This window comes from Nicotiana attenuata, unplaced genomic scaffold (assembly GCF_001879085.1).
Source record: "Nicotiana attenuata strain UT unplaced genomic scaffold, NIATTr2, whole genome shotgun sequence".
Lineage (NCBI taxonomy): Eukaryota > Viridiplantae > Streptophyta > Magnoliopsida > Solanales > Solanaceae > Nicotiana > Nicotiana attenuata.
Window position 1 is genome coordinate 249,195 of NW_017670289.1, and position 63,542 is coordinate 312,736.

Genomic DNA, 63,542 nt, shown 5'->3' on the forward strand with positions numbered 1-63,542 from the left:
GGTCGTTATCTAGAAAACTCCAAACAGAATCATTTCATGATCAAAAGCTCTTAAGTTATAAGTTTAAAGATAACAATTAAAGGCATTCAACCCCGTGAATGATCAAACAAAATCATAGCAAAGAATTAAGCATTCCCATACTAAAAAAAAGGTTAAAAAATAAAAAACCCTACTATCATACCAATGAGAAGCTAAACAAAATAAACCCAAATACAATTAAATCAAGACTCATTAAATCTTATGCTTACAATTAAAAGGTGAATGATCAAACATAACATAGTACGAAATGAAGCATTCTCCAATGCAACAGTCATACGAACTGAACAATAAAATCACCATTAAGAAACTAAACAAAACAAACCCAAATTTTTTTTTTTTTTTTTGAAAAAACCTATGTGGCTCCGAAGAAATTTGAACTGATTAAAGCTTCTGCTTTTCAATTTGCCAAGAATGATCAAGCATAAACATACTAAAAAGATAAATATTTCACATATACTAATCATACAAAGTGAACAAAACAAACCCAAATATGGATTAATAAAAACTTACACGACAGAGAAAAATCAAAACTTGCTAAAGCACCAGCTTTTCAATTCTTGTGGATATATTTGGTATAGAAAAAACTATAGCACTGAAGAGACGAGTGAGGTTGTGGTTTTTGGGGTTGGGGGGGGGGGGGGAGTGGAGAATGAAAGCTGTAATGTTGATTGGTCTGAAACAGAGCATTAAATGAGGAAGACTAAGAAAAAAAATTAAATTTTTGAAAAAAGTGAAAATGGGATTGTTTAAATATTCGAAAGAAGAAAATAATTAATGGTTTCTCCACAAAAGGTTAAAAAGGTTCTAACGTCTCTTTTGTGAAGAGGGAGGGATTTCAAATTCTCTCAACGGGAGGGCGCTCCGATTCCCTGCTTCGAGGTCCACCTTTTGCACTTTGAGGAACCAATTGATTCGCTGATGGACTGGAGATTAACGGAGTATTAAAATTAAGTCAACGACAAAACTTGCAAACCAGATAGATGTTTTAAAACATTTACATCTCGTCCTACCTTAATTTTAAATAAAGTGACTTTTCTCTAAAAACTTTCCGTAGTTAATTCCTATACATTTTTGCTCACGATACGGAGGATGTCAATTTAAACTGTAATACTAGATCTCAAATTTCAGTAGCCAAAACTGGTTCCGTTAGTTTCTCATACTTAAAGGGATTGTTTGGTACAAGGAATAATGATAGTAATTTCGAAACAAAATTTAAAATTGTGTTTATCTCATATTTGGTTATATATCTTAGCAAATTCTGTATTCGGTCAAAATCAGGCACGCCCGATTTCACAGGCTCGAGGGATCGCCTTAGATCCGAGTTCGGGTAAGGTCGAGTTCGAGGTCGACGAACCAGACTCGAGCTCGAAGACAGAATGCAAGGTAGGAGTATGAGGAATACCGAAGCCGAGTACGCTCGATCTCGAAATAATGCCGTTATGGATTTCTAACAAAATGAGCGAGACTCCTGCCACGTCCCCAAGATCATGGCGCAAATCCCGGAATAGAATTGTACGATTCCGTACTAGGCGGTTAGACAGTTGTACCAATAATATTCCTTACTGTAAATAGAAATGAACCTTATTTAGGGTTTCCCTATTATATAAAGGGGACCCCAATCATTTGTAATTTCATCTGATCACTGGCAAAGAATATACTATCTTACTTTTTCTGGCTCATTGTTCATCAGAATTGTCTTTCTCTTTACTGTTCTTATTTTATTGTTCTTGGTCCATCTCGAGGTCACTGAGCTCGAGGTCGATACTGCTAAACAACACTGGTTTGATTCACTTATTTCTTTCATTTCTACTTTATACTTCTTGATTATTAATTGGTATTGAATTAAATCACGTATCTTTAAAACCACAAATCAAATTTAATTGTTACTCGGTATTTTTGAGGTAAACAGTTTGGCGCCCACCGTGGGGCTAAAGATAATAGTGATTATTTCTTTACTGATTCTCATTACACACGTTATTTTTACACTTTTTCTTGTCAAGATTTTCTGATTCTCAGGATTAAACATGTCGAACTCGCAAAATGCACTTGTTCATGACAACGAAGGTCTTGGATTTCATGGAGAAAATAACAATTTAGGGGTCGGTGTACCACCGATAAACCTTGGGGAAGTGCCAAATGTGAAACAAGTTGATGTCAGTTCACACATTACTTTGTATGCATATTTAGGCGCAGACCACAGAGGGAGTGTACGCAGAGAAGCCTGATCCAGAGGCCAAAGAACACCAGGTATAGGAGATGGGGGAGTCAGCCTCCAAGTGATATTCGAGATGCTGCAAGCTCAGCAGATCGACATCGCCCAACTTCAGAGTCAGAATAAAACTCCGAGTATAGCTGAACCAGAAAATACTCGACGTGCTGAACCAGAGCCAGAGAGGTCGAACAGAAATGACTGGGGGACTGACCCCACCATTATGAGGATGCTCGAAGATCTCACCAAGAGGATCGAGTCTGGGGAAAATAAGATTGAGGACAATGATAAGAAGGTGGAGACTTATAACTCCCGTGTTGACCAGATACCGGGGGCACCTCTAGGTTTGAAAGGTTTAGATGCAAAAAAATTCATACAAAAACCATTCCCTCAGAGCGCAGCTCGGATGCCCATCCCTAAAAAGTTTTGCATGCCCGATACACCCAAGTATAACGGGACAACCGACCCTAATGAGCATATTACTTCATACACTTGCGGGATCAAAGGAAATGACTTGAATGACGATGAGATCGAATCAGTATTGTTGAAAAAGTTTGGAGAAACATTGTCAAAGGGAGCTATGATTTGGTACCACAACTTGCCGCCTAACTCTATTGATTCATTTGCTATGTTAGCAAACGCCTTCGTGAAAGCACATGCCGGAGCCATAAAGGTGGCAACAAGAAAATCAAATGTATTCAAGATAAAACAAAGGAACGACGAGATGTTGAGAGAGTTCGTGTCCAGGTTTCAGATGGAGCGAATGGAATTACCACCGGTCTCGGATGACTGGGAAGTACAAGCTTTTATGCAGGGTTTGAATGAAAAGAGTTCGATTGCGTCTCGATAATTAAAGCAGAATTTGATCGAGTATCCACATATGACGTGGTCCGATGTACATAACCGCTATCAATCGAAGATTAGAGTCGAGGACGACCAGTTGGGAGCTCCCTCAGGTTCAGTTCATCCTAACAGATCGGTAGCCAGGCCCCCCAGGGATACAAACAGGGAATCAAGGTCAAACAAAGAACGGTATCAGTAGTATGTTGATCGGAGAAATAATGGTTCAAGCCGTAACGCTCCTCGGAATGATCGAAGAAATGATCGAGTTCAAAGCTCTTGGGGACTCATGAGTTAGAGCGGGTTCGATAAACACACCGATCCCGCGGAGGCACCTCTATTGTCGGAGTACAACTTCAGCGTAGATGCATCGAGGATTGTGTTCGCTATTGCAAGAATCAAAGACACCAGGTGGCCCAGGCCTATCTGAACCGATCTTTCTCAGAGGAATCCAAATTTGATGTGTAAGTATCATGGCACACATGGCCATAGAACTGAAGATTGCAAGCAACCAAGGGAGGAGGTAGCTCGGCTGTTCAACGAGGGTCACCTTCGAGAATTTCTCATTGATCGAGCTAAAAACAATTTCAGGGAGAGAGATGCAAGAAAAAATGAGCAGGAAGAACTACAACATGTAATCCACATGATCGTTGCCAGTGTCGACATCCCACAAGGACATGTGTTCAAATGCACCAAGGTATCAATCACTAGAGAAAAATGGACTCGGAGCTATATGCCCGTGGACGTCCTATGATTCTGTGACGAGGAAGCACAAGGCGTATCCCAACCGCACAACGACGCCCTGGTAATTTCTATTCTTTTAAATAAAATTCAAGTTAAGCATGTTCTAGTTGATCCAGGTAGCTCAGCAAACATAATCAGATCGAGGGTCGTGGAACAACTCGGCCTACAAGATCAGATTATACCTGCGTCCCAGGTCCTAAATGGATTCAATATGGCAAGCGAAACAACAAAGGGGGAGATAATCCTACCAGTAAACGTAGTCGGAACCATACAGGACATGAAATTCCATGTCATCGAAAGCGACATGAGGTATAATGCACTCCTCGGGAGGCCATGGATACACTATATGAGGGCAGTGCCTTCAACTCTTCATCAGATGATGACGTTCCCAACATAGGAAGGAGTGAAAACAGTTTATGAGGAGCAACAAGCTGCAAAGGAGATGTTTGCAGTCGAGGAAGTGGTGTCGATACTAGAGTCTTCGACCTTGGAGAAATCGAACACCAAAGGTAAACAGCCGGCCAAATAGCAATCACTGCCCCCAGCCTCGACAGAATCGGAGCAACAAGTAATCGAAGACGAAGAAGAGGATTTCCTTACTCCTCGAACCTTCATCATTCCCGAAGAGTCCGATGCAACCAATTCAATTGTCGAGGAGTTGGAGCAGGTCATACTAATCGAATATATGCCCAAGAGAAAGGTACACCTGGGAACGTGATTAACCCCCCAATTCAGGAAAAAACTCATTCAATTTCTTATTGATAATATGGATTGCTTTGCTTGGTCCCATTTAGATATGACAGGGATTCCACCAGAAATCACCACACATCGGCTAAGCATTGACCCTAGGTTCAAACCGGTAAAGCAAAAAAGGAGGCCCCAGTCCGAGGTGAAACATGCGTTCGTGAAGGACGAGGTAACCAAACTTCTTAAAATAGGGTGTATTCGGGAGGTAAAGTACCCCGAATGGTTAGCCAACGTAGTTGTAGTTCCTAAAAAGTGAAATAAGCTTAGAATGTGTGTAGACTATAAGGACTTGAACAAAGCATGCCCAAAAGACTCTTTCCAATTGCCCAACATCCATCATATGATCGATGCCACGGCTGGCCACGAGATCCCAACTTTTCTCGACGCCTACTCCGGGTATAATCGAATTCAGATGAACCTGGAGGACCAGGAGAAGACTTCGTTTATTACTAAATTTGGAACTTATTCTTACAACGTAATGCCCTTCGGGTTAAAAAAATGCGGGAGCTACATATCAACGCCTAGTCAACAAAATGTTCGAAGAACAAATAGGTAAAACAATGGAAGTTTACATTGATGATATGTTGGTTAAGTCCCTGTGCGCAGAGGACCATTTGACTCATTTGCAGGAAATATTCAAATTTTGAGAAAGTACAACATGAAGCTTAACCCGGAGAAATGTGCCTTCGGAGTTGGCTCGGGTAAGTTCCTCAATTTCATGGTGTCGAATCGGGGTATCGAAATTAACCTCGATAAGATCAAGGCCATCGAGGATATCACGGTCGTGGATAGCGTGAAGGCCGTGAAAAGGCTAATGGGACGAATTGCTTCCCTAGGTCAGTTCATTTTGAGGTCATCGATTGGAGTCATCGGTTCTTTTCTTTGCTCAAAAAGAAAAAGGATTTTGCATGGACCTCGGAATGTCAGCAAGCCTTAGAAGAATTGAAGCAATATCTATCGTGCCCGGCTTTGCTTCACACCCCGAAGGTAGATGAAAAACTTTACCTATACTTGGCAGTGTCCGAGATAGTGGTAAGTGGTGTATTAGTTCGAGAAGAGCAAGGTACGCAATTCCCTGTTTATTATGTGAGCCGAACTTTAGGAGATGCTGAGACTAGATACCCTCATTTAGAAAAATTAGCACTTGCATTGATAAGCGCATCTAGGAAGCTAAAACCATATTTTCAGTGTCATCCCATATGTGTATTAACAACTTACCCCCTTCAAAACATTTTGCATAAGCCCGAGCTATCAAGCCGGTTGGCCAAATGGGCCGTCGAACTTAGTGGGTACGATATCGAGTATCAACCCCGAACGGCCATCAAGTCGCAAATCCTAGCTGACTTCGTGGCCGATTTTACGCCAACCTCATACCCGAAGTGGAGAAAGAGCTCCTGCTAAGATCGGGTACATCATCGGGGGTATGGACCCTTTTTGCGGACGGAGCCTCGAATGTGAAAGGGTCCGGTCTTGGCATTGTCTAAAAGCCACCTATGGGTGGTACCATTAGACAATCTATTAAAACTTCTAGGTTAACTAATAATGAGGCCGAGTATGAGGCCATGACTGCAGGTCTCGAACTAGCTAAAAGCTTGGGAGCAAAAGTCATTGAAGCCAAGTGCGTTTCACTGTTGGTGGTGAACCAGGTGAACAAAAGTTTTGAAGTTCGAGAGGATAGAATGCAACGGTACTTGGATAAGCTATAGGTAACTTTGCACCGCTTCAAGGAGTGGACTATGGGTCGTGTGCCTCAAGAACAAAATAGCGAGGCCGATGCACTTGCTAATCTGGGATCCTCGGTCGAAGAAGACGATATCGTCCTGGGGACTGTCGTCCAGTTATCGAGGTCTGTGGTTGAAGAGGGTCATGTCGAGATAAATTCAACAAGTTTGACTTGGGACTGGAGGAATAAATATATCGATTATTTGAAAAATGGAAACTCCCATTGGACCATAAAGAATCGAGGGCCCTACAAACCAAGGCTGCTAGGTTTGCATCAGATGAAGATGGGACATTGTACCGGAAAACGTTCGACGGGCCATTGGTGGTATGTTTAAGGCCGGGGGACACCGATTATGTTCTATGAGAAATCCATGAAGGTACTTGTGGGAATCACTCTAGCACCGAGTCTTCGGTTCGCAAATTTATTAGAGCGGGGTATTACTAGGATATCATGGAAAAAGACACTAAGGAGTTTGTTAAAAAGTGTGATAAATGCCAAAGATTTGCACCGATGATCCATCAGCCCAGAGAACAACTCCACTCAGTCCTATCCCCGTGGCCTTTCATGAAATGGGGAATAGGCTTAGTCGGCCCTCTACCAACGGCCCCAGGCAAAGCTAAATTTATTTTGTTTATGACTGATTATTTTTCTAAATGGGTAGAAGCACAGGCCTTCGAGAAGGTCAGAGAAAAATAGGTTATTGACTTCATCTGGGACCACATCATATGCCTGTTCGGGATACCTGTCGAGATTGTATGTGACAATGGAAAACAATTCATCGGCAACAAGGTAACGGAGTTCCTCGAAGCACACAAAATAAAGAGCATCTTATCAACACCATACCACCCAACTAGAAATGAACATGCCGAGTCAACAAACAAAACTATCATTCAAAACTTGAAGAAAAGGTTGGACGATGCAAAAGGGAAATGGAGAGAAGTTCTACCCGAGGTCCTTTGGGCATATCGAACAACATCAAAGTCTAGCACGAGGCTACTCCATTCTCTCTAGTATATGGCTCCGAGGCCCTCATCCATGTCGAAATCGGAGAACCCAGCGCTAGGTTTCGACATGCATCGGAGGAGTCAAATCACGAGGCTATGAATACTAGCCTCGAGCTCTTAGATGAAAAACGAGAGGCAACGCTTGTTCGGATGGCCATGTAGAAGCAGAGGATCGAAAGATACTACAATAGAAGGGCTAACCTTCGACACTTCGAAATCGGGGACTTAGTTCTACGAAAATTCACCCTCAATACTCGAGACCCGAATGAAGGGAAACTGGGGCCGAATTGGGAAGGACCGTACCGAGTCCTCGGAGTTGTCGGTAAAGGATCTTACAAACGTAGCACAATAGAAGGTGAACAACTGCCGAACAATTGGAACGTATCGTTACTCAAATGATACTATTGCTAAGGTATAAATGTATCTTTCTTGTCCATTTGGATTTGAAACTAACTCATTGCAGGTGTTTGTCGAAGATATCAAAGGTACCTTTTTACACGAAGGCCTTAGGTTTTAAAGCATGCGTTGCACTATTTTTCCCTTAGATCGGATTTTGTCTCAAATGGGTTTTACCGCCAACGTTTTTAACGAGGCAACAACTATATGCTACCTAAGGAGAACTCAATAGTATCCAAGGCTTCTTTTCAATCAACCTCGAATACTGGGGGACATCACCTTCGAAGGTCATATTTTCAAGGAAAATACTTCACGCCTAAGAGGGCCTCGATAAGGAAACTTTGTAATGGACCAAACAGTCAGATGAACCGTGTCCATATAGAATAGTTGAGCACCGACGGCAAAAATGTATGCATGTATCAATTATTTAAAGAAGCATTCTATTTATATCAAAAACACTTTGTGTCTCAAAGAAGTCTACTATTATACAAGCTCTACACTTATAATCCTACGGGAAAACGGCTCAAGAGCCAGAGCACGAATGCACCCCCAAAAATACTCGGGGACTGTCATCGGCAGTCAGCACATCTGAGCCATCAAAAACTCGAACTAATAAGACCTCAAATAGCATCCCCTCGATACAAAGTACAAGGCCAACATACTCGGGGACTAACCTTTCGAACAAGTTCGAAAGGTTATCGGGAAACAAGTCCAAGAGACATACCCGAAGGCTACAACCATATTAAAGATTATGGTCATATAAAAAGGCTACAACCGAAATAATGCGGCTCGGAGACGTTCGACTTCCTCCATAAATTAAAGGCCTTCAAACACTTTGAAAATACCGGTTAAATCAGGCTACCCTCGGCAAAAGCAAAGATAAAGGGCTTCGATAAAATCAGCCCTCGAATAATTTAGAGGCTTCGATAACATCAGCCTTCGAAAAACCCTCAAGAGGTATTCGATTATGTTTACACAAACAAATTACTAATAAGGTTCCGATCCGTCGAACCTTCAAAAAATCCAACGGGTACAAAAAACACATGCTAAGGCATAGACAAATTTTCACTAAGTCTTTTAGCCGACAAGAGGGAAAAATTATAGCCGCTTTAGAGGCTGAATTAGCCCAACTTAAAGAGCCTAAGGGCCGATATATAAGTGCCTAAGAGCCAACTTAAAAGTGCCTAAGGGCCAAAATATATAGGGTTCGAGACCTTGCTCTCACTCAACTCACACTCAAGAGTCCCGACATTCCGAGCTCGCATCAAATCAATTTAAGCTTAGCTCGGGGATTAACTAAAACCTTAAGAGGTATTATGTTGATCAATAAAAAACCTAAGGGTTTATTATGTTCTGAGTCTAGTATTCAGACTGATCATTAGAGTTATACAATAAAAAATTTCACAGATGAAGACGAAACGTAATTCAGCACAAATTGAAGATAAAGCAAAGAGGTTCTTTATATTCATTAAAGATGTTCTACAAAGTATATTTACAACACCCACGAGGGGCCCTTGCACAAAAAAGAAAAGAAAAAAAAATATTACAACAATGAAAGTTAGTATTTGCCCGAGAGAGGAGACGTTGAGCCTCTTCGAAGATGGTGGATGCATCGTTAAGGTCAACAACATCGTCAACCCTGGTGAAACAGTCCCAGAAAGGGTCTTCTTCGAGGACCTTGCTCGGGTCAGGTGTTCGCAGAGCCCGAGCATCCTTTATTGTCTCCTCGGAGTAAGATGGCAGAGAAAGTGAGTGACCTATTGTCATGGCCCCGAGCTCCTTACTCGGGGCGCTCTGATTAGCTCGGCCCTCTCAGTACTTGTCCTCTTCGGTGTATTTGTTGAAGGAAGAGGTGCGATATCGATCTCGGGGGACTCAAGGGCTTTTCCCAAGTCTCCTTTCGGAGTTCCTTCATCGAGAGGCAAGGTATCAGGTTCGGAGGACTTGGCGGCCTCGACTGGTTTCCTAGTTCGGGGTACCAGCACCGATTCTTCACCTTTGTTCTCTTCGTCTTCCAGGTGTTGAATGGATGAATCCAAGTCCACATGAATGAGTTTTCTCCTCGGCTTCCGAGTAGGTTCCGCCTCATCCTGGGTATCTTCGAGCTTCGAAGCCCTCTTTCTTTTGTTGTCTTTCCCCGATTTTGGAATCGGGGACTCGGTCCCTTCCCCAAGCTGGGCTGGCCTCATTTCGGATACATCTCCGATGCCTGCACAAATAAACATGAATGAGATAACGTCACCAGTAAAAGAAAGGTATCAAAGCTTGGGAAGAGAACTTACCATGATGCTTGGCCTCCCATTTACCCCTCGATAAATCGCGCCATTTGCGCTCATCATACGAGGAGGTGGCAGCTAACTTTCGAACCCATTCCTCGAGGTCAAGAACAACACGAGGCATCCAAGCAATAGCTACAGAAAAGATAAAAATATTATGGAACACGGAAGTAGAATATGAAAAAGTATTTGCTAAGGAATTCCACTTACGATTAAAGTTCCATCTCTCTGGGAATGACATTTTGTCCCTGGGGATGACATCCGAAGTCCTTACTCTGATGAACCGGCTCATCCAGCCTCGATTGTCTTCATCGTTACTAGCAAAGAAGGCCTTCTTTGTTCGACGTTGCAGCTTGATGAGCCCTCGAAACAGCTGGGGCCGATATAGCCGAATAAGATGATTGAGGGTAAATTCCAACCCCTCGGCCTTTTCGGAAAAATAGTACAGCATGATCACGATGCGCCAAAAGGAGGAATGGATCTGGCCGAGGGTGACCTCTTATGTTTTGCAGAATTCGATCACTGCCAGATCGAGGGGACCCAGTGTGAAGGGGTAAGTGTAAACACTTAAAAAACCCTCCACGTGGGTAGTGATGCTTTCCTTGGGGCTCGGGATCTGAACCAAGACCTTGTCTCCCCAGTCGTAGTCCCTCTTCATGGCTTTGAGGTACTTCTTCGATATCAAACAAATATATCGAGATACATGTTCACATCGGCCTAGGATATTTGGGGGATTCTCAACATTAAAGTCCTTCTTTATCACACAAGGACGGGGGGGTGATTTCTTGAAGGGCCGGCGGCGTCACAGGTTTGGCCGTCCAGGCAGTAGAAGAAGACGATGCTTTCTCTTTCTGGAGGATTGTTTTGGAAGTTTTAGCCATAGAAGGAGTTCAGGAGGTGACAAAGTGTGGTGTTTTATGCGGTCTTGGCGTTTTTCGGTGATCGGAGTAAAAATAGTGAGAAGAGAAAGAGATGAAGGGGAAAAGTGAGCAGAATAAATGCAATGAAGAGGTAAAGTTTTTGGTTCAAAAAAGAAACTCCATATTTATAGATAAAAGGCGACGGTTCGCATGCGCTAGTGGCCGACCATTACTGGCATGCATTTAATGTTTGGGGGAAGCGAACCGATGGGACGTTTCGGTCACTTTAAGCGCCCACGTCACGGGAATGACATTATTATTAGAAACTCCAGAGAATCGAGGTTCAAATCGTTTCTTATCATCTTAATCTAAGAAACGCGGGGACTATCTATATACGGTCAAAATCAGGCAAGCCCGATTTCCCAGGCTCGAGGGATCGCCTTAGGTCCAAGTTCAGGTAAGGTCGAGTTCAAGGTCGACGGACCAGACTCGAGCTCGAAGACAGAATGCAAGGTAGGAGTACGAGGAATACCGAAGCCGAGTACGCTCGACCTCGAAATAATGCCGTTATGGATTTCTAACAGAATGAGCGAGATTCCTTCCACGTCCCTAAGATCATGGCGCAAATCCCGGAATAGAATTGTACGATTCCGTACTAGGCGGTTAGACAGTTGTACCAATAATATTCCTTACTGTAAATAGAAATGTACCTTATTTAGGGTTTCCCTATTATATAAAGGGGACCCCAGTCATTCGTAACATCATCTGATCACTGGCAAAGAATATACTATCTTACTTTTTCTGGCTCATTGTTCATCAGAATTGTCTTTCTCTTTACTGTTCTTATTTTACTGTTCTTGGTCAATCTCGAGGTCACTGAGCTCGAGGTCGATACTGCTAAACAATACTGGTTTGATTCACTTATTTTTTTCATTTCTACTTCATACTTCTTGATTATTAATTGGTATTGAATTAAATCACGTATCTTTAAAACCACAAATCAAATTTAATTGTTACTCGTATTTTCGAGGTAAACAAATTCCGTGATAAAGTTTAAACTAAAATAATCGGATGAATTAATCTCATTGAATATCTACCTCACGGGATGTTCTTGTTTGTTCCACCATTGTACCGAATGATAAGTAAAAATAATTCATTTCCAATTCCTATCCACAAGTCAAAAAAAGGGGTTCTTTCCGCAAGTAATATCCTTCTCTTTCACTTTTTCATTTTATTTATCTCAATTAACTAATTCTGCTGAAGGAAAAGAAAGGAAAATACTAAAACAAGATTTTTAAGATATGTGTGCGCCTCCCCCAATTCATGAATATTTGAAAGAATTAAAAAAAAAGCTTTTGGATTTACATTTGGTTTTAATTTGGTTATATGAAAACTAGTTTTGGAAAACAAATTTGAAAAACAAAAATGCGTGTGGATTAACTTTGACAATGTTTAATGTATTTTCGTAAAGACATGAGTTTGATTTTTTTTGTTGTTGTATACGGTTAAAAGCGGGCCTATCCGATTCTACTATTTGATCGAGACCAGGGAGTTGAATCGAGGGTTAGCCTTGTAAGTGGAGCAGATCGAAGTGACGAAGGCAAGGTACCGAGTTCGAGAATCGAAGTGCCTGTCGAGATCGAGGCAGGCATCGATCGAGAACAAACAGGGTAGACTCCGAGCAAAGCATAATAATAGGAAAGCGAGATATCAGTGACTGGTCGAAGATCATGGCGAGAATTTCGGAACGGATCAATGGCAGTTGTTTATGCTAATCATAGGATTTACTTCCGTAATTAGAATTATACCATAGATAGGATTCCCTATACTATATAAAGAGGGTCCTAATCATTTTTTAAGGACCTGACATTCGCGCATATCAAAGCAATACAATACTTTCTGGCTTATATTTTTGCTTTTTAGATTGCTACATTTTTAACTATTCCTGCATCGATCAGTTCGAGGTTATTCAACTCGAGGGATCAGCTCCGTTCAAACACTGGTATGCTTAATTTTATTGTTAGTTTCTGCTACTAATTTTCGTATTCATCAATTGATATTAGGTGAAATCACGTGTCCTTAAAATCACATTATAAGTTTAATTATTATCTAATTTTTAGGGTAAACAGTTTGGCGCCCACCGTGGGGCTAAGGATAATAGTGATTGCCTGGTATTAATTCCTATAACACACACTGCTTTACACTTGTTCTCGTTAGTGTCTTCGATTTCAGGAATCAACATATCAAACTCTCAAGTAGCACCCTCTCACACAGACAACGGCCTTGTCCTCCATGGTGAAAACGAAAACATAATCGCCTCGGGAAACGAAGTACCTCCAGTCAGCACCGATGGACCACCGGTCGTAGACCCGATCGATGTCATCTCTCATATTGCCATTAATGGGAATTTGGGCACCAGCCACGAAAACAACGTCCGCAGAGATGCCCGAGCAGCCGATCAGAACGCACAGAGTGGAGAAGAAGGCGGAATTGACCTTCGAATGATATTCAAAATGTTGCAAACTCAACAAGATGTGATAGCGCAACTCTAAAATCAGACCAAGCAGAATAGACCTCGAAATATCACAAGAAGTTGTTCATAGAATCGAACCTGTACTGGATAAATCGAACGCTAATGAATCGGGGACTGACCCCGCCATTATGAAAATGATCGAGGAGCTCACTAAGCGGATCGAATCAAGGAGAAAAGAAAATCGAGGCTAATGACAAAAAGGTTGAGACGTACAACTCACGGGTTGACCAAATATAGGGGGCACCCCCGATTCTAAAGGGTTTGGATTCGAAGAAGTTCGTGCAGAAGCCTTTTCCTCCAAGTGCGGCTCCAAAGCCCATTCCTAAGAAATTTCGTATGCCAGAAATCCTCAAATACAATGGGACCACCGATCCTAATAAGCACGCCACTTCTTACACATATGCAATAAAGGGAAATGACTTAGAAAATGATGAGATTGAATTCGTTCTATTGAAGAAATTTGGAGAAACTTTATCGAAGGGTGCCATAATATGGTATCATAACTTACCACACAACTCTATTGTTTCGTTTGCTATGCTCGCGGATTCTTTTGTGAAATCCCATGTCGGAGCCATTAAAGTTGCAACGAGGAAATCAGACCTCTTCAAGGTAAGACAGAAGGATAATGAGATGCTTAGGGAATTCGTATCTCGGTTCCAAACGGAGAGAATGGATTTGCATCCAATCACCGACGACTGGGCTGTCCAAGCTTTTACACAAGGTCTCCACGTTCGGAGCTCCATAACTTCACAATAGTTGAAGCAAAATTTGATCGATTATCCAGCTATCACTTGGGCCGATGTACACAATCGGTACCAATAGAAGATTAGGGTCGAAGATGATCAACTGGGAACTCCAATTGGTTCGATTTATCCTAGCAGGCCCGTGGACAGAGTTAAAAGGGACGTCAATCGGGAACCACAATCGAACAGAGACAGATACCAGCCATACAATGGAGATCGGAGAAATAACGAGCCTGGACGCAACCCCATACGGAATGACAGAAAGAATAATCGGGGACAAAGTTCCCCGGGGCTTATGAGCAAAAGTGGTTTCGATAGGGATGTCGGGTCCAAAGAAGCACCTCGACTGTCAGAATACAACTTCAGCATTGATGCATCATGTTTTGTATCAGCCATTGGTCGGATTAAGGATACTAGATGGCCCAGACCCTTACAGACCGATCTAGCTCAAAGGAACCCTAATCAAATGTGCAAATACCATGGTACCCATGGTCATAGAACCGAAGACTACAGACAGTTGAGGGGGGAGGTAGCCCGTCTATTCAACGAGGGTCACCTTCAAGAATTCCTAAGTGATCGGGCCAAGAATCACTTCAAAAATAGAGATTCGAACAGGCAGAACGAGCAGGAAGAGCTACAGCACGTAATTCACATGATCGTTGGTGGGGTCGATATCCCTCAAGGACCGGTATTCAAACGCACCAAAGTGATAATCACGAGGGAAAAGCGAACTCGGGACTACTTACCAGAAGAAACCTTATCTTTCAACGATGAGGATGCAGAAGGAATCGAACAACCTCACAACGACGCACTGGTAATATCTACCCTTATGAATAAAAGTCAAGTTAAACATGTGTTGATTGATCCAGGTAGCTCGGCAAATATCATTCGATCAAGGGTCGTAGAGCAACTCGGCCTCCAAGATCAGATCGTGCCCGCAACTCAGGTACTTAACGGCTTCAACATGGCGAGTGAAACCACCAAAGGGGAAATCATTCTACCAGTGAACGTGGCTGGGACTATCCAGGAAACAATGTTACATATGATCGAAGGTGACATGAGGTACAACGCGCTACTCGAAACGCCTTGGATTCATAATCTGAGGGCAGTGCCCTCAACGCTTCACCAAGTCTTGAAATTCCCAATATCAGAAGGAATCAAAGTGGTGTATGGTGAACAACCCGTCGCCAAGGAAATGTTTGCAATCGATGAGGTAATACCAGTATCGACGTTGTCTTCAACAAAGAGATCGAAATCGAAGGGAAAACAAGAAGTCAAATAGCAACCATAGTCGCCGACCTCGGCCCCGATCGAAGGAGCATGAAACTTTCGAGGATGATGATTATATGATACCTCGAACCTTCGTAATCCTTGATGATTCCGATGCAACAAAGTCAACGATCAAAGAGCTGGAACAAGTCATACTGATCGAGCGTCTGCCCGATCGAAAGTTATACCTGGGCACGGGGTTAACTCCCGAGCTCAGGAAAAAACTCGTTCAATTCCTTTTAAATAACATGGATTGTTTTTCTTGGTCCCACTTAGATATGACAGGGATCCCACCGGAGATCACTACGCATCGACTGAGCTTGGACCCGAAGTTCCGCCCGGTAAAACAAAAGAGAAGGCCTTAGTCCGAGGTAAAACATGCATTCATTAAGGACGAGGTAACAAAACTTCTCAATATAGGATCCATTCGGAAGGTAAAATATTCCGAGTGGTTAGCAAATGTAGTTGTAGTCCCTAAAAAGGGAAACAAACTTAGAATGTTCGTAGACTATAAGGATTCAAACAAGGCATGACCTAAAGATTCCTTTCCTTTGCCAAATACCGATCGCATGATCGATGCCACGGCCGGCCACGAGATCCTTAGTTTTCTCGATGCCTACTCCGGGTACAATCAAATACAGATGAACCTGGAGGATTAGGAAAAGACTTCGTTCATCACTAAGTACGGCACCTATTGCTATAATGTAATGCCTTTTGGACTAAAATATGTTGGTGCTACTTATCAACGCCTAGTAAATTGAATGTTCGAAGAACAAATAGGTAAATCAATGGAGGTTTATATTGATGATATGCTAGTTAACTCCCTGCGAGCAGAGGACCATTTGAAACATTTGTAGGAGACCTTCGAAATACTGAGAAAGTATAACATGAAGCTTAACCCGGAGAAATGTGCATTCGGGGTTGGCTCGGGCAAGTTCCTCGGCTTTATGGTATCAAATCGGGGGATCGAAATCAACCCCGATAAAATCAAGGCAATCGAAGACATCACAGTTGTTGACAATGTCAAGGCTGTACAAAGGTTAACAGGACGAATACCTGCCCTGGGTCAATTTCTTTCGAGGTCCTCAGATAGGATCCACCAGTTCTTGTCATTGCTTAAGAAAAAGAGCAATTTCGTATGGACCCCGGAGTGTCAACAGGCTTTGGAGGAACTCAAACGATACCTGTCGAGCCCGCCATTGCTTCACACCCCAAAGGTGGACGGGCAACTTTACTTGTACTTAGTACTCTCTGAGATAGCGGTAAGTGGGGTCTTAGTTCGAGAAGATCAAGGTACGCAATTTCCTGTCTATTATGTTAGTCGGACCTTAGGTAAAGCCTAAACCCGGTACCCACACTTAGAAAAATTAGTGCTTGCTTTAATAAGCGCCTCTAGAAAATTAAAACCATGTTTTCAATGTCACCCAATTTTTGTTGTAACCACCTACCCCCTTCACAACATTTTGCACAAGCCCGAACTCTCGGGCTGATTGGCCAAACGGGCCATCGAGATCAGCGGGTACCATATGGAGTATCAACCCCGAACGGCTATCAAGTCTCAAATCTTGGCAGACTTCGTGGCCGACTTCACACCAGCCCTCGTATCCGAGGTCGAAAAGGAACTATTGTTGAAATCGGGTACATCATCGGGGGTGTGACCCTCTTCACGGACAGCGCTTCGAATGTGAAGGGGTCCGGGCTAGGCATCATTTTGACTAACAATGAGGCCGAGTATGAGGTAGAGTATGAGTTCATGATTGCAGGTCTCGAGTTAGCTAAGAGCTTGGGAGCAGAGGTCATTCGAGGCCAAGTGCGACTCCCAACTTGTGGTAAATCAAGTCAACAGAACTTTCGAGGTTCGAGAAGATCGAATGCAAAGATACTTGGACAAATTGCAGGTGTCTCTACATCGATTTAAAGAATAGACCCTGCAACACGTACCTCGAGAATAAAACAACGAGGCCGATGCCCTTACAAATTTGGGGTCATCGATCGAAGATGATGAACTTAGCTCGGGGACTGTCGTACAACTTTCAAGGTCAGTAATCGAAGAAGGGCACGCCGAGATAAACTCCACAAGTCTAACCTGGGATTGGAGGAATAAGCACATCAAATACCTAAAGAACGGGAGGCTTCCATCGGATCCTAAAGAATCAAGGACTCTACGCACTAAGGTCGCACGGTTCACTTTGGGCGAAGATGGAACACTGTATAGGAGAACGTTCGATAGGCCGTTAGCAAAATGTTTGGGGCTAGGAGACACCGACTACGTTCTACGAGAAATTCACGAGGGCACTTGCGAAAACCATTCCAGTGCCGAGTCATTGGTTCACAAAGTCATCAGAGTAGGATACTATTGGGCCGATATGGAAAAAGACACTAAAGAATTTGTTCAAAAATGAGACAAATGTCAAAGGTATGCACCGATGATCCACCAGCCCGGACAGCAACTTCACTCAATCTTATCCCCGTGGCCGTTCATGAAATGGGGAATGGATATCGTCGGCCCCCTACCATCGGCCCTAGGTAAAGCTAAATTCATTTTGTTTATGACTGATTATTTTTCTAAGTGGGTTGAAGCACAGGCCTTCAAGAAAGTCAAAGAAAAAGAAGTCATAGACTTCATCTGGGACCACATTATATGCAAGTTCGGAATGCCTGCCGAGATCGTACGCGACAATGAAAAGCAATTCGTCGGCAGCAAAGTGACAAAGTTTTTCGAAGACCACAAAATAAAAAAGGATCCTATCAACGCTGTATCATACCAGTGGGAACGGACAGGACAAATCGGCAAACAAGACCGTCATCCAAAATCTGAAGAAAAGACTGAACGAAGCCAAAGGAAAATGAAGAGAGGTATTGCCCGAGGTCCTTTGGGCATATCGAACAATGTCAAAATCTAGTACGGGGGAAACACCATTCTCTTTAGTCTACGGTGCCGAAGCTCTAATCCCGGTTGAAGTCGGAGAACCTAGCTTTAGGTTTCGGTATGCAACGGAGGAGTCAAATCACGAGGCTATGAATACGAGCCTAGAATTGCTAGATGAAAGATGGGAGGCCGTCCTTGTTCGAATGGCCACACAGAAACAACGGATCGAAAGGCACTACAATCGAAGAGCCAATCTTCGACACTTTAAAATCGAGGACTTAGTTCTGAGAAAGGTCACCCTCAATACTCGACACCCAAATGAAGGAAAACTTGGCCCGAACTGAGAGGGACTATATCAGGTCCTCGAAATCGTCGGAAAGGGATCTTACGAACTTGGCACGATGGACGGCGAGCAATTACTAAACAATTGGAACATATCACACTTCAAACGATATTACTGCTAAGGTACGACCTTCTCCATTTTCATTTGTATTTTAAACCAACCAATTGCATGTATCCGATCAAAGACATCGAGGAACTCTCCAACACAAAGTCCTTAGGTTTTAAATCACGCGTTGCACTCTTTTTCCTTGGACTGTTTTTTGTCCCAAGTGGGTTTTTCCGGCAAGGTTTTTAACGAGGCAACCATTATTTGTGCTACCTTGAGGCAATTAAACAGTATCCAAGGCTTCTTTACAATCAAACTCGAATACTGGGGGGCATCACCCTCGGATGTTAACTTTGTTACAAGGAAGGTACTTCGTGTCAATAGGGTCTCGATAGGTAAAACTTTGTAAAGGCCAAACGGTCAAACGAACTATGCCCATGTAGATTACTCGAGCCCTAAAGACAAACATGTACGCATGTATAATCTATTGAGAAAAGTATTTTCCTTGCCAAATATTTCATGTCTTTGAGAAAATTTTACTTTACAATTTCTTACTTTTGGCCTGTCATGGAAACAGGCTTACGAGCCGATCACAACTGAAGTTAAACAACTTACCCCGCACTCGGGACTGCCGTCCGAAAAATAGATGTAATCGAACTACTAAAATCTCGAGGTCATAAGACCTTAAAAAGGCAAGCCTCATTTTTATAGGCCACGGCCACCCCACTCGGGGACTGACATTTCGAACAAGTTCGGATGTAATTGAGAAACAAGCCCAAGAGGCAAATCTCAAATTAAAGGCTACAACCAAACTAACGCGGTTTGGAGACATCCGAATTTCGTAATAAAATAGGCCTTCAAATATGTTCATAAAACTGATTTAAAAGGATACCCTCGACAAATTTATAAAAGGCTTAGATCACATCAACCATCGAAAACCCTAAGGGGTATTGAATTGTTCGAACTACCGAACGAGCTTATTTTACGCTAAGGCGTAACAAAACAAAGGGTTTCGATAACACTAACCCTCGAAAACCTTAATGGGTACAAATTTATCTCGTGCTAAGTCCTAACAAATTTTTACATGATTAACTTTCTAAGACGAAAAGGGTAAAAACCCTTTCTTTTAAGGCCATATCGGCCTAATTCAAGAGCCTAAGGGCCATTTATTTTTGAGTTCGAGAAGTCAACCTCACTCAACCAAAACCTAAGGGTAATCCTATTTCGAGTTCGAACAAGTACTCACTCGATTATAAAGACTACACTAGTCCGACTTCGACCAAATTGCCTAACCTTGTACTCATGAACAAGGCATGAATGAAACAGAATTTTCACAAGGCCGAAATTGAAACAAAGACAAATCAAAGGAAAAGATATCTTTTATACATATGAAAGTATTTACAAGGACCAATCAGGGTCATACACAAAAATTCAAAAAATAAAAATCCTAAGTGCCTAATTTTCCTCGGGAGCTATATCCTCGCCATCGAGATCTCCTCCACTCTCGGATCCACTCACACTCCCGAAATCATTATCATCAGAAGAGAGCAACGCTTTGGCTTCAACCTCAAGTTCTTTCACATTCTCGATCTCGAAAGCAAGGTTAAAGCCACGAGCGTGAATCTCCTCAAGAGTCTCTCTTCGAGATTGGGCTTTGGCATGCTCAGCAACCCAGTATGCTCGAGCCTGAGCAGCATCGGAAAAATTTTTCGCTCGAGCTTGAGCAGCCTCGGCGTCAGATCGGTAGACAGCCGTGATCGCCTCACCATCAACATTAACCGTCTCAGCCTCAGATTATGCCGCTGCAATCTCCGTGTCCAACCGAGCCTGTAGCTCCTAAATCTTCTTGGCTTGTTCCAAACTCTTCTCTTTCATGCCATGGAGTTGGCTTTCAGTTGAGGATAACTGAACTTGAGCTGCCTCTTCTCCGAGGTAAGGCGATCAATCTTTTGCTTCCACATTGAAGTCTCTGCCTTCACCTCATCTACCTCCTCGAAGTTGCACGATCGTTTCATGCAGCTGCTGGACCTATGAGATCGAATCAGTAGCCATCACTCCCAAACCGAGGCCATAAGCGTCTAAGACTTTATTTACTTTCTCGGTCAGTTCACTCTGTTCTTTCTGGGCCACGACCAACTCAGCTCGGAGACCTCTGATTTCTTTTTCTTTTTTCTCACCAAGAAGCTTGAGATCATTTTTCTCCTCGGTAAGCCCTCGAATTTCAGCTTCATATCGGCTCAACTCTCTTCGAGACTTGAAGAAAGCCTCATGATGAAGTACCGAGGCCTGCACAGATAAAAGAGAAAGAATTAGGCAAAGAGAAAAACACAAGTATGAAGACCAGCGTCAACAGAAAAGGTTAGGTCTTACCCGATTCAAAGCTTGCTGAGCCTCATTGAAGAGGCTTGGTGCTCCCACCTCATCCATCAGAGCTTGATCGTCCTCGGTGACCAGACCTTAAAGGTAACTGTCCACCCCTACGGGGGCGGGGAAAACTCGTGTGTCCTCCGAGATCGTAATAATGATGGTCCATTTGCACTCAGGATCGACACTGGGGGCTAGGAACTGGCTGGTCAATCTGAAACTCGAGGAGGTTTCACCCAAGCTCCTCCTCGATACACCTAAGTCATTTAAGTCGGCGACATCATCGACCCCGGCAAAACAACTTTGGAAAAGGTCCTCCCCTCCAAGGACACCTTCTACCTGAGGGGCCTTCATAGCCTGAGCCTCCCGAACTTCCCCTTTCGAGAATGAAGGAAGCGGTAGGGAGTCCCCAATTTCTAATTCTCTTCATTTCTAAGGGTCTCGGAGCCAGCCCCTTTAGACATACCTGTCGATTGCTCCTCTTGGCGGGATCCTTCTTCAGTCTCCAATAGCTCGGGAACTTTGCCCGGATCTTCTTCCGAGACCCCCTCGGTTTCGAGGCTGAATTTCTTCAACCCTCACCGACACAGAGGACTTTGGGGCCTCGGTGCTCCTTTTCACTCGGGCCACCAGCTCGGAGTCGTCACCCTCATTTTCTTCTTCTTCATCTCTTAGCCGCTGAAATACCTCCGCGGGCAAGACGGTGGTGTCTTTCTTCGGCTTACGAGCCTTATTTTTTTGGGCTTTGGGTCCTTGGAGGTTGAGACCCTTTTTCTCTTTTTGTCCTTCGCCGGTTTCGGGGCCGAGGGCGACACTCTTTCTCCCCGGACGGGGGCCTCATGACAGCATTTTCTCCAAGGCCTGTATGGAAGGAAATCAAGAGAGTATGGAAAGAAATATTTCGAATAAGATCGTCTAATACGTGGAAAGGGGCTTACCGTGATTTTTGGCCTCCCATCGACCCTTTGCCAAATCGGGCCACGAGCGCTCAGCATACATAGAGGTTGAAGCCAATTTCCGAACCCAACTCTCGAGGTTAGGAATCGCACGGGGCATCCAAGAAACCGCTACATCATAGGAAAGGATATCGATGAGAAAAAGCAAAGGAAAAAAAACAATAAATGGAAGCTATAGGTGGGATTATACTTACCTTCATATTCCATTTCTCGGGAAATGGCATCTTTTCGGCCGGGATTAGGTCGGAAGTCTTCACTCGAACAAACCGGCCCATCCATCCTCGATCCTTGTCCTCGTCTATGCTCGAGAACAGCACCTTGGTAGCCCGATGCTGAAGCCTTATTAACCCGCCTCGATAGAGACGGGGGCTGTACAACCTGATAAGATGGTCAAGGGTGAAAGAAATCCCTTCGACTTTGCTCGAGAATAAACGAAGCAGAATGACAATCCGCGAAAAGGAGGGATAGATCTGACCTAGGGTTATTTGGTATTGGCAGCAAAAATCGATGATGACGGGGTCGACAGGGCCCAGCGTGAAAGAGTAAGTGTAAACACTCAGAAATCCTTTCACATGGGTGGTGATGTCTTCTTCGGGGGTCAGAATCACCACCTCTTTATCTTCCCAATGGCAGTCTTTCTTCACCTGCTCAAGGTCACCCTCAGTTATCGAGCATATATATCTCGACATTGGCTCGCATCAGCCAGGGACCGATAGAGTTTTCTCGACTTTGAAGTCGGAAGTAATTTCACACCCCCCTGGACACACACTCCTCAAGGCATGACTCCACCGGTGTTTTATTGCCGGCCGACCGCGATGAAGAAGCTTTATCCTTTTGAGGAACAGTCTTTGACATTTTTGCCATTTTTGTATAAGTTTAAAGAAAGAATAGGAGAGTAAGGCTTGGTGTTTTGAGGGAAGGTTGATAACAAAGCCTGAAGATTTTGAAGAAATAAAGAGCTTAAGAGATGTAAAAAGCTTAAAGGATTAGAAGGAAGTGAAAGTAAAGATTGAATGAATGAGAGAAGGGGCTATTTAAGCGAGTCACGGTGACGGTTCAAAGGCACTGGTGGCAACCACCAACTGACGCTCTTTAATGGCTTTGGGAATTGTACCGACAGGACGTTTCAATCACTTCCGCCGCTTACGTCATGAAAGATTGGAGTATAAAATCGAAGGCTTAATTCGTTTCTTCTCATTACATTCCAAGAAACAAGGGGACTATCTGTATACGGTTAAAACCGGGCCTACCCGATTCTACTATTTGATCGAGACCAGGGAGTTGCATCGAGGGTTAGCTTCATAAGTGGAGCAGATCGAAGTTACGAAGGCAAGGTACCGAGTTCGAGAATCGAAGTGCCTGTCGAGATCGAGGCCGGCAGCGATCGAGACCAAATAGGGCAGACTCCGAGCAAAGCACAATAATAGGAAAGCGAGATATCCGTGACTGGTAGAAGATCATGGTAAGAATCTCGGAACGGATCAAATCAAAGGCAGTTGTTTACGCTAATCATAGGATTTACTTTCGTAATTAGAATTATACCATAGATAGGATTCCCTCCACTATATAAAGAGGGTCCTAATCATTTTGTAAGGACCTGACATTCACGCATATCAAAGCAATACAATACTTTATGTCTTATATTCTTGTTTATTAGATTTCTACATTTTTAACTACTCTTGCATCGATCAGTTCGAGGGTATTTAACTCGAGGGCCGAACTCCGTTCAAAGACTGGTTTGCTTAATTTTATTGTTAATTTCTGCTACTAATTTTCGTTTTCATCAATTGATATTAGGTGAGATCACGTGTCTTTAAAACCACATTATAAGTTTAATTGTTATCCAATTTTTAGGGTAAACATTTATATTTCTTTTTGCCACCGGTGTTTAGATTCTGATAATCTGATTTAGGAAAAATCATAGAACCATTTAGTTTTGATTTAAAAGATCTACTAGACCAATCGGTTCGAATTGGAAGCAACGGTCAAGCATAAATTGAATTTCAATCGGCAGCTGACAAAAGTAGGTAATATTCATTTTTCTGTCAAATGTAACTAGTATTTGAATTGGGGAATTGCCACCCTTCTTTCTATTGCTTCCTTCAATTCTGGAAGATCTGCACTTACAAATTTGTTGGTTAAACTTTAAAGTTGCCTTTGGGCCAATAAAATCTAAGGTTACTAGGGCCTCTTGTCCATATAACTCCCTTTCAAGCTTGAGTTGTCAATTGACCTTCAAGTTCTAATTATTGTACTATTGACCTTCATGCTTAATTAGTGCTTAAATGGGATCATAAAGTTAAGGAGGAAGTTCCGTCTTTATCCCTAATATTTTACTTATTGAACCTTAGCCCCAACCTATATAAGTCTAACATTTTCAGATTTAAAAAGAAAAATCTCAAACCCTTCCCCACGTTTCTGCCGACCCAATCCCCATTTCCCACGGCCGAATTCTCCATTGCAAGTTTTTTTTTTTTTTTTCTGCATTCTTCACACAGAGGTTGTCTCCCTTCTTCCCCATTCCTCTCAAAGCCCCAGTCACACAGAGGAATGACTTTACCTGGTGTTTTAAAGAGGGAACATCGGAAGGAGGAGGAACTGACTGAAGGCGAGGAGACAATTGCTCGCTAGGCTAGCGGTTGCTATTTCTTTTCGCCTATAGTGGAGTATGATATTTGAAGTTTTAAGATTTCTACATCATTTCCCTCAAAGAATTTTTATTTGCAATAAAATAGGACTGGTGGTGATAAAGCTGCTTATGCATTAGGAATCTTCTGTTCAAAGATATAGCGAAGATAACGAGTTCTGGAAAGTACTCAAAGGTAGATATGGAATGAAGAACAACTGTTAGCACCAGGGAAGAAGCTAATCAAATCAATCATAATTGGAAAGATGGAATAATGATAATCGCAGCAAATAGCAATGGTTTTTCAATCGTTGCGCACTAGCAGAAATCTTTCTTCTTTTATTCTTAAAAATGGATGGTATGTTGTTCGCGAAGACAGAGTGTCTAATCATGATGATCACTGGGAATGAATCTGGAATTCGACTTGAGAAGAAATATAAAGGATCGGAGGACGCACATGTTTAAAGCCATCTCTTTTGAATTTTATAAACCGATAGCATTCTGGATTCCTTAGACTTCCTACACTAATAGAACATGCTTGGAGGCAGCATCACTAAAAACGTTTTTTCTGCTCATAAAAAAAATTGAAAACCTACAACACAAATTAATTATATTTGAGTGTCTATTTACTTGTTTATCGCAATCTATTTTAAAATCTTATACCTTTGCGAATGTATCTTATTCAACTTCTTGACAAACCGGCACTGAAATTATAAGGTAAACAAAGTGAGTTTAAGAAGATAAGTGGTCTCAAACTCTAAAAAATCACGTTTAGCAAAAAATTATCCACTGGTAGCTTTTTCCAAAATGTCAAAAAGCACACGTGAATTTAAGCCTTGCAAAGATTGATAAAGATCCCATTAGATTGCTCAGGTTACAACTACTGTTTATCAGGAATAATAAATTCAAGGCAATATGGTCTAGGGAAAAAATGTGAATTGTGAAACCAAAAGCCCTCATTCCTAGTGTATAACATAAAATTCCCGGCTTAAGATAAGAAGGAAAAAGAAAATATACAATCGCTCATCAGAAATAAGCTTGTATTCTTGGATCCCCGTGAATGAATATACAAGAAGGTATATATCAAGCTTCTATACAACCATCTCTGTAACATTTACTCCTATATGCCCTTCCAAGGTTCATAAAATTGCAAGGTTAACGAAGGTCTATAACATCAAACTTCATATTTGCATTCATATAGACATGAGAACAGTGTTCATATATTGGACTTCCATCCTCAGGCTCCTCATGAGGATGAAAACCACGCTGCTGACAATTCCGGATAACAGACACACCAGCAGGTTCAGACAAATGAAATATACCATGAGGGCTGTCACAAGAAATGAAACTGCATTAAGTGGCCTTTCTAACATCTCAATAATGTATGGTATATGATTATGTACCCTGATCTTTAAACTTTATAGGTACTCTAGAATTATCAGAATTTTGACTCTAGTTGAAGCCCTTCAATAATTAAGTGACTTCTTTAGAAGTGAGCTTAGTCCACGCAAGACTTACATTTCCAGAAAACATTTCAAATTAACGATGGAATTTAATTTTTTTCAATTACATCTGTTGTGGAAGGCAGAGAGCTCTAGCCCTAAGAATCAAAATAGAATTATTTAGGAAAAAAACTCCACTACGGAGGGGGGGGGGGGTGGGGGGGGTTTTGAACCCTCCACTTCAGCCGTGGAAGGCAGGGAGCTCTAGCCCTCAGCCCCGGTTAATGCTGGAATTAAGAATCAAAATAGAATTATTTAGGAAAAAAACTCCACTACGGATACCGCTGCGCATTTGAATATCAAAACCAAAATGCAAATCTAAATATAAGAGCACTCATATGAGAGAGAAGTGTGTGTGCGCGCGTATGTGCACAATTTATATCAGAAATCATATTAAAAGAAAAAAATTGGACAGCGGAACCTTTTTTCCAATTAAACAGCTACTTGAGCAATACCAGACACATAATGGCATCATACCTCGCTTTGTCTGTAGGAGCCATCACTATTGCAATTGCTTCTGGCAACATAATCTACAAAAATGAGCCGAAAGAAACAGTGTCAAGAGTCAAAAGAAAGTACTTTTGATGAAGAACAGTCAGAAATCGATTTTCATCCCATGGAATGAACATCTTTAACAACAACAACAAACCCAATGTACCCACAAGTGGGGTCTGGGGAGGGTAGTCTGTACGCAGACCTTACCCCTACCTTGAAGGTAGAGAGGTTGTTTCCGATAGATCCTCGGCTCATGAAAGACGAAAAGACCGGATGTGTCTGGTGACAGGTAAAGCCCGAAGGCTGTTCCCGTCCCTGTCGGGGGAGATGCCAACCATCTCTCCTTTTTATGAACACGGAATGAACATCTTTGATTAGATAATTTCACATACGTTCTTCTCATGTAATAAAAAAGATTTACAATCTATAGCAAAGCCTTCTGACACAAGTAAAAGATGCTTAATGCACACACCTCAATAAGAAACCACCAATTGTTAGATATGTGTAAAGTTACATTCTATCATTTCACCATTAGACTTGAGTGGATGGGCTTCAACAATTTGAAAACTATATGCACCAATATATTCCCAAGAAAAAGAAAAAAGACATATCTAGATCCTGTTCATCGAAATTCAGAGGTTTTATAACACAAGAACATTGCTTATTACCTGATATGAGTAATGAGTGTGCAGGTCAACTGATGACATAAAACAGGTTTGTGATGGATGTGTCTGCAAACAAATAAGAAACACAACAATTCATTGACAACGGTACTAAACATATCAAGATACGAGTAGTCAAGCAACTTAGGTGGTGCATTTACATCATTCTGCAAGTTTGTATGTATATGATTCATCCTTTTCTTTCAACATCCTAGATTTTAGCCAATTATGAAATAAAAAATTCTCATGAGTTTCATAACAAGTAATGAACTATGAACAAGTTACATGCCGAACCTCCGAATAGCGAGACCAAAACCCATTGCCTTACCACTTGACCTCAATGAGGGTATTGAGTTGTCCTTCGCTGACTACGCCCCATTTAGATTTCTATTTGATATTAATCCAATCCTAATAAAGTGTCAAAAGGTTGATTGTTTCGCTTCTATATCTTCCCAAAGAAAAAAGATCTCTGGGAGATTTTTCCTGAATCCAAAAGCTCCGGTATCTTTCCCGACGAAAGAATCTTTGGGAGTTGTTTCTTGAATGTGAAAGAGAGTAGTCTCTGTTTTTTTTTTTTTCAAATAGATATGAAAGAGAGAAGTCTTCTTTTCTCTCTCAAATAAAAACCTCATTTGCGCTTAGCGTGAAGGAATGCTAGGTCTTTGGTAATTTCTCTTCCAACTAGGATCAAATCCCATTGACGATTAGCCTAATATAGAAGTTTAAGGGGTCGTTAGGTTTTGAGACAAAATATGCAAGGATTAATAATGCAATGATTAGTAATGCAGGTACTATAATGGGGGAATTGGTAATGCAGGGACTGTATAATTACTTATTGAATGTTTAGCTTGATATATTGCACATTAGTATACAATGTATACTTTAAACTATTTGTTTACCTTTTAAAAACAAAATTAAAATGTTCTGATAAGTATGAGGGTTAGTTTGGTCATTTTAGCATTTTAATCCATGCATTACTAATGCTCACATTCTTATTCCACATTATATCTCACACAAAGTAACTAGATTCCCACAAAACTTATGTTATGCAAGTATAATTTATGGGGAAAACAAAAAGGAGCAACCAAAAGTATTAATTAATGCTTATTTCCTTAAATCACAATCAAACATTGTATAAACTTATGTTGATGTTTATGTAAAGATTATATCTAGTACAATCCAAATCAAACAGCCCCTAAGAGTATGAAAGAAGCTGAAAATCCAATCCAAAACCTCAAGGCTACAGGTAGAGTGTTCAAAACCTTTATAAACCCCTTTAGATGCTTTATATACCTAATGCGAGACACTATCTAGCTCATACCTCTGAACACGTGTAACCCGAGTTTAAGGTTCACATGTGAATATTTTTAAATAACGGCGATATCCAGGTCAGCTCGCACGCACCTCAACGATTTCACCATATACATGTTACTTCCCACCAACACAAGTACATGATAACACTGCCCACCAAAACTGAGGCAAATGCGAAATAATCACTTTTTTTTTCTCTGTTAGGACTTAGGAGTTAAACCCTGGTCTCCATATTTTTTACCCACTTCATCGACCGGTTGGTCACACCCTTATGTGCTTTTCACACATGAAATTTAATGCAGACTTACGAGTTCAAGAACAAATTTGCTTGAGGTACCGCTTAGAATATGGAAGGGGAAGAGAACGAGAGAGTATCTAATGACTACATTTGAGAAAGTAAAATAAGAAAGGTCTGTGGTACCATGTGAAAGAATCTGAGTCTAACCCAAAAACCAAGAGTATATACCAAAATGGAAGGCCAAAACTACGCAAGGTGGATTATTTATTATCGTATATTTAATATCACATGAAATGACCTCTAAGTCAAAGAGAAACAAAGAATAATTGACAATACATCATTAAAGACAAATTAGTCTGGTATTGCTAATTTCCTAAGTCAAAGAGAAACAAAGAATAATTGACAATACATCATTAAAGACAAATTAGTCTGGTATTGCTAATTTCCTATCATTACATGCAGCTAATTTTATAGCTAATTACTACCATTACATGCAGCTGATCAAGAGAACTTGAGAAAGGCAAGATATGAGAAGAGCATAGAACAATCAAGCAAAAGTAACACACTAAACTGTTCACAAAATAATGAAATTCATGCACAGTCAACATTCTGCAAAAATATAAAATTGTCACTAGCATCACCACAATATCTTTGGAATTTAAATAAGTAAATTAGAACCATCAACCATTTCAACATACCGTGAGAGAGTTCCCTTATTATGCAACGCAAATGAAGTAACTTTAGAATTAAACAATGATAAAATGAAAAGAAAACATTTGATTGGTTACAATGAGGATTTGAGTCTTTTAAGTATAGATGGAGAGTTGCATCGCTGGAGATTCGTGCAAGACAGAGACAGAGAAGCACATATTTTATATGAAGGCATCAATTAAACAGATTCCAAAAATTCGAAAGAAGCAAAACATAACGTCAGCTGAAATATATTCATCCACTAATCCTTTCTATATTCATCTACTAATCTCAATTCCACACACAACATAAGCACTTCGTTGGTCAAAATTTTCAAATTCAATAGTAAAACACATATGTTGACCAAGCAATATAGCCACAGCTACTTGTGACACTTACATGTATCCAACCAAGAGGAAAGAGAGAGAGCTTGTCCTGAACCTCAAAAATTTCTTCTTCATTCAATGTTGAACACTGGATATCAAAAGCAGTGTTTCAGAAACAAGGTTAAACCATTCCATATGACGTCAAAAGCATTACTACCTAAGCATATCTGACTGTTGTATTTTTTAACTTGTATGAACTATTTTCTTTATAGGTTTAAAGCAGCAAAGCATAAACTTCTTAGATTTTTCGTTCCTTTTTATATATGCAGTAAATGCAGAAACTACCAACTAATGTTAATATTTCTCACCTTTCTCCTATGCTTTATTATGAAAGAGGGAATTAAAAACACAATGAGCCCTCTTTTCCAGAAATTCACCATGTTTCAGGATATTTAAATCCAAAAGTGCAAATTTCATAAGTAATCTCAAAGAGACAAAGCACCTAAAATTTACAAGCTTGGTTCAGCTTTTCAAATTCAAGATGCAAAGACGCTTCAATGCTACACTTATACTTTTCCGGTCCTAAAGGACGGTCAGTTCTGCTTTCTGAATATTAGGGGTAAAGTTCAAGCATAAATCTAGTATATCCCTATAGATGAAACATAAAATTCATCTTACAGAATCTGAAGTCGACTCCTGCTTTGGGACTATAAGAGTAGTGATGTGAAAAACACGGTTCCTCTGCAAGTTAAGAAATACACAACAAAAACACCACGCATATGAGACAATAGATAAATAGAGCTTATAAATTTCAGACCAAGCATTTTGTTCCATACCAGTGAACCAGCAAGAACAGCACAAGTTTCTAAATTCTTTGCTGTATTTTCTCGAGCTAATCTTAAGAAATCTTCCATCAGTCTCACTGGCTGCAGTGTGAGAAAAATAACAGGGGTTATACTAGTGCAAATTATATCCAGCAACGCTGATCGATAAACGGCTAAAAATCCTCCAATTCAAACAGTTTCTATAAAGATGAAGGTTGCTCTCTGATTTTATGGGTCAACAAGATACAGGAACCTAAATGAAGTAAAATAAAAACAACTTACAACATGCAAATGTTGATAAGAGTTTGAACCAGGTGGCCCATCTTGAAATGACTTAGCTGGTCCAGGTCTTGGATCTGCAACTTTGGATGGAGATATGGGATGAACTTCTTGTTGTATTTGCGCCAGAACTGGAGGCGGCGAAGGCTGCCTTAAGTTACTTAAAGGAATATGATCACTCCGCATATCATCAAAAAATGGAGAACAAGAATCCTCAGAAGGGTGTAACCACCGTCCATCATCCAAAGAAAGAACCGATTCCATAGGAGACTTATCCACCTTCAAGCCAGTGTCATTAGACACGAATGAGCCATCATCACCAACCTGATTGAGGCTATAAAAAACGGCAACATTCAAAATTTTGTACCAAAGCAGCTTGAAGAAACAGAAAATTAATAACATACAAATTAGATGTCTGTGGAATAGTGACACTCGGATTTAATTAACTCTCTTGCAAGACATCAGAGTAGGCCGAATTAGCAATAAGCAATCTTTGGAAGGGCCCTAACCTCAAAAGCTCATTTGAACTTAAATCAGCATTTGCTGGGTAATTCACCTGTAGAAAGCAAATTAGGTTAGTTGATTTAGGCTTAAGTTTATAGTCAGATAAGAAACTACCATTTAACTTCAACAATACCTTTATCTTGGAACTAGGTCCAGACCATTGACCATGAAGACCATTTGGGCCTAAAAGCGAGTGCCTTGACAGTGTCTCTTGCTTTGGAACAGGAAAATTGAGAGATCTGACAATAAGTTTATACAAAAATCAGTTAGATTACATCAGGTAATTAAGAAATTTCCTGTTATCATGCACACTATTATGCAACAGACATTCAGAGGAATCGCACAACTTCATGAAGAAAATAAAACTCGCACCATTTTAATTAAAATGTCCATGCTTGACTAGCACAATAATCAAGAAGTTAAATTGCCGAAAATACAGGGACTGGTTGTGTTGCATAAGAAGTGATACTTCCACACACTTCTTCCTGATGACAACAGTATTGCATGAGCAAGAGGAAAATTTAGAACACATGAATTTCATAGCAAGCTGTAAAGCTGCACCATGACCAGCAAAGCTTAAAACCAGGTACTCTAAAGTACCTTAATTGCTAAAAATTTAAACCCTAGGCGAAAAGAACTTGGCAGATAGACTGAATAACTGACAGTATTAAGAGGATAACTCGATGATATCAACCCTTTAGGAAAAGTAACTTAATAACCAATTTCAATTCTGCACGAGATCTGCCTAAACAGCAAGGATACTGGATAACAAAGACGAACAAGTTATTTAAAAAAGGACATTGGTAGTTTTCTTAATTTGGACTCACAGCTTCTGGAACTGCATATCGATCGAACTCGAGGATGAAACACCAGAGTAATCTTTATTCTGCTTCCACAAAGATGAAGGTGCATTGCTGATGGCCTGAAATTTTATCATATACAAATTCGTGGTCCATAAGGAGAGCAAAAGTGTAGAAAGCAAAACAAGGCCAAATGAGAAGGCCTTGAGAAATCGTGCAAACCAAATATATGCTGGACGTGAAATCACAGGCTTTCAAGCTAGTAAAGAAACAATGTCCTTTACTGAGACTGAGAAAGAATTATGAAACTATGACTTCAGCAAAGAGAAAATTATCCTAAACTCTAGTTAATGAATGAGACAGCAAAGAGCATATAAAATCACAAGTTATTTTCCATTCTAATTTCTAAAGAAGGAAAACGTGAAAATAAAGTGAAAGAAATTGATGGCATAAAATACAACAAATCAAACAAAACCCCAAGACTCAAGATAAAAGCAAGTAGTTACATACCCATTTATTGTCATAATCAAAAGATGCTTTATTGTTGGTATAGGGCCGTACTAAAGAATTTCCAACTGATCTGTAGGGAGGGTTCTCCTGATTATTAAGTTGGGAAGTCTGAGTTGCTGCTTGAGCTTTATCCATTCTTTTCCGCTGGCGCTGGAATTCCGGTTTTAAACCCTCTAGTTCATCTAGCACTGTTGAAAGCATCTGAGACAATCAAACAACAAAATTTGAAAATCTTAGCATCATCAAGTTGACGCAGAAAATCATAAATTGTATCCAGATCACGTAAAGAACAAATCGCAATCAAGAAGAATGATTAGTACACAGCATAGAGGACCATTAAAGACAATAAACTGATACACTGACCCTTTTCGATAATGCTCTTTCTTCTGGATGCAAAGCTTGGTAGTCTTGATGGTCGGGTATTGTTTCAGTAACCAAACTGGCAATACATAATACAAACAACGCCATTAAGTTACTTATTACTAGCAAAAGAAAAGTATCTGAAAATCTAGAGAAAAAATCCACCAAAAATAAAGTAAAAGCAGCACGGTATCATTCACCTTGAATATCTCATTAGCATTATATACAAGTCTATGATATTCTTCTCCCCACGGTGAATATTGGCCTGTAAACAAACCACAAGATAATCACAAAACTCAATCCAAAGAGAGACTATTTGTCAAGATAAAGGTTCCAGCTTGATCTAGGATTTGAAGTTTATGGTTTCTGAATTCTAGCTTTTTGGAGTTTCTGGGTTCTATTAATAATTTGCACATATTAAGTTAATTTTTAAAGATAAATATAGGGTTTGGGCCATACAATAACTCTACATCTGGTTTATCGTCATAAAAATGAAAGAGTTGGGACTTGCTCCCAGGGGCGGATTTAGGGGGGCGGAAGGGTGTTCACCCAAATCCCCTTTGTCGAAAAATGACACTATATATTTAAAGCAAAATCTGTTTTATACCTTTATATATTATGTTTTGAATCCCCTTGACATAGCCCAAAAGCATAGCTTAGTGGTCAAGGGGGTTCAAAACCTTTGTAAGGTCATTGGTTCTATTCCTACTAACTACAATCTTTTTAACTTTTTTCTTTTTTTGAACCCCCTAGGCGGTAATCCTGCCTCCGCCACTGCTTGCCCCATATCGGATGAAACGGATCAAACAAAAAGAATTCGATAAAGAAAATTCACATAGCCTCTATATAACAAAATAAAGGTTCAAGCTTTATCCTTGTAACAACGAAGTAATCGAACTTTGTTGATTCTTATCGCTGAAACTAACTAGTTTGGAATTGAGGAAAAGTTACAGTTGTAGCTTCCTCAAAGCTTCCTCCTTTACCAGTTGATATAAGTAATTAGTAAAAAGTCCAACTGAAAAATCAAATAAACAGCTCAACCCAATCAATTTGGCACAGGATATTAGCAAACAAATTTAGGGGTTTTGATTGTTGGAATGAAATTGGCCCAGATAGAGCAGAATGCATAGTTATAGTTATAGTTGTAAAGATATTACACTTTTAACAGCTTATATTAAATGAGTTACAAACTAAAAGCAAAATTGGAAGTTCTAAGTACATCAATTGGAAAAGAGTTAACCTGTCGGAGGAGATTATTGGCGATTCGATAGTAATTGCGGAGAGGAATTCGATTATCGACGGCGACTTTCCGAGTCATCGCATCGACGTTCATAGTCGCCGGCCGTCTCATTCTTCCGGCGAGATTATGGGAAATTTCCGACGATGTGGCTTTAGAGATTGGGAAAAATGGTAGCCCAGTTGGTTTCCCTCGAGTGGTTTTAACTTTTTTTTAATTTAATAGAGAAGAATAATTTCAAATATTATTGTGTTAAGCTTCTTATTTGCCATGTCGACAAGGTGTGACCATTTTTTAATAAAAGAAAAAAGAAAGGCAACAGACACGGCAAAGACACTTTTTCATAATATTTTCAGAAATCTCTCATCATATATTATGTCTTTATAACACAAATTTCTTTTGTGATTTGAATGAGGCTTACCTCTCTAATCTTTATTTCTTTTTTCCCTGAGAAACTAAATTAAAACGATAAAATTTATTTAATGTACCAAACTTATCTCTTGGTAACATTAATTGTTACATTCTTTTTAGATTACAAAAATAATTACTTTTTTCTCTGAGAAAATTAAATTAAAATGATAAAATTTATTTAATGTACCAAAATTATCTCTTGGTGGCATTAATTGTTGCTAAAAAGATAAAACTATCTTCACTTTTCAAATGATAAGAAATGATGGAAATTAAACTCCTTTTTTAACACTTGAACTTTAAGCATCAAAAAGAGAAAAGAAAACTAAACGCATCAAAATTAATGTTGGGTAATTGTATTTTCCTAAACCGTTTCAGAAATGTGAATACATTTTTATTAAGTGTTCCTAAACCGCTTTAGAAATGTGAACAAATAGTGTTTTTTTCTTTTTTCAGTTTTCATGCCAAAAAAAAGGCACAATTAGATATATGATTCTAATGATACTCCTAGAATTGATCAAAAATGTGATGATCCAGCAATCATCATCCAAACAAATTGAACAATTTTACTTAGATATTTTAAGCTTTTTTTTTTTTTTGTAAAGATAAAGAATCAACGTAGTTGATTTTATTTTGTTAAATATGTAATGAGAGATTTCTCAAATTATGTAACTAAATTGAAAAAAATGCTCAAAATTGAAATGCAATGTTTTAAATATAACACACAAGAGATTTTATTTATACAACTATTACAAAAAATAAAATGATAATAGAAATTTGAAATCTCGAAAAAAAAGTTGCACTTGTTACTAAAAGTCTGATATTCTGCCTAATATGAGCAATTACATGGAATTTTTTTTTTTTTAAGCAAATTATACTATTAGGCGGCCTGCCTAGTAACTATTTTATTACTAATCAAAGAAAAAATCACAAAGGAAGAGTACAAGTAAGGGAGGCAAAAGCTCCAGTAGTGTTGCCTCGATTGCCTTGACTATATAATCATCCCAATGCACCTCCATCGCCTCATGATGGCAGCTTGACTATCGGAAAAGTCTCATGAGGGCGAATGATCTCATAGTCATTTGGATACTTTCCAAAGGCATAGGACATATAGCAACACTTACTGAGCTAGACCTTACCTTATAGTCCCTATTGAGGCATGAACAAACTCATCTACTAACAAGCATGTAAGAAAAAAGTACCAGATGCTCTATGATCATTGCAGAGTTTATAACACACTCTATGATGATATTATATATGATAATGCTTAAAAAATGATAGAATAGAAATAAGAATCTTGTCCCTTCTTCTTCAACCTTGTGAGTTCTTTAACTTATAGCTCCTTGTCTTCTTCTTCAATTACCTTCAAAAATTCTTCAAACATCAGCATTTCTTCTTGAACCTATTTGATCTTTTGGAAGTGGTAGGGGCAGCCCCTTTTTGTTTTGCAACTCTCATTGGAAGTTTCCTAATGACAAACTCTTGTGTTACCTTGCTATCCTAACTATGTTGCCTCTCATGTGCCTTCTTCTTGCTTTTGTTGGAACCACTTCTCAAGTGTCTAGGTGAGAGATCTCCATTCCTAGCTACGTTGGCAAAGCTTGCATCTAGGAGTTCTTCCTCTTCCCCTTCTTCATACAAAACTTGCCCTATATCCACACCAAAAGCTTCAGTAGGACTAAATTCGGATACTAACGCTCCTGGCTCATTCCTCTTGGCCACAATACCAATTGGCTAGGAAATAGTAGCTACTGTCTTGCCCGTATTATCAAGTGCTTTCAAAGTATCCATGTCACGAGAAACAAGAGCTTGAAGAATATTTATAGGAGTAAAATTGTACCTTGCAATAGGTGAGCTTGTGCTTGCCAATACACCAGTAGTTAAGGGCTTATGGAGAACCTTAGAAGTAGAGCAATTCCTCAAGCAAACTGCTGTAATTTGCTGCTGCCCAGATGGTACAAAATTAGGTGCATTTGGGCTCAAATCCCTCTTGATTTTAGAGGAATTGGAAACCTGCTCATTGTGCGCCTCTATTGCCCCATCATTCGAGTTAGAACTGTTTGAAACATGATCTACCTCCTCCTTAAAATCCTCCTAGCTACTTGTTTACCCTTAAAATTGGATAAAAATTAAACTTATAATGTGGTTTTAAGGATACATAATTTCATCTAATACGAATTGATAAATGTAAAGATTAGTAGTAGAAATTAACAATAGGATAAGAAAACCAGTGTTTGAACAAAATTAAGCCATCGAGCTTGAATACCCTCGAACTGATTTGTGCAAGAACAGTTAAAATATAAGAAGCTGATAAACAATTAAAAGTGCAAGAACCTCATTTTCTTCCTGATAGAATATATAAGTCCACCAAACTATATAGAGACCAGGTCCTATATAGGTTTCCACAGATAATGCTAATGAAACAGTAAGTAAATGGAACAGGGAACTTTTACGTGGAAATATCCCTGCTCAAGGGGATAAAAAACCACGACCTGCACTGGTAGAATTTCAACTTCACTATGAGCAAACTTTAGATTACAACCTATGTAATCTAGGAATTAAAGTCTTAATCCCTCACTGTCATGCCCCAACCTCTGCAGGCGCGACCGGCGCTCAATCGAGTGAACCCAACTGAGCAAGCCTTTTGAACACTTTCTGCCCATTTCACTATGACTAAGAAAACCATGCTTTTATTTATTTAGACAGTAGGAAAGATCATACATATGACATTACTAGTTTATTTCATATTACCACATTTAAACAATAGTTAAGTTCCTAAGATTTCATAGAGTTACAGTTTAGAAGTACAAGAGTTTAGAATTACAACACAGTTCATTGACCCATCCATCACCCGTACATAACCCACATAAATGTATACGGAGCCTCTAAAGATGCAAAAGACAGTTATGATAATGTCGTCAACAAGGCCCCGGCTATACCTCAAAGTGAAAATTTATAACAAAAGACATACTGCATAACCCTTGGAAGAAAAAGGGGCTTACCAAGTTTGCTGAGTGGAGGATGCTCCGCTACCTACGATTGGCACTGTCTGCTATAGAGCCACCTACATCCATTCAAAGATGTAGCGCCCCCGGCAAAAGGGACGTTAATACTATGGAATAGTACTAGTATGTATAACTAAACACCATCTCATTAGAAAGAACTATCATACAAGAACAAAGAAATCATAAGGATCAATCAAAAGTTTTAAAACGATCACCACATCATCAATTAAAAGGATCATATAACTTTCACATGATTTCCATAGCATTAGGTTGGAGCATTTAATACTGTTCATCATCATTCACAATATCACCGTTTTCTTGCGCGGAGTCTGATCTCGAACCGATCGGCTAGGTTGCCTCATTTGAGACATGTATCTCCAATCACAATCTCATTCTCATTTTCCGGATTCAATATCAGCACAATACCACCATGTGTGCGGCATGGCGTGCGATCACGGCCCGATCGGCTAGGCCATCTTACCAAGACATTGTTCCTTTTTCATTAATCATCTCATTTCAATCTTTATTTCACATATATCAATTCATAGGCACTTGGGGCCATAATTATCACATCATACTTGGCACTAGGCCACAATTCATAACTCGAGCTCTTTTTTCCCACATTTCACATCATTTCCACTTTCAACATAACCTTGCAATTTAGGATAATAGGCATATACAAGAGCAATTCAAGTTGTAAGCATAGAGAAGATTTCACAAAGTTTGGCACACAATCTCATTTTAAGCTTGACTTGAAGTCTAGGCATTTCAACACATGGTTCACATTCGCCACACATCCTTAAATTACCAAGAATAGTATATTGAATACATTGAGACACACCTTTCACGTATATATTTGCAATACCAATTCATATGAAATAACAATCAATACATCAATCAAATTTCGGTCTTAACCACATTTGCATGGACACCAAAGGAGCTCGATTTCCAAGAAGAAGGGTTTTTAGCCATACATACCTCAATAGAGCTTTCCTTAAATTCTTACAAAATTCCGGAACTCTTAGCAACTTCGATCTATTTTATGAGATTACAAGTTGAACCAAAATTAGAGAGATGATTAAGATTCTAGCTCATTTGAGTATATTATCAAGCACTAAGTGTGTATTGTGATTTTAGGACTCTTTTTGCGAGAGATTTTTATCATCCTACACCCCATTTGTTATATTGCGATCGCATAATTGGCCGCATAGTTGGCCTCAAAACTAACCAACATCCTGCCTCACTCTGCGGCAACTATGCGGTCCGCATAGCTGTTATGTGACCGCATAATGGACTGCAAAAATGCGCTTTTCTGAAAAACATTATTCCTTACACTCAGTAACTTGTAATACAACTATTACAAGCCACTTTGCAATACACCTATTACAAAGACTTCAACTCATGACTAACTCTAGTCACGACACAAACAGTGAAGGCTTATGGTTTACAAGGGGTTCCTAATTAAAGCTTCTAGATAAGCAATGTAGGAACTACAATGAAGAACAACTACAAAGTTATAACTCAATTAAGGACATACAAGATACTTGCAAGGGGTTCCTTGTATTCTTCTTTCAGTTATCTGTGGAGTACTTTGAATTGCATCAACCACTCTTTCTTCAGCTTCAGTGGTTATAATTGTAGTACATGGTTCCTCTTCGGCTGACGAGGAAGAGGCTGTATTGTCTTCACTTGTCTCCTTCACCTGACCCATCATATTTGCCTTTCCATTTGCCATATCAATAACTTCTCCTGGAACCATCAGAGGCTCTCCATCTTGATCATCCTTGTTTCTTTTCTCACAGGAAGGGTAGGACTCATCAAAGATTATGTGGATACTCTCCTCAACACACTGAGTCCGCTTGTTGTATACCTGCTAGGCTTTACTTTGAGAAGAATATCCCAGAAAGATTCCTTCATCACTATTGGCATCAAATTTTCCAAGCTGATCCTTTCCATTATTGAGAACATAACATTTGCACCCAAATATTCTTAAGTGAGTCAGCTTGGGCTTCCTTCCATTCAGCAACTCATAGGGAGTTTTGTTCAAAAGAGACCTGATTATGCACCTGTTCACCAAGTAGCAGGCAGTGTTGATAGCTTCAGCCCAGAAGTTCTTGTTCTTGCCATTTCTTCAAGATTTCTGTTCTTCCTTTCTACAACTCCATTTTGCTGTGGAGTTCTTGGGGCTGAGAAGTTATGGGTAATGCCATTTTTCATTGCAGAATTCATCAAACTTAGCATTGTCAAATTCTGTTCCATGATCCGATATAATGCATGCAACTTTTGACTCCATCTTCACTTGAATTTTCTTCAGAAAGGCTACAAAAACTTCAAAAGTTTCATCTTTTGTTCTAAGGAACAGGGTCCAAGTGAATCTGGAATAGTCATCCACTATCGGTAAATTGTATCTTTTTCCTCCCTTGCTTTGCACTCTCATAGGACCACATAGATCCATATGAAAGAGATCAAGTGGTTTTGAGGTGCTGCCATCCTTCTTTGGCTTGAATGAGGATTTCGCATGCTTCCCTCTAGCGCAGGCATCACAAACCTTGTGCTCTTTGAACTTTGACTTGGGCAGACCACGAACAAGGTCCTTCTGAACCAGTTTATTCAGTTGAGAGAAGCTTGCATGTCCCAGTCCTCTATGCCACAGCTCAGCATCATCATAAACTGCTTTCAAGCAACTCAGATCACCACTTTGTAGGGACTCAAAATCAGCAACGTAGATATTGTTGTATCTTTTGACCACAAGCACCACTTCACCAGTTACTAGATTTGTAACTGTGCATATCTTTGACAAGAATTCCACCTTGTCTCCTTTATCATATATTGAGAAACACTCAAGAGACTGTACTTGAGACCATTGACATAGTACACATTCTTAATAGAGTGAGTGAGTGATTTCCCAATCTTTCCAACTCCAAGAATGTACCCCTTTTTCCCATTGCCAAAGGATACACTCCCTCCTTGCAGGGCTTTTAGTGAAAGACCATGATATTCCCAGTCATGTGCTTTGAGCATTCACTGTCCATCAACCATTCTTGACTGCTTCCTTTCACTATTCCCTGCCCAAGAAAATCAAGGGTTAGATTTAGGAACCCAAGCAAGTTTAGGTCCCTTGTAATAAGCAAGAGGGTGAATAAGTGCTCTTCTAGTCCATGCAGGTAACATGCGCTTTTTATGGGTGGCACCTGGTCCTCTTTCAGCAGTTACTCTTTCAGCAAAAACTTTATTTTTCTGAAGAGACTAAACCCTGGCTTGGGAATTCTCTTTGAAATGCCCATTGTTCCCACAGTGGGTACACAGCCAATTATCAGGTACAGTAACATACTTGCTATGAGGGTTATAAGGAGTTCTCTCCCTTTGAAACCCTATTCCCTGTCTGTTTCCACCATTGTTAACATACATGGCAGTAATAGCATCCGAGGACCAGGTCCACTTAAGAGACTTCTCAAGATCACTTTGCTTGAAGTTGCTTATTCTTCTCCAGTTCAGCACATAAACTAGTTTTTACAGCATTGCTAGCAATTTCTTTTCCTTTCTCAGAATTTCCAGGCCTACATTCTGCTTTGAGTTCCTCTATTGTTTCCCTCAGGTCTATAATCACAACTAAAGGTCATCTCTTTCTTGCTCCAAGGCATCAACTTTCTCCACAATGTCATTCTTTTTTTTACTGAAATTTTCAATGGTTTCTTTTAAGTCAACAACTACTACCATCAGATCGTCTCTCTCATGTTCTACACTAGCAATTTTCTTAGTTAAAACATCTTTTTCATTTTCCAGATTATCTATGGTTTCTTTCAAATCAACCACACAGACTACCAAGTCATCTCTGGTTTGTTTAACATCTCCTAATTCTATGGTTAAGGCATCCTTATCATCTACAAGACTATGATATGCATCAATTAACACGTTTGCTAATGACATGAGTTTCTTAGGAGAGTAGGATTTCAGATTTCTCTGAACATCCCTAAAATTTACCTCATCATTGTCATCATCTTCATCATTGTCTGATTGAGCCATCAAAGCAAATATTGAATCATATTCATTGGCTTCACCTTCAACTGCCTCATAGGGTTATCACCTGCATCATTTTCTTCATCAGACTCACTGGAGGAATCTCCCCATGCTGCAAGAGTTTGCTTCACAACATTCTCAGCGGCATTCTTTCTTATGAAGCATTTGTTAGGAACTGGTTCCTCTTGGTTTCTTTATCAGAGTTGTGTTTGAAATGTTCTTGCTTCAGGAGAGGGCAATCCTTGATGAAATGCACTGGCTTTTCGCATTTATGACAGAGGTCATAATTCTTTGGTTTGCTGGAACTACTTCTCTTTGGTATGCCTCCACTCCTTCGAACCATTTTCTAAAACCTTCTGGTTAAGTAAGCCATGTCACTGTCCTCCTCACTTGAGTCATTGCTTTCAACTTTGAGTACCAAGTTCTTTTCCTTCTTTGGTTCTCTTCTTTCACTATCCTTCTTCTTCTTCATTTCGTAGGTTTTCAGATTTCCAACTAGCTCATCTATGGTTAACGCCTGCAAATCCTTTGCTTCAGTAATGGAATTCACTTTATTCTCCTATGAACTGGGCAAAACACTGAGAATTTTCCTCACGAGCTTGTTCCTAGGAATGATTTCACCAAGCGAGTGTAGCTCATTTATGATGGAAGTGAATCTAGTATGCATGTCTTGAATAGATTCATCGTCCTTCATTCTGAAGAGCTCGTACTCAGTGGTGAGCATGTCAATCATAGATTGTTTTACTTGAGTGGTTCCCTCGTGTGATGTTTGTAAAGCTTCCCATATCTCCTTGGCGGATTGACATGCTGAGATCCTGTTGTATTCATCAGGTCCTATACCACACACCAAAATTTTCTTGGCACGAAAGTTTTTCTCTACAGCTTTCCTATATGCATCGTTGTATTCTCTCCTCGTCTTAGGCACTGTCTCAGCAGGGTCTCCGACCTTCTTTTTTGGGACATAGGGACCATCACAAATAACATCTCACAACTCGGAATCTTCTGCCATAATAAAGTCATGCATTCTTGTCTTCCACAACCCATGGTATTGCCCATTGAACCTGGGTGGTCTGTAGGTAGACTGACCCTCTTCAAAATTTGGTGGAGCAGCCATTAGGATCCTTTCTAGGTGTTAACCCGATAGAAGGAATCCGCTCTGATACCAATTGATAGAAAATATGAGTCCACCAAACTATATAGAGACCAGGTCCTATATAGGTTTCCACAGATAATGCTAATGAAACAATAAGTAAATGGAACAGGGAACTTTTACGTGGAAAAATCCCTGCTCTAGGGGATAAAAAATCATGACCTACACTGGTAGGATTTCAACTTCACTATGAGCAAACTTTAGATTACAATCTATGTAATCTAGGAATTAAACTCTTAATCCCTCACTAACTTGTAATACACCTATTACAAGCCACTTTGCAATACACCTATTACAAAGACTTCAACTCATAACCTAACTCTAGTCACGACACAAACACAAAAGGTTTATGGTTTACAAGGGGTTCCTAATTAAAGATTCTAGATAAGCAAAGTAGGAATTACAATGAAGAACAATTACAAAGTTACAACTCAACTAAGGACATACAAGATACTTGTTGTAGGAACTGATCTGTAGTAGTGTTGTACTTTGTTCTTGATGCACCTTAAGAATTGAATGCTTGATTGTCAGACGCTTGGAGTGCTTGAATGAATTCTCAAGTGTTCAAGTGATGTTTTGTTGTAATGCTCTTTGTTAATACAACTTGGATGACATCACTTGAATGATGTAATCACTTGGTTGGTCAATGAGAAGTGACTGGTGTACTGTGCTGCACTGTTTGCATGTACAGTGCAGGCAGTTTACTTTCCAGCTGTAAACAGTTGAATTCGTACTACTGTCAGGGGAACCTAAGAGGATCAGGTCCCTGTGTAGGTTCTTTATCTTCTGAGGTCATAGCAACTCACAAGCTTAATTCCGTTGATTTGAGTTGTGTACCAAGTGTATCAAGTTCCTTATCTGGTTCTTTGACAGTAAGTTTTTTGGATCATCAAAACATAAAGCTAAGGTATTGTAAACCCATCAATTTCTCCCTTTTTGATGATGACAAACTTAAAAGTTGACAATCATATCTAGAACAACAAAAACCAGATAGAGTAACAAGAACGCCACAAGTTCCCCTTGAATTTGTGCTTCCCCCTGAGTCAGTCCCTTTAATTTTTCCAACTACTCTTCCCCTTCTTAGCATCACTAAAAATACACAGGCAAGTAATCAACATAAAGAAGTCTATCCTAGCTAACTCATGCCACTTATGTGCACACCACATGATAGAAAAGAGAAGCAGAGAAACAAAAGCATTTACAGCAAAAGAGGGGAGTCTTCATTAATATTATAAAACATAAGCCTTTGCTGTACAGCAAAGGCAAATTTAGACTGTTGAAAAGAGGAGCAGTTCATGTGAATTCCATCCATACCACAAAACAACAACCAAAAAATAGCAAAAACAACTGCCACGAAGTCATCAGAATGAAAAGATAAACTAGAAACTGGTCACTGGTCACTGGTGGATTAGCCTAGGGGACACTAGAGGAAGAGGGCTTAGAAGCAGCAGCAAGAGCGTTGAGAACGAGATCAATCCGAGCATTTGCGGACATTTGCTCTGCGAGCAGTTTCTCCTTCAGGTTCTCAACCTGTTGCCTGAGATCAGCATTTTCTTTGGTCAGACGAGCAACTTCTGCACATGATGAACTGGAGGACCCTGGTGCCTCTTCAACCTGACTTAGCTGAGTCTCTAGAATGGCATTCCTTGCCTTTAACTTCCTAATCTCCTCAGTAGCACTGTTCTGGGCATTGATAAGTTGTGAGATCGTCGAAGTAATTCCTACCCCTCCACCTTTTTCAACATATTCGCATTCCTCTAGAGTAGTTTGCGAGAAGGTCTGCTTCTTGGTCCCCACTTTGGGTTGTCCCAAAGGCACATTAAAGAACTTGAAGACATGCGTGAGAAGAAATCCATAGGGGAGACCATGATTTCCATCTTTGAAAGCTGCCACCTTTTGCATGTGCTCAATCATTATAGCTGGCAGATTAACAGATCGAAACCCATCCAGTGCTTCCATTAGATACAGATCAGACTTGGATATGATAGACCTCCTCTCAGCGCGAGGTAGCAAGACTTTGTTCACCAACTCAAACAGGAGCTGATAAACAAGAAGCAAGGCTTTCGTATGCACCCGTTCTCCCCGCTGGACTGCTCCTTCCTTGACAATTGCATGCCTAAAGTTTTTGCCACAGACATCCCTAACAGAAGACATACCATTAGAAGTAACCTTAAGGATATCTCCTAGCAAGGCAAAGTCCATAATAATGTCTACTCCATTAACTAAAGCACAGATATGATCGGATTCAACAATGAAGAGGTCAACATAGAAACTTTGGACCTCATCCTCATAAACCTTAGGCACATCCACTTTGAACAGATGGCCCCACTGTTGAAATTCGACCATTTCAAGTATTTGCCTCATACCAGCCATCTCAGATATTTCTGGGTCAAATGTGCGACCCCACAGAACTTTCTAGTACCTCAACCTTTCTTTACCAGACACACTTTCACGTTTCACTTTCTTCACAAAACTGGGTTCCTTCACATTCTCCAATTTTCTTTTGCCAGACTTCACACTAGACTTACTCTTTCCACTTGATTTCACTGGAATATCATCATCAGACGTGGACTCTTCAGCCACCACTTCCTTCATCTTGTCACTACTTTCCACTGAATTTTTACTGGGTGTTCCAACAGCCTCCTCTAAAACACTTTCAGCAAATTGTTCTTTTTCTTAGTTCTTTTGACCAAGGAACTTGGTTCCTCTTGAGCTTCCTCATCTACTTCTACTACAGGAATGTTCTTGTCACAAACAATCTATCCATTCTTCACCAGCCTCTTTTTCTTCTTCTTGCTACTCCTTTTACTCTTCTGCAGGGCAGACTCAAGAGCCTCCTTTTTCTGCAACCCCGTAGTAGTTCGCTTAAGAGAGGGCTCAGGAGTAGCGACTGGCCTCCTTCTGGCAATGAACACATCTAGAGCAACATTATCCTGATCTTCTTCATCACTGGACCTCATAGCAGGAGGTACTACCTCCAAGGGATTAGCATTAAAGTGAGGAGAAGGAGTAGGGTAAAAACTGACCTGGGAAGAAGATTCCTGACCTGTTTCCTCAGAAGAGGGGTCAGGTCCTTCAAGAGGGGTCCAGTAGTTTCTTCTGGTGTAGATTGTTCAAAGAGCACCATCGTTCCTTCTCCCACCAACGACTGAGTCTCTTTCCCCTAAGAATGAGATTCCATGGGTGCAATAAAATCCAAGACGGGAGTACCTGTAGAATGATCAACACTATCATCAGCAACCTTTTCTGCCTGTGGAGTCTCACTCTTTTTCCCATATTTGCTTGGTTCTTTGAGAATCTCAGGCGACAGAGAAGAGGAACAACTAATTTTAGGGATATCTGAGTTTTCAACAATTAGAGAGAGAATGTGGTCTGAGGCAGTGGTGAGAGTGATAGAGGGCGAAGGAGAATCAGGTTTCGGAGTATCACTTTCAACAGTGGTGGAAGGGGGAATGGTGAGAGGTGTTTCACTAGGAACGGAGGAGTCAAGGGTTTTCTTTTCAATGGCGGGAAGGATTGTTTGATTTTCAGCCAAGGTAGAGGATTGGCTTGAAAGTTCTGGAAAGGCTGACAAAGAGAGAGAGAGAGAGAGAGAGAGAGAGAGAGATGATCGTTCAAGGTTTTGGAGATGAGAGGGTTTTAATGAGGGAAGAGACAATTATGAGGGAGAGAGAAACCGGTTCTGAAATGGCGGTAGTTTTGTGGGGAGGTGCAACATTTCAGAGGGAAGTGAAAGGATTTGAACGCAAAGACATGACATGCATGGTCTGAAAAGGTTGATGACGTGGCACTTAATATATTTTTTGTTTCTTTTGAGATATGTATGAGAAAAACACAAGACTACTAACCTGTGGTACAAGAACCAAGTTCTTGACCGGTCTTTCAAAAAATTCTCAACCCTCTTTTACCGCTTATGCATTGCCTCAGCAACTTCTATAATCATCATGCGTGTCTACCTATAACGTTATAGAAGTGAGTTAGACTTGGCCGGAAAACACTTTAGCTAATTTTACTTGTATTGTGAATTTCATAGCCATATAGTAGGAATCAGGTTCTCAATTAGGCTTTATTAGCCCTAGTGCCATCCCGTTTCTCTCAAAGTGTTCTCTGCTTAGTGCTTAGGTGAAGATATCTGCAATTTGGTCTTCTGTGCTGCAAAACTTCATACCAATAAGCCCCTTCTCCACATTGTCTTTGAGAAAATATGTGTCACATCAATGTGCTTGATTCTTTTTTGTTGGACTGGATTTTTGGCCATGTTGAGTGCACTTGTGTTATCACACAAAAGAGGCACACAGTCAGTGTACACTCCAAAATCTTCCAATTGTTGTTTGATCCATAGAAGCTGAGCACAGGAGGATGCTGCAGCAACATATTCTGCTTCAGCTGTTGAAAGAGCTATTGAGTTTTGCTTCCTTGTTTCCCATGAAATAAGACACGATTCTAGGAAGTGAGCCATTCCAGATGTGCTTTTCCTGTCCACAAGATAACCTGCATAGTTAGCATCAGCATACCCAATAAGATTAAAATTATCACCTGAAGGGTAGTACAGAACCAGGTCCTGTGTTCCCTTAAGATATCTTAGAATTCTTTTGGCAGCCTTCAAATGAGATTCCTTGGGATTTGACTGAAATCTTGCACATAGTCCCACACTGAAGACAATATATGGCCTGCTTGCAGTGAGATAGAGAAGAGACCCAATAATGCCTCTATACATTGTTTGATTTACAGGAGAGCCAGATTCATCCATGTCCAGTCGAGTGGTAGTGGCAATGGGAGTGTCAATCACTTTTGATGCTTCCATATATAATCTCTTTAGAAGCTCCTTGATATATCTGTTGACTGATAAATGTACCCTTCGTGGACTGCTTCACTTGAAGACCCAAGAAGAAATTCAACTCACCCATCATGCTCATCTCAAACTCACTTCCCATGAGTTTTGCAAATTCTTCACATAGTGAATCAGCTGTTGCCCCAAAAATGATATCATCAACATATACCTGAACAATGAGCAGGTTCCTCCCTCGTTTCTTCAGGAACAAAGTATTATCAATTTTTCCTCTTGTAAAACCATTTCTAAGAGAAACTTTGACAACCTTTCATACCAAGATCGATGAGCCTGCTTCAACCCATACAACGCCTAGTTCAATTTGAACACATATTCAGGGTGTTCATGACATTCAAAACCTGGAGGTTGCTTTACGTACACTTCTTCCTTGAGGAAGCCATTCAGAAATGCACTTTTGACATCCATTTGGAACAGAGTGAATTCCATATGTGATGCAAAGGCAATAAGGATTCTAATAGCTTGCATATGAGCAACTGGAGCAAAAGTCTCATCACAATTAATTCCTTTCTCCTGATTGTAACCTTGGACAACTAACCTTGCCTTGTTCCTTGTAGTATTCCCATGTTTATCAAGCTTGTTCCTGAATACCCACCTGGTTCCTATGACGGTACGATTTGAGGTCTAGGTACCAGGTACCACACATTGTTCCTTTCGAATTGATGTAGCTCATCGTGCATAGCTGTGATCCAGTCTGCATCTTTTAAGGCTTCCTTAATATTTTTGTGCTCTATTTGGGATAGAAAGGTTGAGAAGGCAAGTGAATTTCTGGCTTTTGATCTGGTTTGGACTCCTGAATCCAGAGGGTTAATTATGTTGTCAAGAGGATGAGAGCTTTTGTGTTTCCAGTTGGGCACTTGAGCTTTATTTATAGAGGAGCTGGGTAATCCTGATTGGTTTCCTTGTATTCTTCTTTCAGTTACCTGTGGAGTACTTTGAACTGCATCAACCACTCTTTCTTCAACTTTAGTGGTTATAATTGTAGTACCTGGTTCCTCTTCGACTGATGAGGAAGAGGTTGTATTGTCTTCACTTGTCTCCTTCACTTGACTCATCATATCTGCCTTTCCATTTACCATATCAATGACTTCTCCTAGAACCATTAGAGGCTCTCTATCTTGATCATCCTTGTTGCTTTTCTCATAGGAAGGGTAGGACTCATCAAAGATTATGTGGATACTCTCCTCAACACACTGAGTCCGCTTGTTGTATACCTTGTAGGCTTTACTTTGAGAAGAATATCCCAGAAAGATTCCTTCATCACTCTTGGCATCAAATTTTCCAAGCTGATCATTTCCATTATTGAGAACATAACATTTGCACCCAAATATTATTAAGTGAGTCAGCTTGGGCTTCCTTCCATTCAGCAACTCATAGGGAGTTTTGTTCAAAAGAGACCTGATCATGCACCTGTTCACCAAGTAGCAGGCAGTGTTGACAGCTTCAGCCCAGAAGTTCTTAGCAATACCACTATCGATCAACATTGTTCTTGCTATTTCATCAAGAGTTCTGTTCTTCCTTTCTACAACTCCATTTTGTTGTGGAATTCTTGGGGCTGAGAAGTTATGGGTAATGCCATTTTTCGTTGCAGAATTCATCAAACTTAGCATTGTCAAATTCTGTTCCATGACCTTATATAATGCATGCAACTTTTGACTCCATCTTCACTTGAATTTTCTTCATAAAGGCTACAAAAACTTCAAAAGTTTCATCTTTTGTTCTAAGGAACAGGGTCCAAGTGAATCTGGAATAGTTATCCACTATCACAAAAATGTATCTTTTTCCTCTCCTCCTTTGCACTCTCATAGGACCACATAGATCCATATGAAAGAGATCAAGTGGTTTTGAGGTGCTTACATCCTTCTTTGGCTTGAATGAGGATTTCGCATGCTTCCCTCTAGCGCAGGCGTCACAAACCTTGTGCTCTTTGAACTTTGACTTGGGCAGACCACGAACCAGGTCCTTCTGAATCAGTTTATTCAGTAGAGAGAAGCTTGCATGTCCTAGTCCTTTATGCCATAGCTCAGCATCATCATCAACTGCTTTCAAGCAACTCAGATCACCACTTTGTAGAGACTCAAAATTAGTAACATAGATATTCTTGTATCTTTTGGCCACAAGTACCACTTCACCAGTTACTAGATTTGTAAATGTGCATATCTTTGACAAGAATTCCACCTTGTTTCCTTTATCATATATTTGAGAAACACTCAAGAGACTGTACTTGAGACCATTGACATAGTACACATTCTCAATAGAGTGAGTGAGTGATTTCCCAATCTTTCCAACTCCAAGAATGTACCCCTCTTTCCCATTTCCAAAGGATACACTCCCTCATTGCAGGGCTTTTAGTGAATGACCATGGTATTCCCAGTCATGTGCATTGAGCATTCACTGTCCATGAACCATTGTTAACTGCTTCCTTTCACTGTTCCATGCCCAAGGAAATCAAGGGTTAGATTTAGGAACCCAAGCAAGTTTAGGTCCCTTGTAATAAGCAAGAGGGTGAATAAGTGCTCTTCTAGTCCATGCAGGTAACATGCGCTTTTTATGGGTGGCACCTGGTCCTCTTGCAGCAGTTACTCTTTCAGCAAAAACTTTGTTTTACTGAAGAGACTAAACCCTGGCTTGGCAATTTTCTTTGAAATGCCCATTGTTCCCACAGTGGGTACACAACCAATTATCAAGTACAGTAACATACTTGCTATGAGGGTTACAAGGAGTTCTCTCCCTTTGAAATCCTATTCCCTTCCTGTTTCCACCATTGTTAACATACATGGCAGTAATAGCATCCGAGGACCAAGTCCACTTAACAGACTTCTCAAGATCACTTTTTACTCTTTTCAATTCTGCTTGAAGTTGCTTATTCTTCTCAAGTTCAGCACATAAACTAGTTTTTAGAGCATTTAACTCGTTTTCAAGTCTAATATGTGCTTCGCTAGCTATTTCTTTTCCTTTCTCAGAATTTCCAGGCCTGCATTCTACTTTGAGTTCCTCTATTATTTCCCTCAGGTCTATAATCACAACTAAGAGGTCATCTGTTTCTTGCTCCAAGGCATCAACTTTCTCCACTAAGTCATTCTTTTCTTTACTGAAATTTTCAATGGTTTCTTTTAAGTCAACAACTACTACCTTCAGATCATCTCTTTCATGTTCTACACTAGCAATTTTCTTAGTTAAAACTTCTTTTTCATTTTCTAGATTATCTATGGTTTCTTTCAAATCAACCACACAGACTACCAAGTCATCTCTGGTTTGTTCAGCATATCCTAATTCTATGGTTAAGGCATCCTTATCATCTACAAGAGTATGATAGGCATCAATTAACACGTTTTCTAATGACATGAGTTTCTTAGGAGAGTAGGATTTCAGGTTTCTCTGAACATCCCTAAAATTTACCTCATCATTGTCATCATCTTCATCATTGTGTGACTGAGCCATCAAAAAAATATTGAATCATATTCATTGGATTGACCTTCAACTGCCATCATAGGGCTATCATCTGCATCATTTTCTTCATTACACTCATAGGAGGAATCTCCCCATGCTGCAAGAGCTTGCTTCACAACATTTTCAGCGGTATTCTTTCTTTTGAAGCGTTTGTTAGGAACCGGGTTCCTCTTTGCTGCTTTATGAGAGTTGTGTTTGAAATGTTCCTGTTTCAGTAGTTGTGTTAGACAGTTGACTTCGTACCGCTTTCAGGGGAACCTAAGAGGATCAGGTCCCTGTGTTGATTCTTTATCTTCTAAGGTCATAGCAACTCACATTAGCTTAAGTCCATTGATTTGAGTTGTGTACCAAGTGTATCGGGTTCCTTATCTTGTTCTTTGACAATAAGTTTGTTAGATCATCAAAACATAAAGCTAAGGTATTGTAAACCCATCACTTCCACTCGTTTACCCTCTGACCTTTACGGTTTTACTTATCACTTGTTATAAATAGCATAATACTTATAACCTCAAAATAATCTTCTCCTTAAACTGATGTCAATTATCTTACGACAAATCCAACGTACAATCCTACGAGATGTAACATCGACGTAATACTGTGAGGTGTAACATCATTCCCCCCTTTGGAACATTTGTCCTCGAATGTTGACTGATGCACTTATCGGTCTCATAACTAGATACCTCTTATGAATGGTTTGATATTGTCCTTTCTATTTATGCAAATGTTCTGTGAATAAATCCAAAGTCCAGGGCATTCCCACTTTAGGCCTCTTTCTCACACCACGGCCTGTGGTCGGAATTCTTCAATCTCATAACTGTTGCTACCTTCTGTCATGCAGCATGTACGACTTTTTTCTTGTATGTGCGCCTATGCGACTCTTCCCTCCAGCTTTTAGCCAATCTCTAGGCCTTACATTGGAAACATATATAGAACTTGACAAGATGTCCCATCTCAGTTATGCCCTATGGGAGCTAACAGATATAGTTTAAAAGAAGGACGGGATATCAGGATCCGGCTGGGTTAGAGTAACCCAAAATGGTAGATGGATTGTTTGCGTTAGTAGACATTTCCGAATGATATTGCAAATGCGCTAATAGATCTCCTTGTGAGACACCCAACTGGTGCACTCTAGAATAGTAGTTATAACTAGATAAGAATACTAGAATGTTCAAATTTTTTTTTTACAAAGATAGGCACTGGAAGCCTGGAAGGGATAAATATTATCTTAGTGTGGCTCCCGTCCCTAGTAGAGAGAGAATGTTTGGCAACCCGAAGAGACAGTGGATGGAGCAAGGGGAACTAAAAGCAAAAGAATGTCTTGTTGAAGTTATCAAAATAAAGTGATAGGCAAAAATGTTAGCAGGGAAATAAGAAGAGAGTTAATGAAGCATTATGAGTAAGATGCGATACATGGATGACAACGGTAGATTAAAAAAATGACAGTATTACAGAGTCTATAGCCAAGGGAAGAAAAAGATGAGAGGTGACAGGCCTTGAGACAACAAAAGAGTATAGGCCATAAAGTCATATGTGAGGCCCTGTAAAATTTTTGGCTCAAAACCTAGTATCTTGTGGTGTCGACTCCGAATATGTGTTAGGAATTCGGACCCTTGGTATTGATCTAAGCTTGTAAAAAAATCAAAAGAATCAATTTTTCCAGAAAATGCCATTCTGCGGCCCAGAATGCGGTCACGGATCTAGTATGCGGACCGCATTCCTACCGCAGAGTGAAACAGAAGAGTTGTCAAAATTACTGTTGAAAATGCGGTCTATTATGCGATCGCATAACCAATATGCGGACCGCATAATCGTCGCATAAGTTCCTCAAGGATTTGTGAAGGTCAGTTCTGCGGTGTACAATGCGACCGCATAACAGGAATGCGGACCGCATTCCTGTCGCAGACCCAAACAGAATCATCAGAGTTTTGGGGGCAATTCTGCGGTCCAATCTGCGGACCGCATTTCAGTTCTGCGATCGCAGAATGCGACCGCAGATCTTGCTCGGGCTTCTATTTTCTAAATTTTATACCCGACCCCCTTTTTAATAAAACACCCCAGCCCCTCATTTTTAACGACCTTCTGCATAAAATAAGAGAGAGGAAGAGAGAGTCTTGAGAGAGAAAGTCATCTTCTCCAAATTTGATTCTTTAAAACCATCCGGGCCGGGAAATTTCAAGCTTATCTTCATCCCCCTTTTCTTGCAGGTAACATCCCTAACCCTTTTCACTGAATTTCTGGTTTAAACTGAGGGGGGGGGGAGTCTCATGCATTGGTTTTTGAAAATAGTGGTTGAACTCATACATGCATGTCATTCTATAACCTAAAACCTAGTGAGAGTAATTGGGTAAGAGTAAAAGATGGTACAAAGATGGGTTGGTAACCTAAATAAGTTTGAATAGAAATTGTGAACTTCTTTTCTAAGTCATATGCGTTAACTTGTGCACTAGATTGACGTTGCTAGACCATTTGGTGAATTGGAAATAGAAGTTAAAAGGGAATTCGGCTCCAGGTACGTATGGCTAACTTTGAACTTGTAAAATCGCCTTGTTTGGGTGTTTGAGTGCTTGGTATGTGATTTCTACGTGATTTGTTTGTGAAATTCCTGTGATTGGTATGGTTGAGTGATTGTGGTTGTGCCTTCGCTATATTGATGCAAGTAATTGTCACACCTCCTTTTTCCTACACCTGTGAGGGTGTAAAGGGAGTTTTTCCAATTAAAGGACAGTCGGAACGGGATTTATTATTAATATTCAGAGTCGCCACTTAGGAGATTAATGGTGTCCCAAGTCACCGGTTGAATCCCGATCCGAGAAAATTATGACTCTGTTAACTGTCCGCGAACCAGAACTCCGAGTAAGGAATTCTGTTAACCCGGGAGAAGGTATTAGGCACTCCCGGATTCCGTGGTTCTAGCACGGTCACTCAACTATTGTATTTGCTTTTATCTGATCTTAAAACATATTCTAACCTATGCGCCTTTTGTTTTAACCGCTTTTACTTTATGTCTTTTTAATAAGAATTGCAACGTCGTGAAAATGTATCTCGAACCACGTTACACCAGTGCACCCGTGGCTTTTGACGCATTTCGACTCCGTTGAGATTTAGATTTGGGTCACATAAATGTGCACCCGCATTGAGGAAGGTAATATTATTAAAGACGCGCCTAAAAGCTACTAACGTGTTATTAACTTTGCGAGGGCCATGGAATTTGCTAAATGGCACGCTTCGAATTCTAAGGTTTATTTAAACATTAATTAAACGAGGGCCACGCGATTGTGATTTTATTTGGCGCGGCACACCTCGATTCTATTTTAAAGGATACTTAAACTAAAGGTTCGGAGGGCCATAAACTATTCGTTACTTAATATGGCATACCTCTCATCTACATTTAAAGAGACTACCTAATTAAGTAAGAGCAAGCTTTGAAAGGGGTTGTAATTATTCCAAAATAGAAGCCGGATCTGATTCGCCCAGTCAAATAGACAGTTGTTTGAACAAAGCCAAAACTAATTCAAAGCTTGGGCTTGAAACGAGCCCATTCCATGTGAAATGCGAGTAAGCTGGAGCCTCTGAAATCACTGGCAATGGCCCTGGCAGGCCAGAATTTTCCTGGGCTCGAAGCCGACCCAGTGTCAACGAAATGGACCCAGATCGAAGGGGAGGAGGTCCAGGATTCATGTTTAAGCAATTACACAGAAGAAATTTATATCTAAAGGGAGATGCATTGACAACTGATTTTAGCTTTGCATACTTCTGGATTTGCATCAAATAATCACAAAAAAAAACTTCAAAATACTGAATAAAACTCAACCGCTGAAGCATAAGTCATGAAATCACTTAGCCCCAATTTTAACAATTCTTAGCCACTTAATTTTAACATTTCTCATACAGCTCGCATCATATTGCTTAACAGAATTGTATGCAAGATTAATCATTGATTAGTCTAAGCAAATGGTGTCCCAACCCTTTAAATCTGTCCCAAGTTAAGCACGGCAGTAAACTTCAACTATTCAAACCTAAAGATTCAGTCAGAGCAATACACTATATCAATCCACTTTGGAGAACAGAGTGCTGATATACATGTAAGTAGATATTAGATGTGACTTAAAAATATTAGTGTCTAGTTCAACAAGCTGGGATTGATTACAACATGCAAATTCTAGCTAATCCATCGGAACTAACTAATCTGCATTGGAGATGAATGGACGAAAAAGTAAACTTCATAGAAATCAACATTTGGCTTTGTTTCACCCTCAAATTGAGAGCCACATCATAATAAAATTGGAATTGATACCTGGAGATTGCAACAGGAAAAGAAATAGTGAGGTATCAGCAGCGTAACAGTAGGGATCAACAACAAAACCTAGCTAATTCCAACAACTCAACCAAGAAATCAACTCCATGAAAAACCAAGAATGATTCACCCTCTATCAAAAGTACTTAACACTGATCTCAAACCAAGCTTTTAAAAGACCAAATTCAAACCATTTTCACCTCAAATGAAACGACAAATTTTAACAGATCAATGTATCAAAATCCAGGCAGAATCGTAATGAAAACAGTGATTCTTTGAGTAATTTCTGTACTGTATATTTTTCTAAAATTCCCTATCAATCAGGTCTGAAATTGGAGAGGAAATTTGTGGGGAGGATTTTGGAGCTCAAAAACTTGTGAATCAAGGCAAATGAATGCCTACTTATAGGTGAACTTAGGTCCAATTTCAGATTTTCCCTTTACCCCATTGGTCCCTATTTTAATTCTATTCTTTATCCTTTATTTTCTGACTTGTCACACAAGTAACTACCCTAAGTTTACTGAAATATGCACTATAGTCCATCCTAGAAGGTTCTATACCCATTACAATTCCTACCCGGCTCAGGTTTTCGGCCCAATCCGGCATTTAAGAATGAGAGGTTACGAAAGAAGAAAGACTTCACTCCGGTTGAGAGAATCATACACCAGTCTGTTTCAGCGGTTAAGGTACACATGGACATGTTGAAGCCGATTCAGATAAAAGTGCCGAACCCTCCTCTAAAGTATTCGATCCTTCTCAACAGTGCGCATACTGCTCAGGTGCCTTGGGCAACAACATAGGAAATGTTGGAACCTGAAGAATGCAATTCAAAAGTTATTGATGCAGGCGATATCGCCGTGCAAAATCCAGATGCACAAACACTGGCCAAGATCCATCTCCTGTGCACAATGAGACGCATATGGTGGGTATGGATTGATCGTAAGAATGAGCCGGTAGAAGAAACCCAGAAGCAGTTTGCTCAGAACAAACGTGATGAATACTTGTGAAAATTCCAGCAATCTTGGTGTGAAATTCAGTGGCTAAGACGTCATGCTTGGTAATTGGAAAGACGCTCCATCTCTGGAGTTTTGGTGTTTATTTTGTTGTCATTTCTGTTGTCCGGGTTATTTCAGGTTGTAATCCGGATATTGTCTTGTTACTCAAACCCTTCTATCCTTTCACTTTGTCTTGTTTGTCTCGTCGTAGTAGCTTGTGTAGTGCTGTTTAGGTTTGTTCAAGGGTTTGTAACTCTAGTCTAGTTTGCTTGTGTTTCGTTGTTTAAAGCCTTTCCACACGTCAGTCTAATGCAATTCTCTGTTTCCCGCCATTTCTAGTCATTATTATCTGGTTCCTTTCTCCTGTTGCAATTCTCTTCATGGCTGTTCTGGTGACATGACATGCACGCATAATTCTCAGCCTGGTTTTATAAAGTCAGTTTGGTAATGAAGCAATAAAACAATGTAAAGATGTAAGGACAGCCGAGGGATTTTGAAATCTCTTCAAGCCCAATCAAGTGAAACTGGGGGGCAGATATGAACATAATTACTGTTAAAATGCATCATGCCGGCTATCGGTTTGAAGCCAAGGCAAGAGTGCCCCAGGTCACAGGGACTGTTCGTCGTACCAATAGTGTTGTTCCCAATGGTGCTAAGAATTGAGACAAATATACAGAAGGAAAATATGTGAATATGGTTAGTAATTCTGGTGCAATCAAAAGATGTTGTGTGTTTCCTCAGCTTGTTTAACTGGCACAGTTTGTACTCTGATATGTTTGAAGATTGGAATGACGAAGGCATTTTTATTGCTGAATCCAAACACTTTGTCATTGTTACCCCTTTGAGCCTCGATTATTTTTCTTGCATACCCCTCTTTCGGAATCATTAATCAGACTCGCAGAGTTCAAATGGGGAAGTAAATGGAGAAACAAGGAGAAAACAGTGAAAAAGAAAAGAAGAAAAAAAAACAAAGAAAAGAAAGAAAACAAAAGAAGAGAAAGAAAAAAAAGCAAGAAAAGAAAAGGGAAGAAAAGAAAAGAAGAGAAAAGAAAAGAAAAAAGTAAAAAGAGAAAAGAGAAGAGAGGAAAAGGAAAGAATGAAAAGAAGGGAAAGAAAAGCGGAGAGAAAGATCGCAACAATCAAAGGTAGCGCCGGAACTACGTTTGACTTGATCCGAAAGGGTACGTAGGCAGCTCTCTCTCGAGGTTCAGTCACACCAAAACAAAAATCACAAAGTCCTCCAAGAAAGAAACTGGGTGTAGAAGTTGTGGTTGCTGAGTGAAGAAATCTGATTCCGAAAGTTGTAACTTTAAACCCATGATTGAATTGTTTTGAGCCTTTGATACCCTTCCTTTCTAACCCTATCCAAAAGCCTACATTACGGTCCAAAGAAAAGACCTTCCGATCAGTTTTCAAGAAATGCCGAGTCAAGTGAGCCAGAGGTGAATCATATCAGGGGCAACACTTCGGAGTCCAAACGAAGGAAATGAAGAATGAGAAAGTCCTTGTTGATGAGACCCTCACGGTACCCCCAAGGTGACGGTGAGTTGAGAGAAAAATCAAAATGAGAGAGGCTTGATGGTGAAAAACCCTTCGGGCACTACAAGTCGCAATAAGGGATTGTGAAATCGAATCGGGCAAGCGGAGCATTGAAGCCTAGTTTCACGGCAAAAGGTACAACAAGCAGCTGAACATCAGATTTGCTAAACAGAGTAGGCTGCAGGTGCATGTCAAGGTCGTTAGAGCCGGTATCCACATATGATGGATTGCTACTCTGTAGGTTCCTTGTTAGGAATCGTCTCTCTCCATGTACCCTTTACTCCAATCCTCCCACTTTGTTTTACTCCTTCATCCTGGGTGGTTGTTCAAAACAAGTGAGAATGACATCAAAATCGGCACACTCTAAAAACTCACAACATCAACTGTCGAATACTAGCGACCCGGTGTGCACATAAAGGCGTCAAGCCAGGAGAAAACGCGCAAGGCACACTGAGTTGGCCACAATCAAACATGCTTTGGGATTCGTGCGAAATAACAAGGGTCTGATTTAGGAACAATGCAACAGATGAAGGGCTGGTATAAACACAAAGTTTGCATCAATTACACAAAGGCTCGGTATATAGCACCCTTGGAACAATGCCAACAGATGGAGGGTTGGGTGAACAGCTCAGAGATATTTTCTGTGGTAGAGATTGACAAAAGGTGGTTGAACTGTGACAAGCAGGGTCTTCAAGTGGAAATCAAAGTTATCAGGGCGAGTGAAGGAACAATAGATCTTGAGGCCAAAGCCGTTGATTTAAATCAGGAAAGAACAACATGTGCGCTGAGTTGGTAACAATCAAATCATGCTTGGGAGTCCATGTGAAACACAAAAGTTTGGCACATATCAATTTAGGAACCACGCAGCAGACGGAGGGTGTTCTGGTGAACAGATCAGAGGTAGTCTCCGTGTCAAGGGTAGCAAAGAAAGTGGTTAGTCAATAAGCAAGCAAGATCTTCGAGGGGGAATCAGTTATCGTGACAAGTGAAAGAACAATAAACTCAAGGCTAAAGCCAGTGGTCAAGAAAGAACATCATATACACAAAGCAGGGACAATAGACATGCTGCGGGATTCATATGAGACATGAGGATAGGGGAGATGACCGTTTCATGCAATGCAACAAATGGAGGATGATGGGCCACCTTCGAAGTTCAAGGCCACAAACCAACCACCACATTTTAAACTCACAAAGTTTTCGTTTGTTTGAAACAGGAGCAAAGCAGTGCCAAGAAAGTTGGTACAACAGTAAGGGAACAAGAAAGGAAAGAAAAGAAAAGGAACAAGAGTGAGAACCGACAAAAGGGAAGTTTCTCAAATCATTGACCTTTGCCATTACTTCCACAATGTTTCCTCCTAGATCGAAAAGGCCCTAGTCTGATGGAGTTTTATAGAGTCAATCCTAGTCTGATGAATCTTCCTCCTAAGATAGCAAGAGACCTAGTCTGATGAATCTTCTCCTAGAGTCAAATTCTTAAGTCTGATGAACACTTTCTCCTAAGATAACAAAAGTGGACTTAGTCCTGATGAATTTTCTCCTAGGATCTAAATCTTAGTCTGACGAATTTTTTCTCCTAAGATAAAAAAATGAAACCATAGTTTGATGAATTTTTCCTAGGATCACATTCTTAGTCTAAATGAATCTTTCTCCTAAGATAGGAAATCTTAGTCTGATGAATTGTTCTTCTAAGAATGAAGACCTAGTCTAGTGGGCTTTCTCCTAGGAGCAAAATCTTAGTCTGAGGATCTTTCTCCTAAGATAGAAGGCCTAGTCTGATGAATTTGCTGGTCAAATGTCCTTGGTTTTACCCACAGGATCGTGCATTCCAATTAAGTCTTTTGTTTTACTCTTATCATTGCATCAATAGCTTAGGTGATCTATATTTTGCTAAACAACTCGCCAAATCTTCCCAGTTTACACAAAACTGGGGCAGAATATTTTCTTTGTTTGTTTTATTGCAGTCAGGCGCCCACCTGGAGAACAAGGGAATACTTTTCAAGTTTCAGCAGTCAGGCGCCCACTGGAGAACAAGGGAGTGCAATTCAATTTTTAGCTTTTAACTTTTAATATTTGATAACATGCTGTTTCCAGTTACCAAACTGGGAAGAAATTTTCTTTGTTGTTTATTTTTGTTGCAGGTCAGGCGCCCACCTGCGAGAACAAGGAATACTTTTCAAGTTCAGCAGTCAGGCGCCCACCTGGAGAACAAGGGAAGTGCAATTCAATTTTAGCTTTTAATTTTTAATATTTGATAACATGTTGTTTTTCTAGTTACAAACTGGGGCAGAAATTTTCTTTGTTGTTTATTTTGTTGCGTCAGGCGCCACCTGGGAGAACGAGGAATACTTTTCAAGTTTCAGCAGTCAGCGCGCCCACCTGGAGAACAAGGGAAGTGCAATTTCAATTTTTAGCTTTTTAATTTTTAACATTTGATAACAGGCTGTTTCACAGTTAACAACATGGAGCTATGGGGCAGAAATTTTCTTTGTTTGTTTATTTTGTTGCAGTCAGGAGCCCACCTGGAGAACAAGGGAATACTTTTCAAGCTTCAGCCAATCAGGCGCCCACCTGGAGAACAAGGAAGTGCAATTTCAATTTTAGCTTTTAATTTTTAATATTTGATAAACATGCTGTTTCCAGTTACCAAACCTGGGCAGAAATTTCTTTTGTTGTTTAATTTTTTGCAGTCTAGGCGCCCACCTGGAGAACAAGGGAATACTTTTCAAGTTTCAGCAGTCAGGCGCCCCACCTGGAGAACAAGGGAATACTTTTCAAGTTTCAGCAGTCAGGCGCCCACCTGGAGAACAAGGAAGTGCAATTCGATTTTAGCTTTTAATTTTTAATATTTGATAACATGCGGTTTCCAGTCACCAAACTGGGGCAGAAATTTTCTTTGTTTGTTTATTTTGTTGCAGACAAGAGCCCACCTGGAGAACAAGGGAATACTTTTCAAGGCTTCAGCAATCAGGGCGCCCACCTGGAGAACAAGGGAAGTACAATTCAATTTTAGCTTATAAGTTTTATATTTGATAACATGATGTGCCCATCCACCAAACTGGGGCAGAAAAATTTTCTTTGTTGTTCATTTTGGTTGCAGTCAGGAGCCCACCTGGAGAACAAGGGAATACTTTTTCAAGTTCAGCAATCAGGAGCCCACCTGGAGAACAAGGGAATACCTTTTCAAGCGTCAGCAATCAGGAGCCTGCCTGGAGAATAGAGGCACAATATTTCAAACTTAAGCAGTCCAAGCATCATTCGGAGAATGACGAAACATCTCCAATCACAATGCAAGGCAAAACGCAAGAATTTCAGTGGAAGAATACAAGTTCAAGCAACACAAGAGCAAGTTTGAAGACATTAGATAGGAACCTTTTTGTAATTCATAGCTTAGGCTAGCTTCTTTTTATTTTGACACGGTGTAATAAGGAGGTTCAGTAACAGCACAGCAACAAGTGAAACCACAGCTTCATGGTAGTCCAGCTACCAGACCTTCCCGAACTACACTGACTGATTCTTGTTTACCACAGGATATGTAGGCAACCTCTGAAGCAGGGTGCGGTCAAGCTTTTTCACAAATTGCCTCACACGGAATATTCGAACGGGCAAAAATCGCTCGTTTCCGCTCACTTTATCTTTTGCACGAAAACTCTTCATGTCTTCGGGCAAAGAGGGGCAAGCTGTGAGCACGTGATTTTTGCCCTATATATGAATTATTCCCAAAAATTCAACAAAAATAATTTCTTTTTCATTATTTGCAATTTTTTTGAATTGTGGCAATTTTTGTGTTAATTGTTTGCATTTGTTTGTGCATGTTTCATTTTATTCATGAAAAATACAAAAAAAAAATGTTGCATTTGCATTTAGGATTTAATTTGATATTTTTAAATTATTTAGTAATCTATTTGTGTGTTACAAAATAGAAAACCACAAAAAATAAACGCATTTTGCATTTAGCTGCGAATCTTGCAGTTTTCTTTTAATTTGGTATTTAATTAGTTATTGTAAAATATTATTTGGAACATTAATCTAATTTGGTAGGATAATTTTGATTAGAATTAAGTAAATTTTATTTAAAAGAAAGAAAGAAAAGATTTGAAATTGAAAAGAAATGGAAAGAAAAAGAAATAGAAATATAAGTCTGTTTGGCATCTTAATTTCCAAACCCCAGGCCCAGACGTTTCCCCCCGAAACCACTCCCATACCCGTCCAAACTGGCCCACGACCCGCCCCCAGAAACCCGGTCTTTCCCCCAGCAATCAAAACGACCCCGTTTTTAACAGACCAAATCAGGACCGTTTGATCTCTGTTGAATCTAACGGTCCGGACTGGGGTTTGTTTAATATTTATATGTTCGAACCTCTACCCCCCCACCCTTCGTCTCTCTCCACCCATCCCTCAGAGACCCACCATAACACCACCGTCTACCACCGTCCCTCCGCCGTCGACGCCGCCGGCCGGAAAATCGCTAACCGCGGCGTCGGCATCCAAATCATCCCAATTTACACCCTAGAACCAGTGTTCTCTCCTCTTTCCAACCCCCGTCTTGGTTTTGTCTCGAATCCCAATCCCGTCGAATATTAGATCGAAGATTTTTTCCACGGCCTTATGACACAACATTCTCCCAAATCGGTCTAAATTAACACCCTAGGTCCCTTTCCCCTTTCCCTATTTAATATCCCCGGTTAGTTTCTCTCGAATATGGCCTGGAATTGGTCGAATCTCAATTTGAATATTTCCGGCCAAGACCCAAGTATGCCAAATGGTCCCAAATCGATACCCTAGGTTCATCTGAGTTCCCTCTACCCAACCCCATAGCCACTTGTCTCGAATCTGCCCGGAACGTTACGAATTTTAAGTCCAAAGTCCGGCAAGAGCCCTAACTCAGAAATCTTAGGGATTTTGGACATAAATTTCCCTAATCACGTGTCTTCTTTTGAAAAACACACGATTAGGGATGTTACGTGTCAAGAATCCGGAGGATTCAAACACACAGATAGCCGGTCAAAGTTCGTCCCATGGTCAGTCGAATGCTCAAAATCAGTAAGTCTTGTTCGATTCTGTCTTTGATTATGTGTGTGTTTTTCGTCTTGTTCTTGTAAATTTTTCTTAGCTTTAGCTTAATTTTTGTTGGCTTATTAATCCTGTTCTGTTAAACCTTAGGTTTTAGTTTTAATTTTTTTTTCGTTTTTGAATCTGTCCTGCTAAAATGCTTGCTTTCAGTTTATGGTTCATCGTCATAATTCTTCATTTAGTCGTCTTAGTCAATTCTGTTTAGGATTGCTCTGGTTTTTATTTTTGTTCTAATGTTTGAGTTAGTCAGTTAGCCTCGTTTAATCAGTTGTCATCATTGGTAAGCCTTAATTCATGTTTTAGCATTAATTAGCATTGTTAGGTTTTTAGTTTAGGATGGTCTGGTTATGCTCAGTAATTCCAAGAGGGTTCGAAGGGTAGTTTAGGCATGGAAAAGGGTAGTTTCATTAAGATTGTTAATTGTTGAAGTAAAGTAAAGGGTAA

The 63,542-nt window shown here is 40.2% G+C and overlaps 2 protein-coding genes across 3 annotated transcripts in view; both read right to left on the reverse strand.

Moving 5' to 3' along the window:
• The window catches only part of LOC109237296, a 5,074-nt gene extending 4,411 nt beyond the window's left edge, over positions 1-663 (reverse strand). For both annotated transcript variants that reach the window (XM_019403589.1, XM_019403588.1), the window contains exon 1: positions 550-663. The gene's annotated coding sequence lies outside the window, so the exon portion shown is untranslated. The remainder of the gene's footprint in view (positions 1-549) is intronic.
• Positions 664-25,416: 24,753 nt separating this feature from the next.
• Positions 25,417-34,550, reverse strand: LOC109237297 (AMSH-like ubiquitin thioesterase 3). The gene is made up of 14 exons (XM_019403590.1): positions 34,328-34,550; positions 33,288-33,352; positions 33,091-33,166; positions 32,728-32,928; positions 32,245-32,339; positions 31,551-31,656; positions 31,423-31,469; positions 30,917-31,247; positions 30,647-30,736; positions 30,489-30,551; positions 29,884-29,958; positions 27,252-27,314; positions 26,566-26,618; positions 25,417-25,916 (listed from the first exon to the last, which is right to left on the reverse strand). Exons 1-14 carry the CDS (start codon positions 34,436-34,438, stop codon positions 25,742-25,744), a joined length of 1,551 nt encoding a protein of 516 aa, XP_019259135.1. The 5' UTR covers positions 34,439-34,550; the 3' UTR covers positions 25,417-25,741.
• Between the last annotated feature and the right edge of the window lie 28,992 nt (positions 34,551-63,542).

Excerpts from the sequence above, each read along its gene's own strand:
- LOC109237297 (XM_019403590.1), bottom strand. The coding sequence starts at position 34,438 with ATGAGACGGCCGGCGACTATGAACGTCGATGCGATGACTCGGAAAGTC. Across the intron at positions 31,470-31,550 it reads GACCTAGTTCCAAGATAAAG|GTGAATTACCCAGCAAATGC; the intron begins GTATTGTTGAAG and ends TGCTTTCTACAG. Across the intron at positions 25,917-26,565 it reads GCTCCTACAGACAAAGCGAG|CCCTCATGGTATATTTCATT; the intron begins GTATGATGCCAT and ends TTCTTGTGACAG.